We start from the raw sequence: 72,089 nt of genomic DNA, 5'->3' as shown, positions 1-72,089 counted from the left end.
ATCCTAGAACGAGTCGTCTACAATCGATGCCTAGAATTCCTTAACTCCCATTCTCTCCTAGACCCCCTCCAATCTGGCTTCCGTCCCCTCCACTCTACCGAGACTGCTCTCTCTAAGGTCACCCATGACCTCCTTCTTGCCAAATCCAATGGCTCCTACTCCATTCTGATCCTCCTTGACCTCTCTACTGCCTTTGACACTGTCGACCATCCCCTCCTCCTCCATACCTTATCTCACCTTGGCTTCACGGACTCTGTCCTCTCCCGGTTCTCCTCTTACCTCTCTGGCCGATCATTCTCGGTCTCCTACGCTGGAGCCTCCTCCCCCTCCCATCCTTTAACTGTTGGAGTTCCTCAAGGGTCAGTTCTTGGCCCTCTTCTGTTCTCCATTTACACTCACTCCCTCGGTGAACTCATCCGCTCTCACGGCTTTGACTACCATCTCTACGCAGATGACAGGCAGATCTACATCTCCGCCCCTGTCCTCTCCCCCTCCCTTCAGGCTCGCATCTCCTCCTGCCTCCGGGACGTCTCCACCTGGATGTCGGCCCGCCACCTAAAACTCAACATGAGCAAGACTGAGCTCCTCATCTTCCCTCCCAAACCCGGTCCTCTCCCAGACTTCTCTATCACCGTGGATGGCACGACCATCCTTCCCGTCCCGCAGGCCCGCAATCTCACCGTCATCCTTGACTCGTCCCTCTCGTTCACCCCACACATCCTATCCGTCACCAAGACCTGCCGGTTTCACCTCTACAATATCGCCAAGATCTGCCCTTTCCTCTCCACCCAAACGGCTACCTTACTATTACGGGCTCTCGTTATATCCCGGCTAGACTACTGTGTCAGCCTTCTCTCTGACCTCCCTTCCTCCTCTCTCGCCCCGCTCCGGTCTATTCTTCACTCCGCTGCCCGGCTCATCTTCCTGCAGAAACGATCTGGACATGTCACTCCCCTTCTTAAACAACTCCAGTGGTTGCCTATCGACCTCCGCTCCAAACAAAAACTCCTCACTCTAGGCTTCAAGGCTCTCCATCACCTTGCCCCTTCCTACCTCTCCTCCCTTCTCTCTTTCTACCGCCCACCCCGCACGCTCCACTCCTCTGCCGCCCACCTCCTCACCGTCCCTCGGTCTCGCCTATCCCGCCGTCGACCCCCGGGTCACGTCCTCCCGCGGTCCTGGAATGCCCTCCCTCCTCACCTCCGCCAAACTGATTCTCTTTCCCTCTTCAAAACCTTACTTAAAAATCACCTCCTCCAAGAGGCCTTCCCAGACTGAGCTTCTCTTCCCCCTCTACTCCCTCTGCCATCCCCCCTTTACCTCTCCGCAGCTAAAGCCTCATTTTCCCCTTTTCCCTCTGCTCCTCCACCTCTCCCTTCCCATCCCCACAGCACTGTACCCGTCCGCTCAACTGTATATATTTTCGTTACCCTATTTATTTTGTTAATGAATTGTACATCGCCTTGATTCTATTTAGTTGCCATTGTTTTTACGAGATGTTCTTCCCCTTGACGCTGTTTAGTGCCATTGTTCTTGTCTGTCCGTCTCCCCCGATTAGACTGTAAGCCCGTCAAATGGCAGGGACCGTCTCTATCTGTTGCCGACTTGTTCATCCCAAGCGCTTAGTACAGTGCTCTGCACATAGTAAGCGCTCAATAAATACTATTGAATGAATGAATACTGAGTTCTAGGGTGGATACAAGCTCTCTATTATGATTTGAAACTTTACCATGTCAGGAGAGTTTGTGTATGCTGATGAAGTTTAGAGCTATGCTATATAGAGCTATCCATCATAGAATGGTCTAAGCTAAAGGATCAAAGTCAATTCACCTATACTGGGCAGCAACGGCATGAGTAACAGTCAAAGGCTATGATCAAGTCATCAAAATGTTAATCAGAGACAACAGCAGCTTGGGCAAGTCACTTCCCTTCTGTGTGCCTCAGTTACCTCATCTGTAAAATGGGGATTAAGATTGCAAGCCCTATGTGGGACAAGGACTGTGTCCAACCCAATTTGCTTGTATCCACCCCAGAGCTTAGTACTGTGCCTAGCACATAGTAAGCGCTTACATTTATTATTATCATTATTATTACTATTATTATTTCTGCATGGAATAAGGCAATGGTAAATCACTTCCATATCTTCACCAAGAAAACTCTATGGATACACATACCAGAATGCCCTTATGATAGATGATGGGACCTTCTGAAGAGGGTAAGTCCGTGGTCACTATGGGTTGGAAACGACTCGACGGCATCTGAAGAAGATTCAGGCTAATCAGGTTGAACACAGTCCAGGACCCATATGGGACTCACAGTCTTAATCCCCGTTTTACAGATGAAGTAACTGAGGCACAGTGAAGTAAAGTGACTTGCACAGAGTCACATAGCAGACAAGTTGCAGAGTCAGGATTAGAAGCCAGGTCTTTCTGACTCTCAGGTTGTGCTCTATGATGATGATGGCATTTGTTAAGCACTTACTATGTGCCAAGCACTGTTCTAAGCACTGGAATAGATATAAGGTGATCAGATTGCCCCACGTGGGGGCTCACAGTCTTAATCCCCATTTTATAGATGAGGTAACTGAGGCACAGAGAAGTGAAGTGACTTGCCCAAACTCACACAGCTGACAAGTAGCCTAGCCAGGATTGGAACCCAGCTCTTTCTGACTCTCAAGCTGTGTTCTATCCACTGCACCACACTGCTTTTCAAACCCCTCCTAAAATTATACCCATCCATGACATGCTGAAAGTTGTTAAAGTATTTTCTGTTACTTGGTCATCTGTTTTTACTCCATTATTAAAATATTAAATGAAATAAATATCATTAAACTAATGTCTACTAGGCACCTACTGCAGAGCATTCTACTAAGTGGAAGGGAGACTACAACAAAAGTTGCAAACATGATTCCTGTCTTCTAGTAGCTCACAGTATAACAGACGAGACATGAACGCTTAGAACAATGCTTGACACATAGTAAGTGCTTAACAAATACCATCAGTATTATTATGCACAAAATAACAGCTAGGAAAAGAAATAGAGAAAGGAAAGATGGAGGAGCAGTGTGACCTAATGGACAAAGCACAGGCCTGGGCGTCAGAGGTCCTGGGTTTTATTCCCAGCTCTGCTTTATTCACAGTTTTATTCTGCTTTATCCAGTTTATTCACACCTTCTGTATGACCCTGGGCAAGTCACAACTTCTCTGGAACCTCAGTTCCCTCATCTACAAAATGGAGATTAAATACCTGTTCTCCCTCCTACGTGGACTGTGAGCCCCACGTGAGTCCTGATTATCTTGTATCTACCCCATTGCCTAATACCCAGGAAGTGCTTATCATATTTATATAATATTATGATTCTATATGCTTAGATAGAAAAGCACATAAATTGGCAGATATGAATGTAGGACTAGTGGTTAAGAGGGCATACAGGCTGAGACAGTACAATAATACTAAAGTGGGAATTGGGAGACTATAATCTGGAGAGAAGAAAGATAAAAAGCCTCCTATGGAGGAGGGAGCTGAAGGAAGGAGGTAAGGCATGAATAAAGGATTGCAGTTGGGAGATTCAGAATGAGGTTTAGTGAGAAAGTGATATTGGGAGGAATGAAGAGTACAAGCTGGGGTGTAGTGGGAGAAGAGAGTTGATAAGTAAGAGGAAAAGAGATGATGAGGGCCTTACAGTCAATGGTCAGGAGGTTCTGCTTGATGGGGATGCAAATGGGTAACCAACAAAGGGTTCTGAGAAATGGAGAGAAGTGTGTGAAATGACATACTACACAAAAGATCCAGGAAACAGAATAAAATATAGACTAGAGAGGGGAGAGTCTGGAGAGGATACCGGTAGGGAGGCTGACCCGATAATCTAGTCATGATATGATGAGCACCTGGACCAGGGTGGTGGATGTTTGGATAGGTAGAGGAGAGGGTTATACGGAGAATGCTGATGTCCTGGAAGCAAGAGAAACCTCAAGATGGGTTTTAAGCAGATTTTAAAAAGCTGTGCCATTTAAATAGTTAATAACAATATAAATAATATTGAAGCTACGCTTACAAGGTACCAAGAAATCTTCTTGAGCAGCCAGTCAAACGGTGGAGTCATTTTCCTAGCTGACACATCCTCAGGCACATGTTGACAACTAGATGATGTTGTGATTAATAATATTGATTAAACTAGTCTAAGTCAGTCTGGTCAGATCCAGACTTTGTGTCGGTTGCATGGTTCAGCTCCTATCTGCAACCAATGCCTGTCCTGACTTCTGGGAAAGCCTTCCTGCAAGGGGATGAGAGGAGGAGAACGGAAAGAATCGTAAGATTGGAAGAGGGAGTGAAGCGAAAGAAAAGATCAAGGTAAGAGGTAGAGATACGAATGACCTTCCAGACCCTCTGGCTTGGCCACTGGGTGGTTTTAGATTCTATCTCTGGTCTGAACAAGGCTCTAGTCGGTTTTCTCGTCCTGTAAAGTATCACCTACCACCCAGGCACTAAGACCCAATCTTGTTGCAAACGCTTTTAGGGAATTCCTCTACCTCAGTGCCACCCTTTGGGGAAATCATTTAGCATGAATAATGACAGTGAATCCCAAATCTATTTGCCTTCACCTGGAAAGTAGCGAAGGAAGAAGGTCATAAATCCGGCTTATTCAAATCAATACCCTTCAGGCAGAGTTAGACATATATCCCTCACAAACCAGTTTAGTGTCCGCTACCCCTTTGGCCTAGCTGTCTGTCACCCTGGATAGCTTTGGTTTACTAAGCAAAAAGCTAAATTTTGGGAAATCAGAAGCTAGGATATTCCACTGAATTTTGGTGCCCTGAAGACGACCACCTTTGATCTAAAAAGATTTAAACTGTAGAGGAGGGGCGGGGGGGCACTAATCCAGTTTCAAGCCTTTCCCAATAGCCTGGGAAAGTGAAAATTGCCTACCTCTCTAAGGAGATAACCCAAGCCTGATTTCCACTTCCATGCAATAAACTATCTATAGATTTAATGAGTAAAATCTGACTTGACCTTCACCATACTCCTATTCCATATCCACCTCACTGAGATTTGACTATAGGTCTGGTGAAATTATATGGAGGAGAGATGTAGCTAGTGTTTCTGTCATTTAGTAAAGATGTCACAGAAATGTTAAATAATAGCATTTAAGGGTCTCAAGCACCCTAAAATACTAAAGAAAAAATAGAATAAATATGTAATGAATATGTTGACCATCTTGAAAAATTATGTTTTATAGTAAATAGCTTTAGCAACATTCTTTGCAACTGCTAATGAAACTTTAGAATAGAGCTACGAAGCAGTGAACATTTTGGTAATGATTTTCTAAATCGCACTCAGGAGTAAAGAGCAATTAAGAAAATCAGTGATATGATTGATCCTTCCTTATCTGGACTTTTGCACACTAAATAAAATAAGTAATCGAGATTAACTCAACACATCTCACTACTTTTTTTTTCAAGCATGATATTTTTTCCCTAAATGGTCCTGATGATGTCTCAGTGATTAATTCAGAGGGGTGGAACAAAGCCAGAAGATTGAGTTTCTGCCCTTGGAAAGTCAATTTCCTGTCAAATCTATATTAGCAGATTGAACCAAGAGGTTGGAAACGACTCCACTGCAGCAAGGTTACATTACCTGCCTGGTTATGCAGCAGTTCTGGAAATTTCCTTGGGCCAGTGGCCCCAGTAATAGCTGACCAGAAGTAGAAACAGGCTAGTGGAAAAAAAATCCCCAACCAAGCATCACACATACAGCATCCGGGAGGTTTCCAATTCCTTTCCAATCATTTAGTTCAGTGACCAAAAGGAAAAAAAAAGAGCTTGAGTTTCTTCCACTGAAGAATTGCTATCCCACTAGCTCCCATTTGGGAACCCTAGCCAGTGGCCGTTCAGATAAATCACCTCAACAGAGAAGATCGTCAAATCACATCCACATCCACCCCAAATTTAAAAACCCAAGGCACCTGTTTTCTTCCCCTCCACAGAGGCTTCTGGGAGTTTCCAAAAGTTGGAGAGAAGTGAGTAGAGTGGTTTGGTAAAGGCGAAAGATGCACCTATTTCTGTCAGGGAATGGTTTCTCTCTCCTTTTCTTTTTATAGTGCAATACTCCAGACCAGGGGGATAGTTTTCTAGGTGATGAGCCCCATAAAAACCCAGATAGTAATGCTAAATAAGGAAACAAAGCCATAGCCGGGAGAATCCGGGCTTTACAACAGGTCCTGTGAGATGTGCTTTCACATGCCTAAATGAGGAAAAGAGAACAGACAGTTAGACAGGGATAGAATAAAGTTGAGCCTAGAAAATGAAGACGAGATGCTTGAATTTCAAGTAGACAGCAAGCAGGGACTAGCAACGTCTGTGCTTCAAGGGAGTGACAAGAAACCAAGAGTGAACCCATGGCTCTCAAATCACAAATGCAAGCAAAGCCTAGACAAGCTGGTTTTAGGGTCAAGGACGCCAAGGCTGTTTGAAGGAAATGGAAGGGAGCCAGCTGCCAACTGGAGATTGATAATGAGGGATGAGACAGGCTGGGAAACGGAGGGAGCAAAGAGGGGGATTTACAGGGACAGTAAGATCTGATTTAGAGTTACTATTTGTCTGAGGCACTCATTCCTTTCCTTCCCTGCTAAGTAGGTGGATCTAAACAGCCAGCAAGTCGCTGTAAAAGAAAATGTAGCTGCCACATCTACTAATTAAAAGCCCACAAAATTCCACTTGGATATAACAGGACTTCCCCCGAGATGATAGAAAAAAAATGTCCACATAAAGCCAAAGGAATACTTGGATTCTGGGATAAACTGGAACACCTAGATGTTCTTACAAGAGGCTTCATGTCATTTCGATAAGCTAACCAGGTAGAGAAGCTGAAATTAAAATCATTCCAGAGCCCTGACATTTGAGAAGATATTAAAACAACCCACAGGCAGGCTCAGGAATAACTGGAAACACACTGGAGAGAAACACATCTGCTCTGTGGATCTGATTAAAATCTGCAGCCACGAATTAAGGCTCAGCAGTTCTAGATAATGCCCTAAAATGTGAGATTAATTACTAGTATTTCTTCCACTCCTGAAGAGGCATCAAGGACTGAACACCTGGTTGCTCAAATAAATAAACTCCCTCGTGATTTCTTTTCTTAGCTTAAAGGGCGTGATACACGGTTTTAGTAGACAAAAGATCTTGCTGATTCAGCCTTTATTTGTCCAAGAAATCCTTCTCTCATGACGAGGTTGCTAAAACCTGCTACTTTAGCTTTGCATCGTAAGCATTGTTTTGCTGTTATGTTGTCATCAGTGGCTATGCGAAAGAAATCGACATTTTCCAGTATTTTTTTTTAACTTGCTTACCCGAGCCAAGCCGCTGTGGGGGTAAGTTACTGCGTAGTGTCAAGGCTGCAAAATAACGTCACCGTCTAGAAGCCCCAGCTCCAACACGGCAAGCAGGATGTTGGGAAAGTTGTGGCAGTTTGGAGAAAGTGTTGGGAGAGCAACCAACCCGATTAACATATCTACCCCAGCACTTAGAATAGTCAGTGACATACAGTAAGTACTTAACAAATACCATTTTTTAAAAAAGCAACAACTATTACCTCCAAGCAATAATAGAATGCTCTTTCCCTTGTTTTTATTGAATATTCCCCTTTATTACTGCTCTGTCATCCTCAGCGTGAGATTGTAAATAATGTCGTCCTCAGCGTGAGATTGTAAATTCCCTCTGGGTTAGGGATCCTATTTGAATCACTGTATTTGTCTGTCTCCTAACTTCAGTACAGTGCATATCTATCTATTCAGCCAGATATTTAATTTCCTATTTGATTTTATCATTTATATTCCTGCTCTTCAGAACACTCAATCAGCTCATAATAATGATGCTATTTGTTAAGCACCTACTATGTGCCAAGCACTGTTCTAAGCACAGAGGTAGATACAAGGTAATCAGGTTGTCCCACGTGTGGCTCACAGGCTGTGTCCCCATTTTACAGGTGAGGTAACTGAGGCACAGAGAAGTTAGGTGATTTGCCCAGAGTCACACAGCTGACAAGTGGCAGAGGTGGAATTAGAATCCACTACCTCTGACTCCCAAGCCCTTGCTCTTTCCACTAAGCCATGCTGCTCATCCCATCCAACTTCACACTGCTGATCTCCTACTACAGCCCAGATGGCACACTCCATTCCTCTAGCACCAGCTTACTCACTATGCCCTGATCTCATCTAGCTCACCAATGGACCCTTTCCCTTGTCTTCTATCTAGCTGGAACTTCATCCCCTTCTTGAAACATCAGACCACCTCCAAAGCATTATGAAGGTCATGTCTCCTCTAAGAGGTCTTCTCCTATTAAGCCCTCTTTTCTCCAGCTCGCACTCCCTTTTGCCTTTTCCCTCCTCGCTCCCCCTCTCACTTCCAGTCAACTCTAATCCTCCGCCGGAGACTTGATGAACGGAGATCTACAATACACTGGGGAGAAACTGGGAGAGGTGCTGATATACAGAGTCCTGAAACTAGTACAAATAGAGCACTTTCCTTATGAAGTAATCCCTTGCCTCTGAGCTTTCTCCCTCTTCTACAGATCAATAAGATGTAGCTTGGGGGAAAAGGTACACCATTCCTGAGAGTGGAAAATGCAAGGGAGATCTTCCCCAAGTAATATTCCTCTGAACTTTGAGAGAATAAAAGAGTCACTAAAATGTCAAAATATAAAATATATGCAAGATACACATTAATATGAGTGATTTTGTATTGCTGTCTGTTGCTTTGAGTGTTATGATAGGGTTTTGGTGCTATTGGTAGCTGACATTTTAAAGCTGTGAAATGAATTCCTTCAACACTCCATTAAAAGGGAGAAAAAAATCTGCATCTCATAAAGTCATCTTGATGAACCAGATGTTTGAATAACAATAGGCTCAGTTTGGAACTTGAGTTCTGTTCATTCGCCTTCACATGTTCAGCAACCAAGAAGTGAAAGAGCATATTTGGGGTACTTCAAAGCAGATGGACACTGGTTACTGAATCAGTAACACATGCGTTTGGATTGCTTTCTGGGCTTCTCTGAAACGAGTGTTATGAGATTCTGCTCCTTTTCCCAACTTTACTGATTCAGGTGAGTACTCCCCAAATGACAGCCAGGCTGCAGAATGGATATTACGTGTCTCCCCACATCGCACAGCTAGTGGGCAAATCCTGAGGTTGATGGCTTGCAGTTCTGTAAAATTTGGAGGAGGCAAAAACTGCTACAAAGGTTTAAAACCGGAGTGGGGGCCTGGGGGGTGGTGGATGGGACCTTTCTGCAGCTGCATTCCTGGCAATCTTGTATTAGTGCTCCTTTTCACTTTTAGGCACACAGCAATCTGCTTCTCATTTCCCCAGCCACACAGAATCCACATGATGTGTTTCACAGATGAGTGGCCTGAAGTATGTGCCATGGGCCACCTCCGGGGAATAAACATGCATGATTCAGCCAGTCGTCTGGTGAAATTGTTGTTCCATACAAGTGAGGCTAGAGCAGTCCTGCTTCCGCAGTGCCACACAGAAGGATGAGAGAAAGTCTAGAATAAAACTAGGTGAAGGCTGTCACACCAAAGCCTTCTTGTCCTAACTTCAGTTGGTATTTTCCTTTTGATTTTCAAGAAAGCTCCACATAGAGTCACTTGGAGTGACAAACCTTCCTCACTTAACCCTCTGACATATTCAATTGAGATTAGTTTACGGAGACCAAGGGAGAAGTGGTGAGGAAAAAAGAGAATTGGGAAAGTGGGCAAATAAAAGAAAGTTGGGTTGGAGGACAAAGGTGAGTAGAGAAGAAATATTATTGAGCAATAGGGAAGAAAAAAGAAGGGCAAAGTTAGGTGCTTAGAAGAGAGAAAAATAAATGAAGATGTATGGGTGGCTGTAGAAAGAGAAATAAAGGATCATAAGGGAAAACATGAAAAAACTTGAAGGAAAAAAGGAAAAGAATAGACAAGCCTGAATTTCTGGCTCAACGTGGCCTCAGTTGTGTCTATATAGGCTTCTAACCTGCCTCATTTCATTCTTCATGTTGATGTCATCCTAGATAGAAGATCCATGAAGACATTCAGTTTTTCTACTTTGCCCACTTCATATTCTTTGGCAATATAGCTTCCAGCCTATTGCCAAGGGGGTTGAAATCATACTTTAGTGAGAGCAAAGGCATTTTTTGAATAAAAAAAGATAAAGAAAGAGCTCTTGAGGCACAGGGATATAGGAAAAGGGAAATAAATTCAAGCCAAAAGAAGGCTGGAGGAACTGTTCTTTTAACAGATTGTTTTCTATTTCTTTGGCTGGCAAGGAGAAACTAAAAGAAGAATTTCATCTGAGATTTTTTGAAAATCCATTTCTATCCCATTAGACAAGACATTTATTTCGGTCCCATCTCAGGCCCTCATTGCATGCTTTCTCATCGTTTTAAAACTAGGTTTCTGTAAAATATTTCATAATCTAGATGGGTGTCTTTGGGGCCTGCATATGCCCCGTCGCTCCTTTCTTAACATTAATAGCTTAACCGTTAATGGGTTTTTCCAGAGTCTCTAAAGACTCACCTTGCACGGTATAACCTCTCACTTAGCCCCCTGGCTATATCTTGATTGCCCTTGTAAGACATCTTCAGGATATACTGCTTGAATTTAAAATTGTTCTCATAAGAAATATCTTTTCATTCTAGGCACAAAACCCACTCATGAATTGGCAGGATTTAAGAAAAGTGATTTAAGCTTTTATTAAATAATTTTGTGATACTTTTTTGATTTGAGAAAAGCCGAGACATCTAATGGATGGAATACTGAAACAGCTCCAGCATATTCAAATTCTGCCTCAGGCGGCACTCTGACCTGGGAAGCATTTTGTCGACCCCACTGAGGATGATCCACTGGGAATACATACCAGGCGAATCCTTAACCAGTTTCTTTTCTCGGGAAGGATAAAAGGACAAGATTCTAATTCCAAGCTGACCCACTAGATTCTCCTGCTGCAGAGAAGGGATATCCGTAGTTCAACATGAAGTTCACTCTTCCTTTCTACTCCAGACCTTGCTGACCCTTAAGGGAGACCTTAACTCCTATCTTATCCCTGTAACACTATTTTCCAACTACTACACGTCTTCCCTGTTAGGTGCTTGGAAAGAAGAAATGGAACGAGGAGAGGTGTTTTATGTGTGGTGTCTTACCACGCCACTGTGGGACCACAAGATAGGGCGTGTTGGCAGAGCCTGTTTTGGAAATATGCAGCCCAAGTTGGAGTCAGGGTACAAGGCCAGTGGACTGAAGAAGAAGTAAGAAAACATAATTTTTGCTACATGCAATGTCTGGGAACTCTGTGTCCCAGAGTCCAGGAGTTTAGATTTTCCAGAATCTTCTGGATTCTTTGGGTCTCTTCTCAGAAATTTCCCAAATCAGTAGGCAACAAAAACACATTTTCAGGACAGACTTTGGACTTGGGTCTCTTGTCTTGCTGCCAACAGAGCCATCTGTAGGTACACACTCTTAGGACTTCCTTTGTGGAAGTTTGTTTTCATTACTCTGTCTCTAGTCCCCTCTCTCTCTTTTTACTTTTAGATTGTGAGATCCCCTCAGGGAACAAGGATGTGTCTAATTCCTACCTCTGTATTTTTCCCCAGTGCTTAGAATGGTATTCTGCACACAGCAGGTGTTGAATAAATACTATTATTACTACTTTTTGAAACAAAACTTTGTTAGGAACGAGAGAGAAGAATGACGGAAAACCACAGAGAGTACTGCAAACATAAAGTGGGTCAACACAAGGGACGCAGTTTAGGTAGCACAATGTAAGTTCCCGATGTGTGGTTTTACACGCGCACACACACACAAATTTCACTTTGTTTTATTTTATTCTAATGTGAAGGAAAAATATGTAGGTATATTTCTATGTAAATATATTTTTCTATCTATATATTTTATATATTGACTTATATTGAGTGAACTGAAATTGATTATGAAAGCAGGAAGGGTGAAATAAGTATTTCTAAGACAACATGATCTACTGGGACTCAAACAGTACAATAGAGCAATGAATCGCTGGAACACATCAGTAGCAACCGATTAGTCCTGAAGAGGATATCAGTTAACAATAGGGCAGCTCTTCTTAAGGTCAGGCTTGTCACATCTTCAGCCCTGCAGTTCTCTAGGCTTCACCCTCAGTTCCAGCATCATCTGCCTCAAAGTCCAGCATTCTGTTGTATTTTACTCTCCCAAGCACTTAGTACAGCGTTCTGCAGATAACGTTCAGAAAACACCACTGATTGATCAGTTCTAATAATCCCCAGGAAGAATTTACTGGCCTAGACTCTCAGCTTCTGTACGTTCTAGCCACAGATCTGTCTTGGAGAGATTGAACTATAAAGTAAAAATTCTAAATCCACCCTGCAGGCTAAATTGTCTTTCAAATGCCTAACAGTTCAGCTATCATTCCTTCTACAGGAAAACCTAATGCTTCCTCTCATTACTGCCCAAAGACAGAATGGGGAGAAAAACTATCTTCTCAAGGTTAAGGCCTCATGTATAGCCAACAGGGGTTAAATAAATTAGACCAAAGGTTATCTGCTCCACTTGCAGAAATAGAAAATCATTTCTCACTGAACTATGTGTTGGCTGAATTTTACCCAGCCTGAACCTGCTACGGTAACAGTCCCTCACTGAAGTAATTTATAACTTTTACTTCACTAAAGCACTTGGTATTTTTCCCCTAATCTTTTTCCAGTTCTGTTGATTCCAAATAAAAAGTTAATGACTCAGACACACCATCTAATACTGGGACAAAGAGACAGAAACTCATCTTCCATGTTCTACTTTCATGTCCTCTCATATCTCCTCCAATTGCAATCAGGATACAAGCTCCAGGCAGGGATGTTTCTCCACACACCAGTGTAGAAAACAGGTCATTTTGTCTTCTCAAAAATCAGGGCCTCATGTGAATCTGGGGACTCAATGTTTGGCTAGGGATATGCCCAGACAACCAGGAGAGACCCTAAACTCTTAGACAGGTAGTGAATAAGCATGTCCTCCTCTAGACTGTAAGTTCTTTGAGTACTGTATCCAGAGTTGTACTGTACTCTCCCACACACTTAGTAAAGTGTTCTGCCACCAGTAAAAACTCAAAACTACCATTGATCGATTGAGGTACAAAACTCCTAGTTCCTCAGATCTGCATAACCTGAAGAAAATAATCATCTACCATAATTTTACCCAATTTTCTTCAGCATTACTCTTCTCATGATGTCACAGTGTTGATCTGCAAGGCTGCTGTCCAGGAATCCTATCCTGATTGCCCAAGGGGAAAGAGGCATGGAAAGAGAAGAGGGTCACACCACCCAGGCAGACATCCCCTATCTAGGGGCAAGGATCTCCACATAGGCAGCTCACTGGATTGTGGCACAGCAGACTCACATTGAGGTTGGTTTTGATCTCCATCAATCCACCAGGCTGGAAAACACTACATTTCAGTGGTTAGTTATTATGGGGAAAGCTTTTACTTTTTACTATTCCCAATGATGCAAAAAATCAAAAACAATTGGTGTGTCAGTATACAGTTGGGAGACAATAGGAGAGGGCAATGTGAGAAGCAGCATGGCCAAGCGGAAAAAGCATGGGCCTGAGTGTCAGAAGGACCTGGATTCTAATTCTGGCTCTGAAAACTGCTTGCTGTATGACCTTGGGCAAGTCACTTAACTTTTCATCCCTCAGTTTCCTCAACTTTAAAATGGGGGTGCCTGTTCTCCCTCCTCCTTAGACTGTGAGCCCCATGGAGGACAGGGACTATGTCTGACCTAATTAATTTGTACCTACCCTAGCAATTAGAACAGTGTTTGACCCATACTAAGCACTTCAACACTATTTTCTTTTTTTTAAAAAAATGCATGCAGCATCAGATAATGGGGCAGAGGAGCAGAGAAGGTCTGAGAAAGTCAGAGAGGGAGAAACAAAAAGAGTGTACTTTGGCTAGCAAGTTAACAGAGCAGCAATAAATCAGTCGTATTTACTGAGTGTTTACTTCAGTGATAGCACTGTACTAGACACTTGAGAGACCACACCAGCAGCAAATAATAATCTCTACATGGATATAATGTGGAAGGGATGTTTAGTCATTCATTGGCTTTAAAATCTTTACTACATACCCTGATGAAATTTTGCCATCCATAAATCAACTCGGGGAAAGAAAGGCAGCTGCACATACATATTTCCTGATGGAATTCAGCCCGAATCCTCTGGTGACCAGACTAATACATTGAGATTTTGTCCACTCCGAAAGACTCTTGGAGAAGATGTTTCTCAACCGCCCTTTATTTTAGTCCTAAATGTCTTTTAATCCTTCACAAATTAGTATTCTCTTCCTTTCCTTACACCTCCAGCCCTGCAATCTCATATTTCCTCCTGCCTTCAAGACATATCTACTCGGATGTCCCGCAGACATCTCAAATTAAACATGTCCAAAGCTGAACTCCTTATCGCCTCACCCAAACCCTGTCCACCCCGTCCTTCCCATCACTCTAGACAACAGCACTATCCTCTCTATCTCACAAGGCTGTAAATTTGGTGTTGTCCTCGACCCATCTCTGCCCCTCCACCCATATATTCAATCTGTCACCGAATTCTGCCGGTTCTACCGTCACATCATTGTTAAAATACACCCTCTCCTCTCCATCGTAACTGCTTCCATGTTGATCCAAGCAATTATCCTATCCCGCCACGACTACTGCATCTGCCTTTTTACTGGCCTCCTGTCTCTCCACACTCCAATCCATACTTTGCTGCATGGATCACTTATCAACAAAAATATTCAGTTCATGCGTCCCTCCTCAAGAACCTCCAATAACTACCCCTCCACCGCTGCATCAAACAGAAACTTCTTATCATTGGCTTTAAAGCAGATCAGCTTGCTCCACCCTACCTCTTCTCGCTAATCTCCTATTACAGTCCAGTGGGCACACACTGCTCCTCTAGTGCCAGCTTCCTCACTGTTCCCTGATCTCATCTATCTCACTTCTGACCCTTTTCTCACAACCTGCCCCTTGCCTGGAACTCCCTCCCCCTCCATATAACCAGATCACCTCTCTCTCCACCTTCAAAGCATTACTAAGGTCACATCTACTCCAAGAGGCCTTCCCTGCTAAAGCCCTCTTTTCTGCGACTCGCTCTCCCTTTCATGTTGTCTGTACACTTTGATCTGTGACCTTTGGTCATTTGATATTCTCCCCACCCCCTACCTCACAGCACTTATGTACAGATCTTTAAATGATATATTACAAATTAATTTATTCATATTAATGCCTGCCTCTCCCTCTAGACTGTAAGCTCATTAATAGCCGAGAATGTGTCTGTTGATTCTGTTACACTGCACTCTCCCTAACACCTAATACAGTGCTCTGCATATAGAAAGTGTTCAATCAATACAGTTGATTGACTGATTTCCTTATTGTAAATAATTCAACTCAAAATGTTGTTGGGTAGGGATTGTCTCTATCTTTTGCTGAACTGTACTCTCTAAGCACTTAGTACCGTGCTCTGCACATAATAAGTGGTCAATAAATATGATTGAATAAATGAAAAATGCAGAATCAAGCAATTGAGAGTCTATTTTAAAAAATCATGAACAGAAAGAAAATGAATCCTGTATAATATTAACCTCCCAACACTTTGGTTTCTGAATTTCATTTTTCTGGACTTTTGCTCTTTTAGATACCTGACCTATATACCTTAGATGTTGGGAAAGAGAAATGATGACCTAAAACAAATTAGAAACTATGACTATTAATGTAAAACAAATGTGGCAAATTTTAAGGAGGCCAAAGTTGTCAAACCATTAGCTGGACAGAGACCACAGTTCTTCAAATGGATCTGCAGAGCAGCCAATACAGCATCATGCACAGAACATCTAATATACTCTACTGGATTATGATGAAGCCATTCATTCATTCATTCAGTAGTGTTTTTTGAGCACTTACTATGGGCAGAGCACTGTACTGAGTGCTTGGAATGTACAAATGGGTAACAGAGACAGTCTCTGCCCTTTGATGGGCTTACAGTCTAATGGATGAGCTTACAGTCTAATCGGTCTTCTGGGACTCTAGAATCAGTGAGATTCTTCTGAACTATTAAATCAAAGTTAAAAAAAGAAAGCATTTTCAAGTTCAGTAAAGCTCAATTTAATCTCAGTAAAGCTAAATTTGATCATTTATATGGTGTTAAACTATAATGGCACAAAACATTTGAACTACTCCATGGAGGAACAGAATCTGTCCAAGTCCAAAGTTGACACTTTTTGAAGAGGAAAAAGTATCCGTGTCAAAAAAGATGATACCAGAATGAACTAATCCCATAAAACCACTGAGTGAATCCAGTGCACAGGGAAGTAGGCATCGAATCCCCTCGAAGGGATTCTCCCAAGGTGTAGCTATCAGCAGCTCCTTCCCATTTTGATGAACATCTCTGCTGTTCCCAACTACAGAGAAGCAGCGTGGCTCAGTGGAAAGAGCCCGGGCTTTGGAGTCAGAGGTCATGGGTTCGAATCCCAGCTCAGCCACTTGTCAGCTGTGTGACTTTGGGCAAAGTCACTTCACTTCTCGGTGCCTCAGTTACCTCATCTGTAAAATGGGGATTAAGGCTGGGAGCCCCACGTGGGACAACCTGATTCACCTGTGTCTACCCCAGCGCTTAGAACAGTGCTCGGCACATAGTAAGCGCTTAACAAATACCAACATTATTAACTACAGGCCAGAATTCTTCTGGGTTGCTGTTGGGACAGTTGGCTACCATCCTGCACTTGATATATAGCCAGAATGTGTAGTCCTCAAAAGACACGAGCTCCCGACAGGCTCAAAGGTTTGAGCTGCCAGGGGTCCAGAGGAACATCAGATGTCACACTGCCAGATCTCAACAAGACCTACTCAGGAGCCTTAGCAGGCCCACCTCAGGATCTGGATGTCATTTTCTCCCACTCAGGGGGAAGGGAATGGTAAGACCCTCCTTTGCTTCAGGTCATCTGGAAAGACAATCCTTGGAGTCTGAAACAAAGCCAGAGAGCCACCCCAGAACTCCTGCACCTTTTATTGAGCACTTACTGTATGCAGAGCACTGTTCTAAGCACTTGGACAGTACAATTCATCAATAAAGAGAGACAATCCCTGCCCACAATGGACTTACAGTCTAGAAGGGGGAGACAGACATCAAAACAAATAAACAGGCATCAATATAAATAAATAGAATTATAGATATATACATAAGCAAATCAAGGTGAGGCAGAAGGAAGGGGGAGCTGAGGAAAAGGGGGCTTCTTCTGGGAAGGCCTCCTGGAGGAGGTGCGCCTTCAGTAGGGCTTTGAAAGTAGGAAAAGTGATTGTTTGATGGATTTGAGGAGGGAGGGCTTTCCAGGCCAGAGGACGGATGTGGGCCAAGGGTCGGCAGCGAGTCAGATGAGATCGAGGCATAGTGAGAAGGTTGGCACCAGAATAGTGAAGTGAGCAGGCTGGGATGAAGGAGAGAAGGGAAGTGGGGTAAGTAGGGGCAAGGTGATGGAGAGCTTTGAAACCAACAGTGAGGAGGTTTTGTTTGATACGGAAGTTGATAGGCAACCACTAGAGACTTCTGAGGAGAGGGGTGACATGCCCAGAACATTTCTGTAGAAAGATAATCTGGGCAGTGGAGTGAAGTATGTGGGAAGAGTCTGGAAGCTGGAGGCCACATGTCTGCTGGGTGACCTTGGGTAAATCACTTTACTTCTCTGTGCCTGAGTTATCTCATCTATAAGACAGGGATGAAATCCTCGTCCCTCCAACTTAGACTGAGAGCCCCATTTGGGACAGGGACTGGACCCAGACCGATTAGCTTGTATCTACCCCAGCACTTAGTACAATGCTTGACACATAGTAAGGGGTTAACAATTGACCTGAGGTCAAGAATTGCACACACCCCACCACAGTGCAACCAACCTGCTCAAGTCACTTGTATTCGCTGCACCAGGAACACCAGGAACCGGATGCAGATACTGATTTGTGGCCTTGGGGTAGCAAGGTGATACAATTCTCAGGCATGCCACAGCTTCCCTGCCTTCTCTCTCCCATTCCCTAGATAGAACCATTCTCAGTAGCATGAAAATATACGTTCTGTCCACCACGTAATCATATCTGTTTCTGTTGGGACTGGAAGGAGGATGTTCAATGGCCCAGAGACCAGAAAATGCATCTTATCCACCCTTGGTCATTCGCCTCGAAATAGCTCAACTCGGACAGGTTGCAAGTGTCAGTCTTTCCAGCTATTGGAACAAACTTAGTAAATGACCCATTTCTTTGGGTCAAGAAACATTCTTTAGAAGGAGATACACCCATTCACACATTTTCAACTTTGGGTTCTGGTGGGTATCTTAAATCTGATTTTAAAAGAGAGGAGCAAGTTTTGAGGGGTCTGTTTCTATAAAGCAAAAATTAGATATCTTTTGTGGTGCAGATATGGAAACGATGGCCAGAGTGAGGTGAAAATTAGATTTTCTGTTATTTATTTCTGAGACATCCAATTTACCTTCTTTCCATTATGATTAACACTAAAAAGCTAAACTGGATGTCTCAGAGAGGAATAAATTTCATCATCCTCACCTCCAACACTATTGATCAAATGCTTCATATCCAAAACACATTTCCAGGGGTTGAGTAACATACCAAAGTCAAAGACAGGAACATTGTCCTTGAGGAATTTTCAGTCTAATGGGTAAGATAAGCAAACAGAAATTGATTAACGGCCAGTAGTTAAAATACCATGAAAGTAGAGATGGGTAACATATATAGTTGTCCCCTTTCATAGGTGATGCTACTAATGGTGAGATTTATCAAGGTGTATGCTTGTGGTTGATACCCCATTCCTCCTCAAAGGTGAATAAAGATTGTCCTTGGCTCAACTGTTATCCACAGAGCCAAGTACTGTTTCTGTTTCTTCCTCTTGGTGTCACTATCTCCCCAGAGCCATTGTTTTGAAATAATTATCCCTTTTCTAATTGTGGCATATCAGGCTAAACTATCGTTGTCGCGCTCTCCCAGTTGTCCTTAACTATGCCATATCATTTGAGGTTTAGAGGAACTCTTGAAAGCATTTCTGCCATACACTTTTTAGAATTAGTAGTTCAGAGGCCTTGGGAAGATTGCAACGCCATCTGGAAAAAAAATGAGAAAACACCACGCCAGGAAGTAAATGAAACAGAGCAACAGAGGGGAATATTTTCATGTGTGTGGTGCCTAAGACACTCCCATAATTCATCAGTCAACACTTGGGTAACAAGACCGGAAAGCTGGATCGCAGATCTACTCTTGTCTTTTGGGAATTCCAAATCCAGGGCACATGATCGTGGCAGTACACTCCCGCAGCAACCTCGCAGTGCACCCACATGGACTCCCATGATGGGCAAACTTTTCCCACCTGTGGTCACAAGGACCCTGGGGAGACAGAGGGGTACCTTATTCAACACAAGTGCCTACAAACATCACCAGTAATGGCACCTGTAACCTATAAAATGATATAATGGCTACTCTAATGTAAAGTACATTAATGCTCTCCCAAAGATTAAAAAATGAAATAATATGACAACATTAAATAAGTGAGGAAATTCACAATATAGTTATATGATCAGTTGGTGTTACAAATACGTACCCAGAAATATACAGAGCTAGGTGTCCATAATATATTAATGTCGATGCTATTGATACAGTTGATATATTGGACTTATGGCACACTGCTTCCTGAAAAATGTCAGACCTAGTTTCCTACAGAAACCTTACAAATACAGATGAGTTTTCCTAAACAAGGTTATATTTTTTTTTACCAAAATTAACCAATTGTATATTTAATCACTGTAGGTGAGCAATATGGCTACATTAATGCATTTATACTGAGTCAGAGAGGATCTACTATACAGTAACCAACTTTTACTGATAACTTTCACCCAGTTATCCTTCCTCTTCCCAGCTCTTAGCTTTTCGTAATAATAATTAAAATAATAATAATAACAATAATTATGATATTTGTTAAGCACTTACTATGTAGGGTACATACAATATAATCAGGTCATACCTGGCACTCACGTTACAAGTAAGAGGGAGAACGAGTACTGTATCTCCATTTTGCCGATGAGGGAACTGAAGCACAGAGATTTTAAATGATTTGCCCAAGGTCACACAGCAAGTAAGTGGTGGATCTGTGATTAGAACCCAGGACCTGTTCTCTTTCCACTAGGCCATGCTGCTTTCCCTAACTGTCCCCAGCCATCTTTACATTTCCTTCTGTTAGCTTTCCATAGAAACTTTTATAAAGGTTTCCCCATTTTCCCACAATTCTACTGTTCTCCCACCCCATTAACCCCACTGTCCATTCCCGGAGCTGGTGCCATAAGTCAAGTTAAAGTCAAACCTGAAGAGGATGGTGTTAATTTCCATAGAGCTTTTGTGCCATTCTTCCTAACTTGAAGTATACTAAGTTGAGGTCTTCCTGTAATCGATATTTGTATTTCAGGTTTCAAATATAATACTGTTGACAAAGATTTTTTACTGGTGCATGTGAATGTGTCTGTCTAGTTTGATGAATCGATGCCCAAATGGCAATCCCTTTTATGATGTGTGTATGAAATTAGACTGTAAGCCCGTCAAAAGGCAGGGACTGTCTCTATCTGTTGCCGACCTGTTCATCCCAAGCGCTTAGTACAGTACTCTGCACATAGTAAGCGCTCAATAAATACTATTGAATGAATGAATGAATATGAAAATGATTGACTTAATGCAGCAGTATCAGAATTGCTGCATAGGTTAAACAGAGTGATCTAGGAGTCAGAGGACCTGGGTTCTAATCCTGGCTCCACCACTTGTCTATTGTGTGACCTTGGGTGAGTCATTTAACTTCTCCGTCCCTCAGTTCCTTCATCTGTAAAATGGGGATTAAGACTGTGAGTCCCATGTAGGACACGGACTGTGTCCGACCTGATAGCTTATATCTACCTCAGTGCTTAGAGTAGTGCCTAGCACATAGTAAGTGCTTAAATACCTTTAAAAAAGATTGCCTCTTACAGGGCTTGACCCTATTTTGGGGGTAGCATTTGACGTTGCAATTTCCCAAGGCTTTGCTCTAATAGACTCTCTATACTAATTGGAACTGCCTTCTGCTATCAGGATAGATAGGCACACACAAACCATCCTTTACTGATAATAAGATCCCTATGAGGAACAGGTAACTTGGAAATGTGGAAAGATGAGCCCTTTAGTCCACCATTGAATTGTTACCACTGTTACAGTCATGAATTCCTGGATTGAACAGTCTGCTAGCTGAGATCTTCAAGAGGATAAGGAAGAACTGCTTAGTCATTTTCTTAAAACTCCTCTTGAGCACATGGGTCAGTGAAGAAAGGCCCCAGGACTAAAAAGACGCCACAATTATTACCATCTTTAATACAAGTGAGAAAACTGACTTGGGAAATTATCCTTGGATTGCCCTGCTCCTTATTGCCACCAGAATCCCAGCCTTAATTCTATCTTTCCAGAAATTGAATATTGACACAGATTGCCAAGGCTACACAGCTGATCTTTTCTGCATAGCAGATACTAGATAAATTCAGGGAACAATATCAGGACTTATAAGCTGTATTGGGAGAACCTACTACAGCACTGGAGACCATAAGCAGACGTGGACTCTGGCAACAAAAGAAAAAATTGTCTGTCCTGAGAATTGTGTCAAGATCCCAAATATCACTCCACTATGGCATGGCCGCATCAGATTTAGAGAGGCTTTGGTCTGATGCTTTGCCCATTACCAAGAGAGTAAAATGAAACTGTGCACTAGGTCTAGTCTTATTTCAACCTATTTTATATAATCGCATTCAAACTCATCACAGGAATCCGAATGCTAATAATAATAATAATGTTCGTATTTGTTAAGCACTTACTCTGTGCAGAGCACTGTTCTAAATGCTGGGGCAGATACAGGGTAATCAGGTTGTCTTATATGAGGCTCACAGTCTTCATCCCCATTTTACAGATGAGGTAACTGAGGCACAGAGAAGTAAAGTGACTTGCCCACAGTCACACAGCTGATAAGTGTCAGAGCGGGAATTTGAACCAATGACCTCTGACTCCCAAGCCTGGGCTCTTTCTCCTGAGCCACGCTGCTTCTCTAATGTCAGAATACAGTTCAGATCCAGCAGCAGAATGGCCTAGTAGAAAGAGCACAGGCCTGGAAGTCAGAGAACAAGGGTGAGAATCCCAGCTCTGTCACTTACCTGCTGTGTGACCTTGGACAACTCACTTAACTTCTATGTGCCTCAGTTCCCTCATCTGCACAATGGGGATTAAATCCTACTTCCTCCTACCTAGACTGCCCACGCACTTTGCTTCTCTAATGCCAACCTTTTCACTGTACCTTGAACTCTTCTATCTCTCACCGACCTGTCACCCACATCCTGCCTTTGGCCTTGAATATCCTCCCTCTTCATAGCTGACAGATGATTACTCTTACCCTCTTCAAAGCCTTACTGAAAGCACATCTCCTTCAAGATGCCTTCCCCGATTAAGTCCTCTTTTCCTTATCTTCTACTCCCATCTCTGTCACCCTGACGTGTTCCCTTTATTCATCCCCTCTCCCAGGCCCACAGCACTTATGTACATATCTATAATTTTATGTATTTATATTGATTTATATTATTTATATTGATGTCTGTTTCCCCCCTACACTACAAGTTCACTGTGGGCAGGGAATGTGTCTGTTATATTGTACTCTCCCAAAGACTTAGCACAGTGCTCTGCCTGCAGTAAGTGCTCAATAAATATAATTGACTGACTGAGACCCCCATATGGAACCGGGTCTGTTTCCAACCTGAAAACCTTGTATCTATCCCTGGTCTTAGAACAGTGCTTGACACACAGTATTTTTTAAAAAATCATAAAAGATTTTTTAAAAACCTAGAAGAGCAACCAAATTGCTTGTTTCACTCATTAAGGAGAAAACTCTGCTCTGGAAGAGCACATCCCTGGAGAGATACAGTTGATTTATGGAAAGACACTCAAATATTGAAATCTGAAATACTAGCCCATTTAGCACTGGGCAAATCGAAGTACAACCAAGCACCTTCATCCTTGATGTAAAGTCGAACTCTGTCATTAAATTTTGCTACCTACATACCCCATGGCCTAGTGATGAGAAAAGAGATAAAAATATAGGAAACAATCAGAAACTTCACTGTTTCCTTTGGGAAGTTGAGTATGTTATCTGTACGATATGAAGATTCAAAACCAAACTAAAAATACTTGAGGTTACTTCAGGATCCAATCTTACATTTGGCTGTGACACCTAGAACTAACATAGGCTTCAGTGGTGGCATCTAGGGTGGTTCCATCAAAACCACCTACACACTACACATAACAGCAAATCCAAGCATTTATGCACATTTCCATAATTTATATCTACATCTGTATTCCCTTCTAGACTGTAAGCTCACTGTGGACAGGGAATGTATGTGTCTACCAACTCTGCGCTATACTATACTTTTCTACACGCTTAGTACAATGGTCTGGACCTGGAAAGTGCTCCATAAATATGACTGATTGAATGGAAAGATGTAATCACAAACAATGAGATCCTCAAAATTATTCAGCACACCAGCAAAGCAATGCTCATTTTATCACACCTTCTCTGGGAGGGACATGTGAAGAAGTGACAACAGGTGGTCTACTGTAAGCTGATATGGGATAACCTAATGTCACAGTGATATAAACCACCAGATGACGTGATAGAGCAGTTGGCAACTCTGAGACAGCAGGACTGGCCAGAGCAGCCCGGCATGCAGCCATTAGAAGTGGGGTGACTATCTTAGAGCAGAGGCTGTAAGAAGACTGTCACACAGAACCAGAGAAGTGAAAGCACAGGGCAGCCAAATCTGTCACTCAGCAAGGTGGCAGGCTTTTCATGTAATATAAAATCTGCCAAGTCATTTTCAGATTCCAAAGGACACAAAATCAGAATACACACAAAGGATAAATTAAAGAATTTTCATATGTATAGCTACTTTTATTGAAGCTGAATTTGGCTTGCCTACCATACACTCGCTTTAAGGTCTTTGGCTCTACTTGAAGCAAGTTTGGTGATTTCTTCTTTTGATTTTTGTACTCACTAATGTCTTCAATTATCTACAAGAAAAGAATCTATAAAGGGAAAGTGCACCTGCTTAATCTGTAAGCTCTTTGTGAGCAGGGAATATGTTTAGCAACTCTGTTATATCATACTTTCCTAAGTACAGAGTACAATGCTCTGCACACAGTAAGAAGTCAATAAATATGATTGATTGAAGAAAGTGGACTGTTTAATTATCTTAGATGTGTGTATTTAAACATCTCATCCCAGCCAAGCCTTATTTTTGGCGTACCCATAGCAAAAGAGACTGTCAGGCACGCATCAAACTTCAGTCAGCATCCATTCATAATCAGTATCAATTCATAAACATTAACAGTCGGTGTGTGTCATTTTCCAAAGCAGAATCCTAGCAGCATAATCTCCACAGAGAGAGTGATCCCCTAGAGCAGCCAAACAGCATGAACAAACCGGGGTTAGACCCCGAATAAAGTTTATTAACACAGTGTGATCTTGGAAGGTCCTCAGAGTTCATTCTGAAGCCTTGGTTTTGCAACAGACTCTAAGTGAGCCCCATGCCAGAATCCCCAGGAATCATTTTTCTTAAAAAAGAAAATAAACCCACTAAGCACGTGTCCCCATTTTCAAGAACCTTCAGTGGCTACCCAGCCACCTTCCAACAAACTCCTTACCATTGGCTTTAAATGGTAGAGTGCTCTGCACACAGTAAGGACTTGATAAATACCATTGATTAATTGCATTTACTACCCCCAAACACCTAACAGCTCCTACAAGGATACTGTGTGGATTCTTCCAGCCTCCCCAGAGCAATTCCTTCTCTCTGCTGAACCAATCACCTCCTAGCTGCCACATACATTTTCATGGCTCATCATTTTGCTTCTCCAAATTCATTATTCTGATATCTCTGTGATCATCACTTTGAGCTGGCTGGGACGTTAGCTTTGACTCCAAAATGAAGAATGCATTCATTCATTCTTCTCCTTCCTTTCTCAACTCTCCTCCCATTATGTTTTCCCTGTGATTCTCTGCAGCAAATTGGCCCAAATTACCTCTCAAAGATTTGATTGCCCTCTGCTGTCCCCGTACTTGGTTACCATGGTGATATATACATTAATTACATGTCAGGGTAGTTCAGGTGGAGCCAAGTATCTGACCTCATTAGCACCTGGGCAGCAGATGACTCTCCCTTTTTGGGGGTCATTCCTGTTACATTCCTCAGTCTTTGACGAAAGAAATCAAGAAGATTCCAGCCCTTGAATTTACATTATAAAAACTGGTAATTCAGGCTGTAGGAACAATAAAGATATTTGTATTAGCTTGACTGTTAAGTTCTCAGCCTAGACGGAAAGCATCCAGCAAGCCTCCTGACATTAAACATTAACACAGTTTTTTTTAAGTGACCCAGTTCATTTTCATGCCCATAAATGATTAATTAAAATTCCCTTTCAGAACCAATGATATTGCTGGAAGTTTATGACTTAGAATTTGAGCTGTCTTGTAATAAGTTACTCCTAAGCTGGTGAATGGTAAATCCAGGTATTTATTGTTCTTTATGGCCTCTCAGGGAGTTTTAAAGACTTCCCAAGTGACACATGTGTGCTAAGGTCTAACCTCAACGGGAATACAACAAGTATTGCTTGATTTGGTGTATGTCGGCATCAGGCCTTAGCCAACATTATTTTTATGATTTTGGCAGCAAATCCAGCAATGAATTTTTCAACCTGCTTTGAAAATGCCACCATTTGCCAGGGTAACTCATGCCTGGTACCTGAGAACAATTTCAACAAAATTTTGAATATAGTCTTAAGTACAGTTTTGACCGTCATGCTGGCCATGGTGATGTTTTCAATGGGCTGCAATGTGGAAGTAAAGAAATTCCTGGGACATTTAAGAAGACCATGGGGCATAATAGTGGGCTTCCTCTGCCAGTTTGGAATTATGCCCCTCACAGGTTTCATCCTGTCGCTTGCCTTCAACGTCCTGCCTGTGCAGGCAGTGGTGATTATAATCATGGGATGCTGTCCAGGTGGAACAGCTTCTAATATCTTGGCTTACTGGGCAGACGGAGACATGGACTTGAGGTAAGGAAATCAGCTTGGGAATTTGGAAGTCACTCTCTGAATCAATAGGCCCTTGGGTCCGTGAACGTCTAAATACTCTGTATTAATAATCGGCTTTAACTCTGCTTAAGGAAGTAGATTGGGTGGGGTAAATGGATCCCTTAGCAGAAGGGCAGAGCCTCCTCCCGTGGCAAAATATTGCATTTGAATTAGTCTGTGGAGAGACAGTTAATTGCTCTTAATCTCTGGGAGTCAGAGTTTTCAAAAAGAAGTCCTCTTTGGAGACCAAGACGGCAGTTGAGGGAGATTTTATCCTCCGATGAAATCCTCCTCGGCAAGAGTAGGCCTTCAGTCATACTTGTCTGAATCGACCTGGAATCAGAAATGAGGATGGGACTCCAGTGGGTAAGCTAGCAAACATCAAACTCTCACACTGCTTTCTGGGACAATGCCAGTATGTGTAAAATCCCAGGCAAGAATTTGCATGTAATCAGATTTTTAAAATCAAGTTACAGGAGCTTATTTTTTATGATGATTACTACATTCTAAAATAAATAGAAATAGTTTCTTTTTTTCCCACAGAATAGCATAAATTGTAATATTTGTCCAATTCATCATATGCCAGTCAAAACTAGCACTGGGAAAATTAATAGAAATGAGAGGTGGCATTAGAGTGAATAGATGAACAATTACAATGTTGACAGCTTTGAGAAGATGTGACTTCCCCCTCCCGTGCACCAAACTACAGAGCACTGTGGAACACAGAAAAGGAAAGCATTTCTGCCCAGCTGCAGGTGTTAAAGTACAGGAATGTATGCCTCTTCAACTGATAATCCAAACTCTGTATATCATCGGTTACTGTATTCCAAAGAGAGCATTTCACATAGTAGGAATTAGATAGAAAAATGCTTCAGCAGCAACATATAGAACGTTTTATAGAAACTTGCAAAATGCTTATGGGAAAGCAGGGAGTCAGTTACCCTTGACCTCCAATCTCAGATCTGTTACTTTTCCTGAATTCTTGGGCAAAGTATAACATTCATTTTTTCAGTGTCATATTTCTGATGGAACACTACTATCTGGTGTTCTGAGACTTTCTTTGGTGAGGTGCAAAGATTTAAGATGAGAAATTTGGATTTTACTCATCAATTCTCAAAAATCCAGTTATTTCTCTGTGACCTCCCGGGATCTTCAGATTGGAAAAGATCTAGGATATGAATGGTTTAAGGTGTAAATATGTTTGCAAAATAATGCTGGTACTGTTGTCGAAGAAAGATCGCCTAATGGATCCAAGACTCGATTATAATTTCCCAAGAAAAATACCTTGGTTTTGGAAACTACATTTAAATAATACAGCCTGGCAACAGTAAGAAACTAAACATGGAAAGAAATATGTTTAGAAAAAAATAGAGTACACACGGGAGTTCAAAAATGGGGTGATCCTGAACATGTATTCAGATGAGACAGTGACGTACTCAAGTCCACCTAGCCAAAGTTGATGATGGCATCTAAGTGTTTATAACATACCAAGCACTGTACTAAGCACTGGGATACAAGTTAATACAAGCCCTTGATGGAGCCTAAAACCCTCCTATCCTTCCCCAACCCAAGCTTGTCTCTCAGCCACCTCTCCTCTCCACTTTGTTGATCTGAGTGTTTTTTCCCCTAACATTCATTCATTCAATCTTATTATTTGAGCCCTTACTGGGTGCAGAGCACTGTACTAAGCACTTGGGAAAGTACAACACAACAATAAACAGTGACAATCCCTGCCCACAGTGAGCTCCCAGTCAGAGGGGAGGGAAGGGGGAGAGACATCAATACAAATAAAGACATCAATACAAATAAATAAAATTACTGATATATGCATAAGTGCTGTTGATCTGGGAGTGGCGGGAAGAGCAAAGAGAGCAAGTCAGGGCAATGAAGAAAGGAGTGGGAGATGAGGAAGGGTTGGGCTTCATCTGAGATGGCCTCTTGGAGTAGACATGCCTTCAGGAAGGCTTTGAAGCAGGGGAGAGTAATTGCCTGGTGGATTTGAAGAGGGAGGGTGTTCCAGGCCAGAGGCAGGATGTGGTCAGAGGTCGGTGGCAAGATAGGTGAGACTGAGGCACAATGAGGTTAGTACCAGAGAAGTGGAGTATGCAGCCTGGCTGGTAGAAGGAGAGAAGCTACGTGAGGTAGGAGGAGGCAAAGTGATGGAGTGTTTTAAAGCCAATGCTGAGGAGTTATTGCTTGATACGGAGGTGGATAGGCAAGTACTGGAGATTTTTGAGAAGCACGGGTGACATGTCCCAAACATTTCTGTAGAAAGATGATCTGGTCAGCGGAGTGAAGTATGGACTGAAGAGGGGAGAGGCAGGAGATTTGGGGGGAAGGGGAGAGGTGGGAGGGGAGGTCAGTAAGGAGGTGGATGCAGTAATCTAGACGGGATAGGAAGAGTGATTGTATTAATGTGGTAGCGGTTTGGATGGAGAGGAAATGGTGGATTTTATCAATGTTGTGAAGGTGGGATTGAGGATTTAGTGACGGATTGAATATGCGGGTTGAATGAGAGAGAGGAGTCAAGAATAATGACAAAATTGCAGTGTTGTGAGATGGGAAGGATGGTGGTGTCATCTACAGTGACAGAAAAGTTCAGGAAAGGAAAGGGTTTGGGTGGGAAGATAAGGAGCTCTGTTTTGGACATGTTAAATTTGAGATGATGGGAGGACATCCATGAAGAAATGTCTTGAAGGCAGGAGGAGATGTGAGCCTGGAGAGAGAGAGAGAGAGAGATCAGAGAGGAGATGTAGATTTGGGTATCATCTGCATAGAGATGGTAATTGAAGCCAGGGGGAGCGAATGAGTTCCCCAAGGGAATGAGTGTAGAAAGATAAAAGAAGGGGACCAAGAACTGGACCTTGAGGGGGTGAGAGGCAGAGAAGGAGCCCACAAAGGAGACTGAGAATGAATGGCCAGAGAGAAGAGAAGAATGAGGAGAGGACAGAGTCAGTGAAGCCAACACTGTATAACATTTCCAGGAGAAGGGGGTGGTCCACAGTGTCAAAGGCAGATGAGAGGTCGAGGAGGGTAAGGATAATAATATTGGTATTTGTTAAGCGCTTACTATGTGCAGAGCACTGTTCTAAGCGCTGGGGTAGATACAGGGTAATCAGCTTGTTCCACGTGAGGCTCACAGTCTTCATCCCCATTTTACGAGGTCACTGAGGCCCAGAGAAGTGAAGTGACTTGCCCACAGTCCCACAGCTGACAAGTGGCAGAGCTGGGATTCCAACCCATGACCTCTGACTCCCAAGCCCGGGCTCTTTCCATTGAGCCACGCTGCAGAAGCTGTTGGATTTGGCAAGAAGAAGATCATCCATGATCTTTCAGAGGTAGTTTCAGAGGAGTGAAGGGGATGGAAGCCAGATTGGAGGGTGTCCAGGAGAAAATTGGAGGAGAGGAATTTGAGACAGCGGGTGGGAGACAACCAGCTCAAGGAGTTTGGAAAGGAATGGTAGGCGGGAGATAGAGCGATTACTGGAGAGAGCTGTGGGATGAAGGGGGGGTGCTTTTTAGGATGGGGGAGACATAAGGATGTTTGAAGGCAGTGGGGAAGAAGACACTGGGGAGTGGTGAACGGTTGAAGATGTCTGTTAGGGGGGAAAGAAGGAGGGGACGAGAGTTTTTATTAGGTGCAAAAGAATGGGGTCTGATGCACATTTGGGTCAGATGGCATTTGAGAGGAGGCAGGAGATCTCCCCTGGAGATACAGCTGGGAAGGATGGAAAGTTGAAGATGGGGCCGGGAAGAGGAGGTACTGGATAGAGGGAGGGTCGATTTTAGGGAACTCACACCTGATAGTGTTAATTTCCTTAATAAAGTAGATGGTCACGTCACTGGGGACAAAGGGTGGGGGAGGTAGGGGGGACAGAGGGCCTGAGGAAGGAGTTAAATGTCTGGAATGACTGCAGAGGGCAAAAGGGATGGTCATCATTAAGGGAAGAGAAATAGTCTTGCGGGGCAGAGGAGAGGTCAGAGTTAAAGTAAGCAAGGATAAACTTGAAGTGGACAAAGTCACCCTGACATATTGAGATTTCCACCAGCAGCGTTCTGCAGCTCTAGGACAAGAGCGAAGGAGGAGGACTGTACAAGTGAGCCAGGGCAGTGGGTTAGTGGTATGAGAGTGAAATAGGGATGGAGGAGCGAATGAGTTGAGTTCAGTAGAGAGGGTGGTGTTGAAAAGTCTATCTGGTCATCAAGAGTGGGTACATTGAGTATGGAGGCTAAGTGGGGCGTGATGAGTTAAGAATTGGACTACTAGGCACCCCTGCTTACTAGACACCCCCGCTCTAAGGCCTGATTTATATTATAATAATAGTATTTGTTAAGCACTTACTATGTGCCAGGGACTGTACTAAGCACTGGGGAGTTGGACACAGTCCCTGTTCCATGTGGGGCTCACAGTCTCAATCCCCATTTTACAGATAAGGGAAGTGAGGCCCAGAGAAGTGGACTTGACTAAGGTCACAGAGCAGACAATGGTGGATGAGGAATTAGAACCCAAGGCCTTCTGTCTCCCAAGCCCATGGCTCTATCTACTATGCCATGCTGCTTCTCTATTCACCTTGGTGGCCTGGGTCCCAGAATGGGTTGCTCTGGGGAGTCCAAGCTGTATTTAAATAGGTGTCCCAGGTCAGGGATGGAGAGCAAAATGGGCTGGGCCCTAGCTAAGGTTGGGGGAGCAGGGGGATTTTTTTTCTCCCCCAAAAAGAGAGGCCAAACTCTCCAGACTTGTTCTGGAACAGCTCCGGGTTCTCAGTGAGCTTTTCAGCCAACTCAGCTCATAGAGGCTGCCTCAGCTCCCATTGGTTCAACAGTGTGATCCGCTCCTCCAGAACCTGGCTGGTCTTAGTAGATGGTTTCCCATTCTCGTTACTGCTGAAGGAGTAGACCATTCTCAGCCACAGTGGAGTGATATATGTTGACCAGGAAGGCTACCTTCCAACGTTGGTAGGGATACTTGGGGGAAATTTGTCTGGGAGAAGGCAACATCACTGAGAAAGTCTCACAGGTAGTCAGGTGGGGCTTTTGGCAGATCCAGCAACTTTGCAATCAACCTGCTTGCCATCCATTTCAGGGGATTCACTGGGCTCTGGGCGTTTGCAAACCAGTGGCTGCTTTCAAAACTACTTCTTGTATTTCCCATCTTCCCAAAGCCTTTTCTAAAAGAAGAGCGAACCCTCTCCGGATTAACAAATTTTAGGCTGGGATGTCTGCTGCTTTTGTCCTGCAATAGTCCATTGATATATTGTCCTATTTGGAACTGAGCTTCACTGGATTTTTATGCTATTCTTCCCTCCCTCCCCTTTCTATTTATTGCACAGCATAGGATTGGTTATCCTATCGTCTATGCCATTCACAACACAGCAGGCCTGATCTTTGCAATCTGACAAATACAGGAGAAGAACATGGAGCAATATCATATTAAAATTGGGGGAGAGTGAGATTGAATTCTTTAGTAACCCGTTTAGAACATTCAGACTAGAATCTTGCTGGCACTGGAGAGTGTTGGAATACCTTGGGAATTTCTACAGTCCATTTTCTCCCCTTTGTTCTTGAGCTCAATGTCATATTTGAAATAATGTGGCATTTCTTGTAGATGCCTAAGCATTACGTTCCCTTCTTGCCTGCAAGATTTCAGTTTGAAATGTCATTAGAGGCCAGGTGCTTTATCAAGTTTTATGACATTGTGGACATTACTTCCTTAAAAGTTGAAGCTACGGTCACAGCTTCCCATCTTGGCCAGTTTCCTAACTTCAGAAAGCCTCCTTCGAAGATGAAAGATACTTTCAGATAGTGATAATGTTCTTGCCATCGTTTAGGATTCCCTCTCTGAGTTTCTGTACTCTTCAGTAGACCAACAGTTGTGTGAATGGACCATAAACCCTCTTTCATAAAAAGATGACAGAAGACAGGGAACATGTCTACCCACTTGGTTCTACTGTACTCTCCCAAATGCTTAGTACAGTGCTCTTCACACAGTAAGTGCTCAGTAAATACAATTATCTTCAGACTTAGCATCCCACTACTTTGGCATATTTTAGGTGGACCTACAATTCCTGACACAGGCATTTGAAGACTTCCTCCTTCTTACCATTAGGAGAAGCTACAAAAGCTTGACGACGACTTTCTTTCTTTCTTTGTTGTCCATAGTTAGTCCATCTCTAGTAATTTTCATCCAACCTTGTTGGTATCTCTTGCCCGCACCCACGGTCTAATTGGTTGCCAGTTGTGGATCTAAGAAAATACCCACTTGCACTTAATAAAGTTGTATTAAGCGATCACTACTTGTCGAGCACCGGGGTGGATAGAACATAATCAGATCAAACACGGTCCTTCTCTACACAGGGATCACAGTCTAAGAGGGAGCTATAATAAATATCCAATCGCCATTTTATAGATGAGGACACTGAGGCACAGAGAAGAAAAGTGACTTGTCCCAGGTCACCCAGCAGGCAAATGACTGACGCAGCATTAGAATTCGGCCTCAACTCCAATCCTGTACTCTTTATAACTAGCTGGTGCCCCTTGCTCTAACAGCATCTATGATATTGTCACTGCATCTTGCTGTATCTTCATTCTCTAGAAAGTTTGTCAGTCCAGCAATATTGCATCAGGCAATCAGAAGGTCCTAATAACATCCCTGGCAATATTAGGTAGAGGCAGGGGATCGCAGAGACTGGAAACCTTTTTTAGAAATGATTTTATACTACTCCATCGAGTTTTAGCAACCCACTGTGGGTTAACAGCTCTGCTACATTATAGTCTCTAGAAGGTTAATAATAAATTATGGTATTTGTTAAGCGCTTACTATGTGCCAAGCACTGTTTTAAGCACTGGGATAGATACAGAGTAATCAGGTTGTCCCAAGAGGGGCTCACACTTTTAATCCCCATTTTACAGATGAGGTAATTGAGGAACAGGGAAGTTAAGTGACTTGCCCAAGGTCACGCAGCAGACAAGTTGTGGAGGCGGGATTAGAACACAGATCCTCTGGCTCCCAAGCCTGTGCTCCTTCCACAAAACCACGCTGCTTCTCCAAGATAAAGATTAATCGCAAGATTCAACTATATCACTTTTCATGTATCATTTGGCTTTACAGCAGGTAACATCAATTCATGATTACCAACACTACTTTTCACTCCTCAAATAAGATTTTGAAAAATCAGGAGATTTCCATTTCTGAGTGACACCCCCTCTAGACTGTGAGCTCCTTATGGGCAGGGCACGTGTCTACCAATTCTATTGTATTTCACTCTCCCAGTTGCTTAATACAGAGCCCTGCACACAGTAAGCACTCAATAAATAGCATTAATTGATTTTACCATTACCCAGTAGCAGGATTGAAAGAAGAATGGTTAACAGCAGGCATGAAAAACACTTAATGGGTGCCTCTTGTTGAACTGAAATAGAGTTGGCATTTCAAGTGCCCAGCATTTGTTAGAGAGCTGTCCTGTTCAACACAAACGTACTTGCTAATAATTCAAATGCAGTATTTGCTCACTAGCATTTTCTCTATTTCTTAACATTCCACTGGCCACCACATTTCTGGATTCGAGGAGAGAAGGGAAGACATAAAATTAATGCTTGTTACATCTGCCTCTTCCTAACTAGCTGAGAGTCAGGAAAATAAGAAATCGATCAATTGTATTTATTGAGCACTTGCTTTGAGCAGACCACTGTACTGAATGCTTAAGAGAATACAATAAAATAGGGTTGGCAAACCTAATCCCTGACCTCAAGGAGTTTACAGTCTGGTGGATTACTCGCCTCCAAACAGACTCTCAGAACCCAGTCATTCTTCCCTAAGTCAGGCAGTCATTTAATTGTATTTATTGAGTTCTTACTGTGTTCAGAACACTGTACTAAGTGCTTGGGAGAGTGCATTATAACAGACACATTCCCTGCCCTCCATGAGTTTACAGTCAAGAGTGGGAGACAGACATTAATATAAATGAATAAATTACAGATATGTACATAAAAGTGTTTTGGGGCAGGGAGGGGGGATGAATAAAGGAAGCAAGTCAGGGTCAGCAGAAGGAAGCTGAAGAAAAGGAAAGTACTGCCTGGAAAAGCTTAAATGCTTCAGCTTTCTGTGACTTCTCACTCCACCCACAGCAGGAAAGTACTTTTCTTTCTTGCTCATTCTTGTTTTCACTTTCCTTTTGCTCAAACCCAATTGACAACAATTCTCTGGCAACACTTTCCACTTTAGATTTCTTTCTACTTTTCTTTCCAACAATCTTTACTATCCATAATTTCCCTTCCTTTTTTTTTCTTGCCAAAGTTCTGGATTATCTTCCCTATTTCTTTGGGCACCCACAATCTCTCCCACCTTGCCCTCCCATTCTTGACAGCTTCCTCTGTTAGCCACATCCCTCATCTTTCCAGTTCTACCACTTTCTTTCATCTGAACTTCAGGTCCACAGTCAACTCCAAGCTCATAAATGCCTACTTCTCCTTATGTTTCACTTTATACCTTAATCCTCAATCCTACCCTCACCTTGTTCTCTTTCCCGCTCACTTATTTCAGCCTTCACAAGATCCCATCTCCATTCCTGTCTTCCTTCATGCCCCCGCCCCCTTATCCTTTCCCAATACAATTTCACAATCTCACCATCTTCATTCCTTTCTCTTTCACACTCACTGAACTGGACTATATGGAAGTTGAAAAGATAAAAGTTATCAGATTTCACATGTTTCTTAAAGGCATAAATGTTAGCGGCCATGACTTCAAGCTAGAAAAATTGAGCTTGGTAGCTAGAATTTTTATGCCAACTGATTTTTGTAATAGTAGAAAACAGCTTGAACTCATGGAGACAGGACATATTTGCCATTATAGATTGTAATCTCCTTGAGAGCAGGGATCCTGCCTACTACTGGAAAATTATCCCAAGCCCTCTGCAGAGATTAAGAGCTCAAGAAATATTGCTGACTGATTACTAGGAAAACAGCATGGTCTAGTGGAAAGAGCACAGGCCTGGGAGTCAGAGGACATGGGTTCTAATCCTGACTCCACCCCTTGTCCACAGTGTGACCTTAGGCAAATCACTTCACTTCTCTTGGCCTCAGTTACCTCATCTGTCAAATGGGGATTAAGACTGTGAGCCCAATGTGGGACAGAGACTGTGTCTAACCTGATCACCTTGTATCTACCCCAGCGTTTAGAACACTGCTTGGCCCATAGTAAGTGCTTAAATACCAAAATTATTATTATTATTACTGATCCCTCATTTGTTCCTCTTGTCTTGCCCAATAGTCCATGTGATTGATGGCTTTTGTCCAGAAGAGCTTCTAGCCCAATTAGCCATTCCTCCACCAACAACCTGTTTAGACTGTAGGAACCTCAAGGTTGGCAACGAGATAAGAGGTCCGGAGTGACGGAAAAGCATGAATGCACTTATAGATCCTCGAGTTTCGAGGGCCACATTCCTCCATAATGCTTTTCTCCACTTTTCCCTAATTCTGAAACTCTCTCCAGTAGTCATGAGGTAAGCACTTTGATATTTCTAAAGGAACACTTTCTCCCCAACACACAAGAGGCTCATTTGAACGTGACCCTTCAATTGTGCTTCTCTCTCCAAGGAATATTCACTCTTTCCAGAATGTTTATTATTGTCAGATAAAACCAAAGAATAAATTTAAACACTCTCTCTTTCATGGCTCCGTTCTAGAGAGTATTCCCCCCCACCCTCAACCCCACAGCTCCATTTTAGAGAGTATTCACCCTACCCTCAACCCCACAGCAGTTATGTACATATCGGCAATGAATTTTAATGTCTGTCTTTACTCTAGACTGTAAGCCTCTTGTGGAAAAGGACCATGTCTAGCACTTCTGTTGTACTCTCCCAGACATTTAGTACAGTGCTCTGCATACAATAAAACCTCAAAAAGTATCACTGATTGATTGATTTCTCCCATATCTTATTCTAATGCTCTTTTCTGAAGCTCAAACCATCATGACAATCAAGGTGCCTTCACTTATCATTCAAGTCTCCTAAGTCAATTTCTACCCAGAATCTTCCAGGTTCAAGGCACCATATAAGTGTTTTCTGATTCTTTTCCTTTTTTGCCTGCAATTAGTCCCAGGTACTTTTTAAAATATCAGTCCCTAGCTTCCAACCTTCTATAATATAACCGTGAAGGGAAGGCAAGTGTAGCTGCTGACACTGGGCATATGTGGGGGTATCTCACTCCCAAGGGAGCAGTAAAGATGCTCTCCCCCACGGTTCCCTCAACCACGGTCCCCATCTTGTCAGTATGGGGAAGGAGAAGATCCACCATGTTGATTCCATCTCCAGCCCCTCTTCGACTCCAATGGGTGGGACAAGCTAGCCCAAAAAGCTATGAAGGCAAACTTAGGTGTCTCTCTCCCTCAGTGCTACATTGGAATAGGACAGTGGCCCCTATTCCATCCCCCTGCCCCAAACCCCTAACCCCAGAGTGGGTGCTTGTGCCTCTCTAATATTTCAAAGAGACAAAGGTGAGAATAATTTGTAATCCAATTATCTTGAAATAAAAATCTAAAGGCATAATTGAGGTTTGGATTCCCCCAAAGAGAGTGAGGAGGCCAAGGAGCATCAACTCATCTACTTGTTGTGCTCTCTCCCAACTAGAGAGAACCTGAGCCGTGAACAGTGAGAAAAATAGATCCCTTTAGGGATTGCAGAAGAGAGGAGATTGGGATTACCTTGGTCCCACTTGGGCTTCAGAAGGAGCTGCGGGCACACTCCTGGAGAGGTTCACCTCCATTTCTGGGCTATACCAGGGGGCGCAAGGACAACGTGGGACTACTGTCATAGAAGCCCATTGGTATTTCTTTCCTTATATGTGAAGAGGGAGCTGCTAATGCATTTCGGGCTCAATCCAATCTTCTACTTTAATTTCAAGGAGAAACATGAAGGAATTCTCAATAGAAGGGAGTGGCTGAACTGTGAATTTGTCAATTTCCTTGCAGCATCAGTATGACAACATGTTCAACTCTGTTGGCCATGGGAATGATGCCTCTTTGTCTCTTTGTTTATACCAAAATGTGGACAGTTGGCGGCTCAATCATCATCCCTTACTCCAGTATAGGTGAGTGACTTTCGCCTGCCACCCTAGTGTTTTCTTTTTCCTTTTTCAGCTTTCCCTTCTACCTTTTCCCTAGTGCTCAGGTTGGCACAGATGCTAACTCTTAGTGGCTCTACTGTAATCGGATTCAAAGGAACACAACAGGATTTGGTCACTAAAATTTAGCATTCCAGTAGAGCCCAGCTCATTAGGAAAGTACCAGGTGACTCAGAGACAAATGATCACTTCCTTTTGGACGTCTCCTGGTTGGCTGGTGGTTAGACTAGATTGAGAGGTTAGACTAGATTGAGAGTCGATGGTCAGGATTATGGACATCCCGGCCCTCGATAACTCTATCCAGCTAAAATCCTTCCGGCTTCCCGGAGGCCAGTCGAGAAAAGATGTAAGTGTAGCTTGGTCCAAGGTGCCATGCTTACTGTCATTAATGTCAGTTCTGCAAACTCGTCTTCACCACAACTAAGACTCAGCAACTTCCATGACTCCAGGAAGGCGAGCTATACAGTACATTGCAAACTACATGGCAGTAATAATATTATTAATTAATCCACTTTTCCCACCTATTCTGCTTCAAGGTCATTTATTTGGATTAATTTGATTTGATAGTGACTAGAAATCATTAGCACATGAAGATCAGATTCCTCCAGTACATGTAAATACTCATCCTAATCTGAGTTCATTCCCCAGTAAGTTATTAGCATTTACTAAATTAGTAAAATTCATTAATATGTATTTCATTCATTTATTCAATAGTATTTATTGAGCACTTACTATGTGCAGAGCACTGAACTGAGTTCTTGGAATGTACAGTTCAGCAACCGATAGAGACAATCCCTGCCCAGTAACGGACATTTGGCAAATAAAATAATAATTAATAATTATGGTGCTTGTTAAGCACTTACTGTGTGCCAAGCTCTGTTCTATGTGCCGAGTTAGATACAAGTTAATGGGGTCTGACAGTCCCTGTCCCACATAGAGCTCAGGCTCTTAATCCCCATTTTACAGATGGGGGAACTGAGACTCAGAGAAGTGAAATGACTTGCTCAAGGTCACATAGCAGACATGTGGCAGAGTGGGACTAGAACTCAGGTCCATTTGACTCCTGGGCTCATGCCCTATCTGCTAAGGCACACTGCTTTTCAAAAGGCTCAAACACTGGGGGCTAAGGACAGATAGTTTTATTAACTTTGAGATAAAGCTGCACTCCCATGGCTTGCTGCATAGACTTGGGAAGAGAACTCTACTTAAACTTGATGTCTGGAAAAAAATGACTTTTTATGGTATTTAAGCATTTATTACGTGCACTGTACTAAGCACTGGGGTAGAAACAAGCTAATCAGCTTGGACACAGTCCAAGTCCATATAGAGAAGCAGCGTGGCTTAGTGGAAAGAGCCCGGATGTGGGAGTCAGAGGTTGTGGGTTCTATTCCTGACTCCCCCACTTGTCAGTCGTGTGACTTTGGGCAAGTCACTTAACTTCTCTGTGCCTCAGTTCCCTTCATCTGTAAAATGGGGATCAAGACTGTGAGCCCCAAGTGGGACAACCTGATAACCTTGTATCTATCCCATCTCTTAGAACAGTAATTGGCACATATTAAGTGCTTAACAAATGTCATCATTATTATTATTATTACTATATGGGACTCACAGCCATAAACCCCAGTTTACAGATAGGCACAGAGAAGGTAAGTGACTTACCCAACGTTACACACCAGACAAATGATGGAGCCGAGATTAGAACCCAGATCCTTCTGGCTACCAGATTCATGCTTGATCCACTAGACTACACTCCTTCTCAACAGCTGCTATTATAAACTCATCACACATGTCAAGAAGCACAGTTGGGTTTTGATAATCCCTCTTGAAAGGATTTGGAAGACCACAAAGCAAGAAGCCTTTCTATGCCTCTGACCAAATATATTATCTAATGATAATTATGGTATTTTTTAAAGTGCTTACTATGTACCAAGCGCTGTGCTGAATACTGGGGTACATACAATATAACCAGTTCCCACATGGGACTCACAGTTTAAGTAGGAGGGAAAAAAGTTACTCCAGTTTTACTATTTTTAATGTCCATTATTTTAAAACTTTTGAACAAAGAAGTCTTTAAATAAAATGCAAAAACATGCCCCTTTCACCAAAGCAGTAAATGAAATATGGAAAAATCAATTTTTTATTTTGCATGCCCAGTTGAGTGCCCTATCTTCAAAGAATGTCACTATATGAGAAATAATACCTTTTGAACATAGAACACACACCCGATCCATTTTTCCTACCTATTCTGTTTCAAGGTCAAATTATTTGAATTAATCTGATCTGAGAGTGACTAGAAATCATTGGCACATGAAGATCAGATATCTCCAGTATGTGTAAATAATCATTGCAATCTCAGTTCATTCATTTTCCCCACCAGTAAGTTATTAGCATTGACTAAATTAGTAAAATTCATTGACAGATATGTATTTGGCAAATAATATTTGTCTCAGAAAACAGTACTGCCTTTTGGAAAGAGCACACACCCAGGAGTAAAAAGACCTGGGTTCTAATTCTTGCTCCCGCCACTTTATTGGGGATGACCTTGGGCAAGTTCACTTACCTTCTCTGTGCTTGTGTCCTCTGCAGTAAAATGAGGATTCAATATCTGTTCTACCTCCTACTTAGACTGTGATTCTGGTACTAGTATCCAACCTATCTTTTATATATCCAAAAGCTTAGTTCAGTTCTTAGCTCCAAGCAAGTGTTAAAAAAAATCACAATTATTATCAAAACAAAGGGAAAAGAGGATGAGGTGAGAACTTATCTTCTCTTAAACCTACGAATAATTGCTGAAAGTCGGAGCTGTGACACAAGGGACAATGTAGAAGCAACTGACAATATACTTTGCTTCCAGACTGATAGAGGATTGAATCATCATCAAAGACCACTCAGTACCTTTAATCAGGGTGGCACTTTATCACTTATTCCTAGAGACAGGGGAATGAATCCTTACAATTTTAATGTTTTGCATTTCCATAAATAATCAGTTAAGCCTTAGTAACAAATAGTTTATTTAGGAGGATTATATACAGTCAATTCTTTTGCAAACCCTCAGACCGTTTACTCAAAAGTCAGACCTTTGTTACAAGGTTTTAACATATTTCATTTATTATGTTGACTAGTTTTTATTAATTTGCACTTGGATCCATACCCTTTAGACATTTTATCTGCATCCCACCTTGGCCCCAAAGCACTTATGTACCATCCCCATCGGCATCATCAATGATATTTTTGCACTTACTAAGAGCAGAGCTCTGTACTAAGTTCATGGGAGAGTAGAGTACAGACTTGATAGACATGTTGCCTGTCCACAGTGAGTTTTCAGTCTAGAGGGAGAGACAGACATTAATATGAATGTATTATAAATTATATATTTATAAGTTGAAAGTTTATTTCTGATTTTCTCCCAAAGAGCATTTCCAGTGATGACCATCTCATTGCCATGACCTGGAAAAAAAATAGCCATCCCATAAAGGAGATATCTATAATATTTTGCTTCTCTAAGAACTCTAATTATTTTTACCCCATTTTCTGATAACCCATTTGCAAGAATATGCAAGATGATGCATAGACAGAAACTCATATCTAGGCAAATGTTTCAAACCGAGTAGGCTAAATTGTGTCCAATAATTTGTCAAACATTAGAGAATGTATTTTGTCTGCAAAAATAGACAAATTGTTAGATTTTGTTAAAAGGTACTCGGTAATTCAAGTTCTGGAAAGTTTGTATAGAGATGAATAACAAATGTAGATTTTTACCTTAGACAAATAAATCAATATATATTTTTTACCAATAACTCAATTTTTCCTGATCTACAGTCACTGGCTATTAAACATTTAGTAAAACACATCAAAATGTCAATAGATTTTGATGCATTTTCTATCTCATTCTGAATTACATACAATCATGCAGGCTTTTCTTTAATCTCTCCCCATCCAAGTGGCTCTCTTGTATACATACAAACTGTCCAATCTTAGGGGAGTTAGGGGTCTTCTAGTCAGGTACCTAAGAATATGGCCCCATCAATTAGACTTAAATAGTGACTAAATACCTGAAAAAGTAATGGAAATTGATTTTATGAGGTACTCTAAATTAGTTTAAATTCACCTTTTTTCAGTGAGTTGTTTTGATTTGCAGGCTCTGCCAAAATAATCCACAATTTACTGCCATTTTTAAAAATACATTTGTATGTATGATCTCCAATTCTAAGATTCTGTCTTTTTCAAATGCTCCGGAGTCCAATGCCCCTGAAGCATTACACAACTTCAATCATATAACTGAAGCCCATTAAAAAAAAAAAAAAATAGGGGAGATGACAAGATCTTTTAATAGCTGGCATAGCTTATGGTCAGTTTCTGGGATAAACTTCCATTTTTTTCTGTTTCACACACTTTAATCCATTCCTGTTCAAATCTACCAGTGTATTCCTCGAGGGATACACACCCAAATCCGTCACCCTGTGCTTCTGAACTTCCTGCAGCTCCTCTAGATGTGAGGTCATTGTGGGCAGGGAACATGTCTACCAACTTGGATATAGTATACTCTACCAAGTGCTTAGTAAAGTGCACCGCACACAATAAGTGCTCAGTAAGTTACTGACATAGTATTTATTGACCCTTTTGATGGAAAACTTCAGGAACAGATCATGTCTCTAGGCACACAACCACTTACTAGATGTTTCCAGTGATATCTGCAGGAATCATGATGCTGAATCTAAAAAAGCAGCACATTCTGGCCTTTGTCATTTGATTTTTAAAAATAGCATATTCTAGGAATATGAAAGATTATTCAGCACTTTGTATGAAAACTATTTTTTGAATCCCCAAAACACCCTTTTCTATATCTGTTCTATATGTGTACCTACTTTAGCTACCATTTCTGCTTTACTAATGTATTAAAGATTTTTTTTTTAACTTTCCCTCAAATCTCAATTATACATTCTTTTGAGCATGCATTACAGGAATTCAATTTCTTAATCTGTTTTATAACTCATGTAAAACTTTCCTGTGCCCTTCAAATCTCTCTCTATCTTCAAAATCTCCACTAACTTCCTGTAAAATTCTGTCCTTTCTATTTCTCTTGGCTGCAATCTCGAAAGAATCACTATCTTCTTCCAAATTAACAACAAAATATTGTACAATTCCTTTATCTCGTTCTGTTACAAGATTCCATAGTTTGAAAATAGTTACCGGTAAGTGACCTAAGTATTTCCCTCCAAAAATTTCTAGAATTCAGGTTCAATTTTTAAATGTATTGTAAATATGTGATAATAAAATAGACTTCAAGCAAACCCTCCACTTTAGATTCACTATCAACTTTTAATTCCAATCTGTACTATTTCCTTTTTTTCTTATCAACTATTGGCATCTTTTCTAGTATAGATTTCCTAAATTTATCTTAAATTGATTATATATGCTGTTACTTTTGGATTCCTGTATTACTTTTTCTATTACAAAAATAAATAAAAATCAAGATTTTGTTGAAGTGATTTTTTTCCCCCCAAATATGAACCCTCTTTATAAAGAGCAATTCTTACTGCGTGTTTGACGTTTCATTTTGTTACACACTAGATTGACAAGTTTGCTTATTCTCTGTACTACAGATGGGGCTTTTACAAAGGGCTTTGTTTTATTTTATTTTATTTTAATTGATTTCTTCAATTGAAAGGTTACCACAGAGTTGGAAATGATATTTTACAAACACTATTCTCCTTAGTAAATTAAAAAAAAATCAACCTTGTAATTTCTAGTTTATCAGGTTAGGGTTATTCATTGCAGGATTTGTTAAAACTCCTAAGTAATAACTGTGGTATTTGTTAAGTACTTACTATGTGCCAGGGACTGTACTAAGCACTGGGGTAGACACGAGGTAATCGAGTTGGACCCTAAAATATGAGCTGCTTTCCTTGCTATAGTTGATGTCACCCAGAATTCTCTTTTCCCCTTCTCCCACTTAAAAATAAATCAAACTCTTGTTAAGAACATTCCAGCCATAAGTAGCATTTTCAGCCCATTTCAAAGTCTGAGCTGCATCTTTTTTTTAACTGAACTGTATTTTTTTTCCCCCAATTACTAGTGGGGTCTTTGTTAGCATCACAATTAAGCCTTGACTAATCCATTTAATAGTTCATTCATATGGTTAACCGAAATACAAGTTATCACCTCACTTGATCAGCTCTTCTGCTGGCCCTCACTGCACTTCCAGACTCTGAAATGTTCCTCAAGGTTTATAACCCTAACGCTCAACATTGTAGGATTCCCAACTCACTTGTAGTATTTTCTGTCCTTGAATGCCCTTCCTCTTCATATCTGACAATTACTCTCCCCACCTTCAAAGACTTATTGAAGACACACCTCCTCCAAGAGGCCTTGCCTGACAAAACCCTCGACTTCCTCTTCTCCCACACCCTGCTACATCACCCTAATTTGCTCCCTTTATTCACCCCTCCCTCAATCCCAGAGCACATATGTAAATATCTGTAATTTATTTATATTGTCTGTCTCCCCTTCTAGACTGTGAGATCACTGTGGGTAGGGAATGTGTCTACCAACTTTGTTATATCATGCTCTCCCTAGTGCTCAGTATAGTGCTCTGCACAAAGCACTCAATAAATACTATTAATTTTTTACTCAATTGGCTCTAATTCAAGTAAATGCTCTGTTCCTTTCAGGTATTTCCTTGGTAGCCCTAATCGTCCCTGTTTCTTTGGGAATCTATGTCAACAGCAAATGGCCTGAGAAAGCCAAGATCATACTTAAGGTAAGACTCCACTGCTATCTCAAGTAGCAACAGTGAAAAGTGCCATTATCCCCACTACAGTCTCTGTACAGTAAATTTCCTGTGGACAGGGAACCTCTTTACCAGCTCTATTGTATTGCACTCTCCCAAGCGCTTAGTACAGTGCTGTGCACATAGTAAATGCTCTAAATGTACCACTGATTGAATTTCATTCCGTGAGGGCCCTAGAAGTCCTGAGAGTACATCCCATCCTTCACCATCTATACCATTTCACCCATGTCTTTATTTTTCCCTAGGCTTCCCTAAATTACCAACTATTATTAACTAAAGCAGAGTCTGAAACCTAAGGAAGCAGCATGGTGTAGTGGATAGAGCACAGGCCTGGGAGTCAGAAGGACATGGGTTCTAATCCCGGCTCTGCCACGTCTGCTGTGTGACCTTGGGCAAGTAACTTCACTTCCCTGGGCCTCAGTTCCCTTATCTATAATGGGGATTGAGACTGTGAGTCCTACATAGAACAGGGACTGTGTCCAACTCAATTTGTTTGGATCCACCCCAGACCTTAGTAGAATGGTGACACATAGTAAGCGCTTGAATACCACAATATTACTATTATTATTACTTCCCTTATCAACTAATATGCCTTTTATAGATGGAGGACAGACCAACTGTAGAGGGATCAGATGAGTCTACCTCATTTGGTTAGAATGGAGGACAAATAATTGTAGTATTTGTTGAGTACTTACTATGTGCCAGGGGCTGTACCAAGCACTGGGATAGATACAAGGAAATTGAGTTGGACCCTAAATTTTGCGCATCTTTCCTTGCTCTATTTAGATGTCACCCAGAATTCTCTCTTACTGCTTCTCACTTTTAAGAATAAATCAAACTACTGTTAAAAACAATAGGAATGCAGGAGAGAAGAACAAAGGTGGGGAAGAGAGAAATAGTATCTGTTCTGATGCCAAAACTTTTATCAGATCAGCTAATTGGGAATAAAGTGAGCCTTTAGCTTTTCCCAGCCCCTGCAAGGTTATCGTCATTGGCTCAAGTGCTAATTAGATGTGCCAATGACCAAAATTCCAGGAAAGAGGAAGAGGAACATGGAGAATTGAAAAGTGAAGTCTAAATAACTTGGCCCTGATTCCCATCCTCTTTCTTAAAAATGAATGTCAGCTTTAGCTTCCAAATCTTCAGTAAAATGCTGAATTCACTCTATCTCAGGTAAGGCAGCCCAGTCCCACTCTTAGCACCTAGAGTTTACTTCTGTGCATCCTCTAGGTTAAGTGCAGAACAAATAGAACTAACCCATTGAACTTTCATGATCTTCAGCTGGCCCTTCCTGTGAAATGATATTTAAAATGGACTGGGTTAAGGATTAAAGATTTGTATTTTTTTATCTGTATTTGAAGATAAACCATCCAGCTACCTTGCTAAACCAATTTAAAAATGCAATACAAACCACTCCACTACCTAGTTTTCCAACTGGAATGACACACAAAGATTCCCTCTTTTTTATTTTTACTGCATGCCTCTTGGGTGCTTGCCTCTTAAGGAGGAAGGGTGCAGGCTGTTCTTCTGTCAGCCACATTGCATGAGGTGGCGAAATGAGAGGTTCTCACCTGCAGAGCCCAGTCACCACGAATGGTAGAAAGATCCTAAATTTTAGAGTTTTCCAGGAAATATTTGGGACCAAAATGAGATGCAACATTCTCCTCAATAATAATAATGGTATATAAGAGCTTATAATGTGCCAGGCACTGTACTAAGCACTGGGCAGGATACAAGAAAATCAGGTTGGACAACAGTCCTCGTCCTGCATACGGCTCACGGTCTTTGATCCCCATTTTACAGATAAGGTAACTGAGGCACAGAAAAGTGAATTGCCCAAGGTCAAACAGCAGACAAGTGGTGGAACTGGGATCAGAACCCATGACTTTCTGACTCCCAGGCCTGTGTTCTATCCACTACCCCACTTGAATACACTTACTCTTCTCATTCATTCAGCTTTCTCTTTTCAGAGGGCCATGATCTGTACTGATCTGTTGCCAAATTGTACTGTCCAAGTGCTTAGTACAGTGCTCTGCATAAACTAAGCACTCAGTAAATACGTTTTATTGAGTGAATAAGTATATGTACTGGGCCCAGCTCCTATTTCTATCAGTATTACTCATGATAATTGGTCTCCATGAAGCACTTCTATAAACAGAGAGTACTACTGATCCTGTCCTAAGAGGAAACTGAGTCTTAAGAAGAGGTCACAAAAGAGAGAGTATAATAGTACTTGAGTTAGGACAGCTAATCCCAGACCAACGTGAGAGCAAAAACAACCCACTACTTTATCTTGTTGCACTGCTTTGCATGAATATCCCTTAACAAACTGTGCAACTGTATAACATGTCCATTCAAACGATACTAAGGAATCTGAAAAGAAAAAACAAATCACTCCGTGGCCAAAAGAGAATGCTAGTAACAGTTAAAAATAGGGTCAATATAATAATAATGATGATGGCATTTAAGCGCTTACTATGTGTCAAGCGCTGTTCTAAGCACTGGGGTAGATACAAGGTAATCAGGTTGTCCAACATGGGGCTCACCATCTTCATCCCCATTTCACAGATGAGGGAACTGAGGCCCAGAGAAGTTAAGTGACTTGCCCAAAGTCACATTGACAAGTGGCATATTCTGGACTTGAGGAAGTTGTCAGAGCTCCTTGCAATTGGATCCAGCAACAGTGTATCCCTGATAATATGTGATTGACAAAAAAAAACAACATTAGCTACAAGCCTGAATTTTTTTGAAAAAATCTATGGTTATGCAATATATATATAAAATTTTAAAGCACTCAGTCCAGTCTAAAACTATAAAAATGTTTTGCAGAGTAAACAGACTTTTTGAGAAGTACTGAGTCAAGACCCATTCACTAATCCTAAAATGCAAACAATACTTAAAACTAAACACACTGTTTATTGACTAAAGGATCGACACATCAAGCCCAGGTTAATGAATTTGCTTGGGGTCTGTTCTGCGTATACTGAACATTGCACACCCAACCCACCCCTCTTTCTTTCAGATTGGTTCCATTGTGGGTGCAGTCCTCATTGTGCTCATAGCTGTGGTCGGAGGAATATTATACAAGGGTTCCTGGACGATTGCTCCCAATCTGTGGATCATAGGAACGATATTCCCAGCTGCCGGCTACACTCTGGGTTTTCTTCTGGCTCGGATAGCTGGTCAGCCTTGGTACAGGTACAAGTTCCTTGGTGACTTAGAACACACAGATGTCTTTGAATTACCTTCTATAGTTTGTCTGCAGGATAAAATGATGGTTCCTTAGAACAAGTCACTGAGTTCTCCCACCCAGGTCAAGAAGCCCTGACTTTGGGAGGACTGGCATATCATTTCCCCTCCTATTATATCACCACTTTATTTTTCATGCAATCTAACTTTTCCAAAGGGTCTTCCTGAAAAAATAGTTCAATTTAAGGATTTTCTCTTGCCAAGAGTAGATGGGACCTCGATGATGGAGGAATTGGATAGGTGATGAGTTGCGGTATTTATGAAACTTGGCACACAAAGGGAGGAAAACATTCCTCCAGTCCACTCTCACCGGGGTAGAAATGGGTGGGGGTGGAGGGGAGAGAGCAGGGCCATCCCTAGGATAGGGTCAGTTTGGGGATTGCCTGGGCCCTGCCCCAGTGGGGTCACACCCCAGGGAACTGTCACTGCTGCGGAAGAATGTGGCAGTTGGAATGGGGTATAAAGGAGTAAGACCAGCTCTTCAGGAACAACCCCATCTGTTCTCAACCTGCTAACTCACATGATGGCAGCTCTCCAGAGTCCCACACACTGGGGTGGTAGATCCCGACCTAGGACAGAGGCCCTTGGACTGTCTAGAGTCTGTGAGAGGGAGTTAGAATCCCTCCCCTGAGGGAGGCTACCACTCGGCAAGATGTCCTGGAACTTGCACTCTAACGCCCTCCCATCATTAGGTGCATTCCTAAGAAGAAAGCAGGAATAATAATAATAATGATGGTATTTAAGTGCTTACTATGTGCCAAGCACTGTTCTAAGCACTGGGGTAGATAGAAGGTAATCAGATTGTCCCAAGTGAGGCTCATAGTCTTAATCCCGGCTCTGACACTTGTCAGCTGTGTGACTGTGGGCAAGTCACTTAACTTCTCTGTGCCTCAGTTACCTCATCTGTAAAATGGGGATTCATTTTACATTCATTCATTCAATAGTATTTATTGAGCGCTTACTGTGTGCAGAGTACTGTACTAAGCGTTTGGAATGAACAAGTCGGCAACAGATAGAGACAGTCCCTGCCGTTTGACGGGCTTACAGTCTAATCGGGGGAGACAGACATACAAGAACAATGGCAATAAATAGAGTCAAGGGGAAGAACATCTCGTAATGAGCCTCACGTGGGATAACCTGATTACCCTGTATCTCCCCCAGCACTCAGAACAGTGCTCTGCCCATAGTAAGAGTTTAAATACCAACATCATTATTATTATTATTAATCTCCATTTTCCAGATGAGGTAACTGAGACACAGAGAAGTCAAGTGACTTGTCCAAGGTCACACAGCAGACAAGTGGCGGAGTTAGGATTAGAACCCACGTCCTCTGACTCCCAAGCCTGCGCTCTTGCCACTAAGCCATGCTGCTTCTCTAAGCAGGGTTCAGGTACAGTGGGGTTTTGAGGAATGGAGGAGATAGACCAAGAGGCCAGACTACACCCTCAGAAGAGTTCAGAAGAGAAGAACCAATTGAAGGAGGGAGTTGCCTCTCATGTGTTGCCACTCATTATTGCCAGACATGTTGCCCTTCCTGGTAGTGCTCATTCCTTGGAAAGTGAACTCCATCTTAGTTAAAGAGGGGACAAGAATTCAGTGCTAGCTTTTCAAGTAGAAAAGATCAACTGGTTAACTGGGTAAAGAAGACGTTCAAGTACTTAGGACAGGACAGTGATCCTCAGGAAGTAAACGCTCAAACATCAATTATTGATTGATTGAAGGAGTTGGATCAATTCAGTGCTAGACCGCTCTGTTCCTTACTAACTGTAATTCCTTCAGAATACTGAGACCCTGATATGTTAACATTTTAAAATTACTTTCAGATGCCGTACTGTGGCTTTTGAAACGGGATTGCAGAATGCTCAGCTGTGTTCAACAATAGTTCAACTCTCCTTCACCCCTGAACAGCTTAATCAGATGTTTACCTTTCCACTCATCTACAGCATTTTCCAGATAATCTTTCCAGCAATATTCTTAGGATGTAAGTTATACTGTAATCGTTTTCAATTACTGTAGTCTTCTGTCAGAAACTGGGAGTTGTTACTCCATTTGTAGCTTTTAGAAGTGCTTGCCTAAAGTTTGGGAAGTTGACCAAAAAAAAAAAATCACGGTCACAAAGGATGTGGGCAGGGCAAACATGGGATTGCTTTTCTCTGAAACATCTGTCACCTGCTGAAAGCATTCACTGTAGGTGGAATGTGGAGAGTCCAAAGCAAACAAAACAGCATTGCCTACCAGTGGACAGTAAGCATTTGGAATGCTTTCCCACAGGAAGTTTTTCCAAGTAGAAAGTATGAACGAGTTAACCGATTCAAGAATATGTTCAAGTGCTTTGAACAGTGCTCCACAGACAGTAAATGCTCATATACCATTTATTGATTGATTGAAGGAGTTGGCTAAATTCAAGAAGGAGACGACCATAATAGGTTGGAAGCATAATAGGGCAAAGAACAAAGCCCTGGGAGTTGGAGGACTTGGGTTCTATTCCCCGCTCTTCCAAATGCCCGCTGTGTGACCTTGGGCAACTGACAACTTCTCTGTGCCTCCATTCCCTTATCTGCAAAATGACGATTCAAGACCTGTTCTCCCTCCTAGTTGGGCTGTGAGCCCTATGTGGGACCTGAAGCCCTTGTCTCTAACGCAGCATCTAGTATAGTGCTTGCCACATTGTAAGTGCTTAAGAAATATCACAGTTATTGTTAGAAGGAGAACAGGTAGAGATATTAAAGGAAAGGTTAGGTTGAAGAGGCCCAAGAAGAGTCACATGATATATATAATGATGCTCAGTCTATTGTGGAACAGTTATAGGGAAAGCCATCCTTAACCTTGATGATGGGAATCCTTAAATGACTCTTTAAGAGAAACAGCGTGGCTCAGTGGAAAGAGCATGGGCTTGGGACTCAGAGGGCTTGAGTTCTAATCCCAGTTCCACCACTTGTCAGCTGTGTGACCTTGGTCAGGTCACTTAACTTCTCTGTGCCTCAGTTACCTCATTTGTAAAATGGGTATTCAGACTGTGAGCACCCCGTGGATTGCCTTGTATCTCCCAGTGCTTAGAATAGTGCTTGACACATAATAAGTGCTTAACAAATACCATTATTATTATTATTATTTAGGGGGAAAATACTGGAAATAAAGAATGGGCCATTGTTTCAAACCCAGTGTGGTATTTCTTATGTTCTCATACTGGGACTAGGTGAATAAAGGAACACCTGGAATCAGAGCACCTGGATTCTGGGTTCCAATACTGACTCTGCCACTTGCCTTAGGCAAGTCACCTAACTTCTCTGGCATCAGTTTCCTCAACTGTAAAATGGGGATTCAATATCTGTTCCTCTTCCTGTTTAGGCTGAGCCTCATGTGGGTCAGGGATTGTGTCTACCCTAATTAATCTGCCCTAATTAACTTAGACTAGTCCTTGACACATAGTAAGCACTTAAATACCATAGTAATTGTTTCTCCTGATCATGGGAAAATGAAAAGAGGTAACATTTTTCACAACATCCTTTCTGTTTCTGTGAAAAGACTCCTTTTTTCTCAGTAAGCTCAATTGAGACTCTTAAGCAAAATGTGAATGATTTTTCAAGCACATCCACTCTCTGAGGTCCCTAGAGTTTCTGAAAGCTGGAAGCAGGCTAGTGCTTAAGCCACAGAGGACTATCTGGCTTTTACTTCATCAATACCATAGAAGTGTTATGTTGACAGCTTTATATGCATCATCTACATTTATAATATATTAAGGGTATTTTTTAAATCAGTATTTTAATAGGAAGGGTAATAGAAAGAAGAAAGTGTTGAACTATGGAGTATGTTTATTAAAATGCCCAAAAGAACAGCTTCTTCATATTTGAATCCAGTATATGTTCCAATAGTCCATAATCAAACTAGGTGAAAGAATGTGCCAACCAACAGAGGCCCTGAGGACAATGAAAAACATGATGAAAGTTAGCCAGTTATTGCTCAAAATCTAAAATGAAGAGGAAAATGGAGAGTGGAATTTACTGAGAACTGTGTATTGACTACAAAGTGCTTGGGAGAGTACTGTGAAAAAGAGTTGATATAGATGTTCCCTTAGAGAGGGAGAAAAAAAAAAGATTCTCATAGAAAAGAATCCAATAATCCAACAAGATTTATAGAGTCAAAGTAAAAAAACTTTCACATGCTTAACTTCCAGGGCAAACTATCTGCCAAAGGTGCCCAAATTTCCCCAGTGCTCAAAAATTAAATACCTTGCTTTCTTTGGAGAAAAGAGCACCATATGCCTTGAACTTTGGCAAATGTTATTTACTTTTATGTGCATTTATCTTAATAGCTGGAAGTGCTTATATCTTGATCTGGTAAGAAAATTGGTACAAGATGGACAAGATGGATACGTGGGAGGGCCACAAATCGTAGTCTATCCTGAGCCCCGCTGAAGCTTGACTTTATCATTTTAAATTACTGAACGATAGTCACCGCTTCTGAGGGTTTTACCCCTAAGGTAACAGTCGAAGGTGGTGAAAATAGAAAGATAAGGCTCATGATATGTATTTGTACAGTTGCAGCTACATATATTTGTAAGCAAGCACACACATACACACCCACTCCCCCATCAGGTAACCTTTTAAGGGGTTCTGAGATCTAACATAAGCCCTTTATTTTAAATGTCTGCACCTCCACCCCCCGGACTCTAAGCTCCTTGTAGGCAGAGAAGATGTTTATTAACTTAATTCCTCCGTACATTAAGTGCTCTGGATGCATTAGGCAACCAATAAATATTGATTGATTGCCTGGGAAGATGGTTGGAGGGAAAGAATTTGTCCTTTTATAAAAACTCAGCCATATGCTAACTTGTTTCTTGTCTTTTATAGTCTATCAGGTGCACAAGAAATTCAAAAAAAGCAATCCCAAATTGCAGGAAGACCAGGGCAATGAAACCACACCAAAATCATTACCCTCGAATGTGAACAGCGCCTTCCAACAAGATGAAAATTAGATTTCATGTGCACACAGCAGGTCATATCTGAGGATTTCTCTTCATCTTTAGTTTCTTGGTAAAAGACTGATTTTGGTGAAATATTAGACCAGAAAAAATTTCAATTTAAATCGAATCTGCACTCTACTCGTTACAAGCCTTCACCAAAGCAAAGAAGGTTGTCATCTTAAAAGGGCAATGCTCATTTAATCAAATAATTAACACCTTCCCAGTCTAGCATGACAAACAACTTCATTCCACCAATTCTGAAATTTGGATCACCCAACTATTTGGAAGAGCAAAATATGAATGAAGAGATGTGACGCCAAGATGGATATTCAGGTGACCTGAAAGTTACTGTGCGGAATTCTCCTCCAGTGAAGCTCTCTGGGTTCCTCAGCTCCCGGGATGACATATGTTTGTATCTGAAGAGTTGTGCAATATATCATTATTTTTGGAAAGTTACTAAGCTTTGCTCTAGTGTACTAATCATGATATTTGTTAAGCGCTTACAATGTGCCAAACACTGCACTAAGCACTGGGGCAAATACAAGATAATCAAATTAGACAGTCCCTGCCCCACACAGAGCTGACAGTTTAAGTAAGAGGAAGAACATATTGAATTCCCATTTTCCAGGTGAGGAAACTGAGGCACAGAGAAATTAAGTGACTTGCCTGACATCATACACTAAGCAAGTGGCAGAGTTGGGACTAGAACCCAGGTCCTTTGACTCCCAGGCCCCTGTTCTTTCCACTAGGCCATGGTGTTAGTATTTACCTCTCTAGCCATAAAACCATAGCAGAATTCCAGCATCTCATGGTGCCATGCTGGGGGCAATTCAGTGTTATTTAACAGAAGTAATGCCATAGGAAAGGAGCAGGACTGTAATGGATTGTGGTGTAACAGCAAGAGGAAGAAGAATGGCTTGTAAATTACGGACAAGAGAAGCTTGTCTGCCATTATTTTATTGGACAACCAGCAGCTAGTACGAAGAATTGAAACACTAGTACCAAAGACTGGGGGACGTACAGAGAAGGGGAAGGCATAGATGTTCATAGAGCCTGGAATTATTTTTAGGAATTTATTTTATCTTAAATCTTAGCCAGGTTACTGGAGATAAATGTCTTTTAAGTAATAACCAACTTTACTGTTTGGGGAGCAAAGAGGAAGAAAATTGGGATAGGAAAGAGAAAAAGAGGTTGTGAGATCATGGGAAAAAAGGAAAGGAGGAGAGAGAGGAGTGAAGAAAGAGGGGAGGACAAACCGGGAGAAAACCAGCAAGCAGGAGAGCCACCGACTAGGAGAGACAGATTGCAAGACAGTGAAAAGATCCAAATTTGAGACAGAGAGAGAAGGAAAACAAAAGGAGTTTCCAGAAGTGGGCAAGATGGGCAGAGGAAATGAAGTAGAAGCACCAACACAGAACAGAAGAGATAGGGGACAATATGTGGGGTGGTTGGTAAAGAAAGGCCAACAGGGAAGATTAGGTAAGGAGAGAGAAGAGGCAGAACGAGGATGCCAAGGAAGAGCATAAGTGAATAGCTTAAATAAGCTCCTCACTCTGAACAACAAAAATACCAAATGGAGTCTGTTTACTTGAAAAAAAAATTCCTATCAAGGAAATCTGAAAGAATTCCCCATTAGGGAGATTATAGCAAAGGAAGACTTCCACACTCCGATTCCCATAGAATACTGCATTCTTTTCTCAGCAAAACAGAAAATAGGCATTTTCCTCTGAGACAGTTCAAAAAACAGAGAAAGTCGAAGAACCCTATCCTAACAAGTGCAGTACTAGATGTTATTTCTTTCTGTTCATTGTATGAGAGAGAAATTGGACGAGTGAGAGTGTGCATTTTTATGTTCTATTTTTCTCATTTGTAAGAAGGAGGGGAAAAAGCCAAGTTCTGGAAAGGGTCTCTATATGTAAGAGTTTGGAGGACTAAATAGTGTGTAGGTTGTGTTGTCTCATTAAAGAATAACATTATTTAAAATACACTGACATTGTTTATATTCTCTTGAATTAATAAAAGTGAGGAGTTTAGGGTCCATGTGTCCTTTTGCTGGTGCTGTCATTATTCCTTGCTATTGATTCCTACTTTACATAAATTAGAGGATCTTAGTGATGCAGTCATATTATTCTCTGAAACATTTGAACTAATTTATAAATTATTGGTCAGGTAAGAGGACTGAGTTGACAATGTGATTTTTCAGAAGAAAAGCATGACGATGCATTGATAGTCTTCAATTTGATTTCATCTTAGCTTATTTTTAAACACCAGGCATTTATTAAAAAATAAATAAATAAAAAGCTTTCCATGCAAAAATCCAATTTGCAGACACACATTCAACAAGTTTCCTAGCAACGAAGCTGAGTAAAAATTAGTCCCATTTTACAGCTGAAGTAACTGAGGCATGGAAAGGTTGTAGGTCAAGTCCATTCGCTAGAAACACAGTCTCGCTGCTAAAAGCCAAGAGGTGTACTCCGTCACCTCTGACCTCAGCTTGTACATCAGGGAAGTTGGGCTGACTTCAGACTTGACTGCACATAAAATCCTCTACGATTCCCAGTTCACTGAAAGTGAAATTGGGGCTGCTCTAATGGCTTTTGTCAGCTGAATCACTATTGTAAGTGCCATTCAATTAGGTTGTAACTTTATATTTGCTTTCCTGGGACAGCCTCAGACAAAAGAAGGACTCCAATACAAAGAAAATGGGATGGCGGGGTCATAGAGGTTATTGCCAGTGAGTTGGGACCAACGTTCCACATTGTCAGATGGTCATTTTTTACTAAGTTCCACCTATGTTTTTAAAAAATTTATTTGCCAATAATGGAAGCTGAGACCTTTAAGACAGTAGCTATGTGGATGTTGAAGAGCAAAGCGCAAAAATTCAAATGACGATATTGTTCTTCAGAAGTTTCCTTAAAAGCTTCACATATTCACAGAGTGTTAACTGCATGTTCACTCATTTCACTCAGTCTCTTGTGTAGTCTCTTCCATTAGGCGTTAAAGCCCTCATTAACAACTCCGGTGAGAACTCAACTTGAAATAGAAAGCCGAGTTGATTTTGTCAATACGGATTTCATTTATTCAAAAGGCCGTAGTGACATTTGGGCAGTTTTATCCCATTTTAAAATATATTTAAAAACCTTAGTTGATTTCAGAGTATTTATATTTCCTTGCAATCCCTTTTTTGAATCGTATCTTGTGCACAGTCTCACAGTCTTAGTGGTATAGATGTCTCCTCCCTATTCCCCAAAGAACATACTCACCCACTCACCCCATTGCTGCTTCAGAGCTTTCTGTTGTATCTCTGTTTTGGAATTCAGTTATTTCTGAGTCCCAGACATTCTCCCTTTCAACCCTCAAACAGCTCCCCAAGCCCTTCTCCTCTATAATCCTTTACTCATCCCAAAGGAATTGAGCAGTCTTCCAAATCAGTTTGGATACAATACTCCAACTCAAGCTTTTCTCTCCAAAAAGGAAAATAAAAGTATTTTCCCCATTAGTTGAATGTATTCTGAGCAGTTCACTGAAATATCCACTTATTCAATTTATTAAGAGCTTGGAGGACATTTTATATGCAAGAGAAGCACTGAGACCTAATGGAAAGAGCACAGGCCTGGGAGTCAGAAGACCTGAGTTCTAATCCTGACTCTACCACTTACCTACTCTGTGACCTTGGGTGAGTCACTTAACTTCTCTGTGCCTCAGTTACCTCATCTGTAAAATGGGGATGAAGACTGTGAGCCCTATGTGGGACAACCTGATTACTTTGTATCTACCTCAGCACTTAGAACAGTGCTTGGCACATAGTAAGCGCTTAACAAATACCAACATTATTATTATGTGTTTTCAATAAGGTTTTGATCATTGGGAGAGTAATAGTCTGTCTCATACAAAGAGGGAGAACATTCTGGGTCAGAGGCAGGATGTGGGTGAGAGGTCGGTGGCAAGATAGGTGAGATAGGGATAGATAGTTTTGGGGGTTTTTTTATGGTATTTGTTAAGTGCTTACTCTGTGCCAGGTACTGTACTAAGCACTGAGGTGGATACAAGCAAATTGGTTTGGACACAGTCCCTGTCCCGCATAGGACTCACAGTCTTATTCCCCATTTTACAGACGAGATAACAGGCATAGAGAAATGAAGTGACTTGCCTAAGATCACACAGCAGACAAGTAGCAGAGCCAGGATTAGAACCTCTGATCTTCTGATTCTCAGGCCCGTGCTCTATCCACTACACCATGCTGCTTCTCTAGTGGCATTAGAGGAGCGAAGTGTGTGGGCTGGGTTATAGTAGGAGAGCCACAAGGTAAGGTAGGAACGGAGAGAAGGGATGGAGACAGACACATCAGGTGTAATGAAACATTAAAAACACAACACAAACCAATAGACAAAATGGGCCCCTCATCTCACTAGAGATGGAGGAGTCCAAGAGCAAGCCAGGAGCAGGATTTTAACAGAGGCAGGAGGGGAGGGCAGCAGTTACCATTCTCAGCCGTGATGGAACAGCCAGAGTGTGCAGGAACACCTTCTATCCCCAGCCCAGAATTCACAGAAAATGTCAGGAATGCAGACCCTTAGTGGTGGGAAGAAAGGCAGCAGTTATGTGGTAGATTTTTGTTTGTTTTAAAATGGTACTTGTTAAATGCTTACTTAATTAGGTCAGACACTGTTCCTGCCCCACATGGATCTCGCACTCTAAGTGTTGTCTCAGCAGTGATGGAAGACTCCTACTATGATCAATAATAATAATAATAAAGTTGGTATTTGTTAAGCATTTACTATTGCCACGCACTGTTCTAAGCGCTGGGGTAGATACAGGGTAATCAGGTTGTCCCACGTGAGGCTCATAGTCTTAATCCCCATTTTACAGATGAGGGAACTGAGGCACAGAGAAGTGAAGTGACTTGCCCACAGTCACACAGCTGACAGTGGCAGAGCCAGGATTACTACTACACAGGGGTTAAACACCCATTATGACAAAGAAGGCTCGCAAGAGGAAAGGAAGTTTCCATCAAGTAGTAGCTCAGTTAGGACAAGGATAAACTCTACCAAGGATCACGTTTGTGTTCTAACCTTAAAAATTGAGCCAAAGTCCAGGGGATTGACTCAGCAATCTACCACCTGCTAGAAACACTGCTGCCAACACAGAGCCCCAGAAATTTTAATGAAAGGACCAACTTCCCCTCATGGAGCTGCAGTTTGGAGGAACTATTTGACTAGAATCCCTCACCATTATCCCATATTTGCTTTGTATATGAAAAATGTGTGTGGGGTTGGGGGCGGGGGGAAGAGAGGGAGAGATACTCTTATGGAAACCAATAGAATTTTTCTGCTGCATACATTCCTAAAAAATAAATCCCATAACAATATCTGGTTAGGTCAGTTAGTCACCACACACTTGCGTATGTGTTATGAATGTATTTATAAGTTTACACACTTAGACAACACACACTTAAATACTCCATTCATTTTCCCCACACCCTTTATACTAACACCACTATCACTTGTATCCTCCTTCCACACACAGAAAACTTAGATCTCTGTTCTACCCCCATTCAATTGTATGAATTGAACATTTTGCACACCTAAGCGAAATATTTACAGACTCAAAATATGTCTTTTGGGACTCAATCAACTTGAATAGGACTTTCCCTTTTTTATTGCACACTGAACTTTTAACAGTACAGATACAAAGACTGTTTCTAGTAAAATAAATCTTCTGAGGGCCTTGATTTCTCAAGACAATATTCCTTAAGTGTGTGTTTCCTCAGTCCTGCAAGGACTCAGTCTCTTTTATAGACTTACAGTGAACTAATTTCTTGTGAAAAGGTGCATCTCCTATATACCTAGAGTTAGGTCCATCCCACACAAACCTCCTGTTATCACCTTTTTATTATTGTAATTTATTGGTTTCAGGATTCCTATGTTGTAAAGCCAAGTTCATTTAAAAATAAATCTCTGCTCCAGGGAAAAACAGACCTCATGTCATTTCAGGATTTCATTTCCTTCACCTTGGTTTAAATCTCATTTACATATTTGGGAGGCCAGGGATTGAAGGTTGAGTGTTGAACACATTTGATTCATAAAGCCTAGTTCAGTAAGCTAGCCAAGCCCCAAATCTCCCTTCCTCTCTCCCTTGTCTTCCGATCATTCTCCGAATTAGGGCAGGGGATTCTTAGATTGGATTTATTCAAACTGACTCGTTTTTTCCTGTGTAGATGTAGCCAGGTTTCTTTGCTAAAAAGCAGAATGTGGAAAGAGTACTTCCTAGTCAAATACAAGCCACACCATTTTACGAACTCAAAAGTATTTAACTCAGAGAATCTTAGGCCAACATTTCTCTTAAAAACCATTAACTAGGATATGAAGCCAGGAGTCAGACCTAAAAATATGACATTTTGATTTATTATTTCCTTTAAGAACCAAGACTATCCTACTTTGCCTATTAGCAGCCAATTAAGATCAGAAGCCTCTATAAATGTATTCCATTCAGAGTCTATATTTTCTGGGAACACTATTTCTTTTGAATGCTTCCTATGAGCTTGGAAAAACAACTGGATTGCAAAAGGGTACAGTAATACCCATGTCAAATGCAAGACAATAAATCCTGATGGAAATCAGATCTTGAAGAAAGTACCATATAATTTTATTAAAGACTCTCATTCCTGCATCTCAAAAGTTGAAAAGTATTTTTATCAGATATATTTCAAAGATAAGAAGAATGCCCGGAGATAAAAGATTATGTTGACATTTAAAAGGATGAGAGGTATTTAGTATATTATTTAAAAAAACAGGAAATAACTCATTTTCCCCTCAGACTTGAACATTATTGTCCAGTCTTTATTCCAGGGCATGCCAACTCACTTTTCTCACATTGCTTTTTCTAGTGAAAAAAGACCAGTGTAATCACTATGTAGTAAGATCTCAAATAGAAACATCAGCACTTTAGCAAGGGGTGCTCTTAAAAAAAATAATACTAATCAGAGAAGTTTATTCATTCAATTGTATTTACTGAGGATTTGCTATGTGCCGAGCACTGTTCTAAGCACCTGGGAGAGTATAAAACAACAATAGACACATTCCCTGTCCATAATGAGCTTACAGTCTAGATGGCAGGAGACAGACATTAATACAAATTAATTACAGATATGTGCATTAAGTGCTGACCCCTCTCAGGATCGCACCTGGAGAGTTTCCAGTACTCTACCAGTCTTGGCTATGGAAGAGAGAGTCAAGCAGAGGCCTATCCATTCTATTCCTCACTTGGGCAGTGGTCAGTGAAAGGAAGGCAATCTGCTAGAAGTCAAAACTCACCTGTGCTGGGCAGCTGAGGCATGGGAGAGAATTGAGGCAGAGATTCAAGTTTGCTGCCAGATATGAAGCAATTCTTCTTGCAAATTTTTACCAAGAAAACTCTATGGATATACTACCAAAATGATTGCAGATGGAGGTGGGGCATTTGGGGCAAGATGTGTCCATGGAGTCTCTATGGGTCAGAAATGACTCGACAGCATAAAACAAGACATAAGTGCTGTGGGGTGCAGGGGAGAACAAATGGAGCAAGTCTGGGTGACACAGAAGGGAGTGGGAGGAGAGAAAGAGGGGGCTTAGTCAGGGAAGGGCTCTTGGAGGTAATATGCCTTCAAAAAGGCCTTAAAGGAGGGTGAGTGATTATCTGTCGGATTTGAGGAGGAAGGGTGTTCCCAACCAAAGGCAGGATGTGGGTGAGGGGTCAGTGGTAAGATTTATGAACTGAAGTTTAAGTTTCCTCATACTCTAAGACTGTATACTCACTGTGGGCAGGGAAAATGTCTACCAGTTCTGTTATGTAGTACTCTAAGCCTTTAGTACAGTGCATTGCACACATTAAGTGCTCAACAAACATAACTGATTGATCATACACTCCTAAAATACAGCATATCTAACAGTAAATAAGCCACACTGGTAGCTTGATCGAAGGAGGAGGTTGTTCGGATATAACTTTTACTTAAGCACAAATATACTGATCGACATACACACACACACCCCACAGGTGCTGTTTCTTTTTGGAGTCTTCCCACCTTGCTCCTTTAGAGAGCTATATCATTTACTCAAAGTCTTGGGAACCTGGAACCAGGTCAGCAATGGTCATAGCCAGAGAAGCAGGAGTCCCTTGGATTGAGGTCTCTCTTTTCCTCATGAGAGCCCTCAGTACCCTAGTGAACTGTCACCCAAGTTCCAATGATACAGAAGAATTGCTTACCTCAGGCTCCTGATAAGAAGCAAGGAAGTCTCCCTCCATGTATTCTTTCCTCTCTTTAAATCAGAGAGGCATTGTGTCTGCTACGGAGATAGTAGGAAGATGAGAGGACCTTAGAAAATTCTTCAAAATGGCAGGGACCATTGTTCCCACACTCAAGTCTTTAAGAATAATATGACTGCAGGCATTAAAACTAAGAAATAAGATGTTCACATCCCACACACCAGAAGGCAAGAGAGTGGAACCTCAAAAGAAAAAAAAAATAATAAAACACCATAGAATGAGTTTCCCACACTAAAACCTATGCCCTTTAATAACAAGACTGAAAGGGGTTGGAAGAGAGTCTCAATTTCCTCACCCAACCCTTCACCATGCCCAACACTTAATTCCTCAGTTTTGCTTTTTACCTCTGATTTTAAACCCAGTAAATTGAGCCATCCACAATCATCACATTCAAGAGACAAGAAACACCTGATCCCTTCCCAAAGTAAATAGGAGAGATAATTGATTACTTTTGTTCAGGTGACTGCCATGCTTTTAAATGTGGAAACCCATTAACCACCACTAAACTGTCTGGTCCTTGAAGGCAGGGATCACCTCTAGACTACAGTGTATTGTATTCTCTCAAGTACTTAGTACAGTTCTCTGCACAGAGTAAGTTGTCAATAAACACCACTAATTGATCACCAAAATAAAGACAATGATGTCATGTAAATTGTTACAAACCAGGAATTCAACAAGTGGGCACTGATTAATTAGACTGAATAAAGAAAACTTGCCAAAAGAAATGGGGTCACAGATACTTATCACAAAAATAACATCTTCCTCAAGATGAAAAATAATGCTAAGTTCATGGAGGGTATTTAAGCAATAACTTGATTAATGTAGATAGAAAACTGGATCCACAGAATCATACAGTAGGAGCTCATCTGGGCCAACTCCTGTTGTGTTTTGTTGTCTGTCTCCCTCTTCTAGACTGCGAGCCCATTGTTGGATAGGGTTTGTCTCTGTCTGTTGCTGAATTGTATTCCCAAGCACTTAGTACAGTGCTCTGCACACAGTAATTGCTCAATAAATACAATTGAATGAATGAATGCCTCCAAGTGATGCATACTTGAACCAACCAGTACAGATGGCTATGAAGTTTGTTTTTCAATCAGTCCATCAGTGGTATTTGAGAATTTACAACATGCAGATTACTGAACTAAGATTTTAGGACCATACAATACATAAGGGTTGGTAAACATGATCCCTGACCTCAAGCAATTTACAAACTAGATCTCCCCTGTTATCCTGCACAAGAGAATAACCTTTGCATCATTCATTCAATCGTATTTATTGAGCACTTATTGTGTGCAGAGCACTGTACTGAGCACATCAAAGCAGTTCATTGCTCTCTTCTCTTTTTCCATCTTCTTTCCTTCCTCCTCTCTTGGAGTCCTTCTGCAACATTATTACCTTTATCAGAATTGAGTTTATAGTGTACAGGTGTGTGCCAACTCCTTGGGAGCATAGAATAAAAGTAGGAGAAGCAGTCCATGTCCTTGAGCACTTTATAATCTAGTGGAGTGAAAGATTTTGCCTGAATTATCTGGGAGATGGCCTCAACCGACCTTTTCAATTTACCTATCTAGGGGTCTTTAGAGTTTGAGTAAAGCAATCAAACTTACTCCAGCATTTACAAATCTCTGATTTCTTCCCAATAAAATTCATTAAATCCATATCCAGGCATATTCCTGGTGCTAACCCAAATTTAGCAAAATAAGCGGTCTTCTCATGGGTGTCAAAATCTGAATTTTAATGATTCAGATTACACAAGAAGAAATAGAATTCTCGGGATCTAATGGAAGATTCAGGAAAAAGGATTCCAGTGCTTAAGTATGCAATTTTCAGAAGCTGGGCATAGCCTGGATATCCTTACAACAGGGACTGATGTCAGGATGGTCTTTGGACAGATGGTAAAGCCAAACCTTCTATATATTGGGCTAGGGATTGAGATGGAGACTCTGAGATAGGGCAGCACAGGGAAGTTAAGTGATTTGCCCAAGGTCACACAGGAGACAAGTGAAAGAGCGGGGATTAGAACCCAGGTCCTCCTGACTCTCTGTGCTCTAACCATTAGGTAATGCTGCTTTTCACTTATCTGCTGTGTGAACTTGAGCAAGACACTTAACTTTTCTGTGTCTCAGTTCCCTCATTGGCAAAGTGAGGATTCTTCCTCCCATTTAGACAGTAGTCCCAGGAGGGACTTGATTATCTTGTATCTACTCCGGCACTTAGCTCAGTGCTTGGCACATAGTAAATGCTTTAAAAATACCATTATTATTATTAGTCTTCATATACTGGAGGAACCTTCTGAGTCATTTTTAAAATATAAATTGTTTATTTGTATTAATGTCTGTCTCCCCCTCCAGAGTGTAAACTTGTGGTAGGTAGGAAACATACCTACTAACTCTGTGGTATTGTACTTTCCCAAATACTTAGTACAGTGCTCAGTATATAGTAACTGCCCAATAAATACCACTGATGGATTGAGTGATCTATTGCCTGTGTTAAATAATCTCTCACTGCATCACCCTTCCTGTCCAGAGTCTATTTTCCACTCTGTCAATCATTTTTCCCTTTTTGCCTTTCAGCAGGTATAACTGAGGGTCAATCTCACCTTGGCCAGAAACACCTAGAGGCCACCAATGTCTAAAATGAGACCGTATGTCAGAGCAGAGGCTAGGCTGAGGAAAAAATTACTTTAAACTTGGATTTTCACTAGAATTTGCACTTGCACTTATTCAGACCCACAGACCTTATGTACATATCCATAATTATTTATTTATATTAATGTCTGTCTCCCTCTTTAGACAGTAAGCTCATTGTAGGCAAGATTCATTTCTATCAACTCTGTTACACTGTACTGTCCCAAGTGCTTAGGACAGTACTCTGCACACAGTAAGCACTCAATAAATATGATTCAAACCCAAGTCCCTTCTGGGACCTAAGAAAGATGTTGAGGGAAAAGGGAAGGCAGACTGCATAAAGTTGACCACAAAACCAGTTTACTGTCTAGACAGAGAGACAGACATTAATATAAATAAATAGATTACAGATATGTTCATAAGAGCTGAGGGACTGGGATGGGAGATGAATAAAGGAGAAAGTCAAAGAGAGGCAGAAGAGAGTGGGAGAAGAGGAAAGGAGAGCTTAGTCAAGGAAGGCTGCTTGGAGGAGATGTGCCTTCAATAAGGCTTTGAAGTGGGGGAGAGTACACTGAACAGTGACCCTATAATGCATTTTAACTGTGTCATTAGACTTAGTTGTGCCAAGTCTAACGACTCAACATAATCTATGCTGTTTTTCTGTAGTTGTGCTTCCAAAAAAAAAAATTTTTTATGAAATCCATAAAAACAAAGAAAGCATGTACGATATAATGCTTGGTCTTAGTAACCAAAACAAATGACACCACAAAATCTTTAACTGTCAAATGTCAGTTGGTAGGGTCTCAGGGGTATCTGGCCTGACTTGTGAAAGAAACGGGTAGTTCTGCAGACGTTTATATCATTCACCGCAATCTTGGTAGAAGTCGTTAACCTTGTGACACAATCCAATGAAAAAGCTCAAGAACACCTTCAGTTATTTCAAGTATAAAGGCAGACACTTGCTGTTTCTATTTTGAGTCTTACCCCGCAATATGTGGATTCTGCAAAATCATTCCAGCAGCCAAGTAGCAGTCTTCTGGCATGCTTAAATCTGCAGGCCTGAGAGATTGCTATTTGATCCCTTCATGCCAAAACAATTAAAGGAGCAGAAGTTGGTTTTCCATCCTCAAATTTTCTCCCTTCTTTTTCATCATTTCACACAGCCTCCACATTTCTTGCTCTAGTTCACAGTATTTGGTATTTCATTTATCACTGTTAAAGGGGAAAAAATATGTCTAGTCTGGATTTCCACGAATGAGGGAAGTGTGAGGAAATCTTACACCAAAGGGAAAAAGAGTCTGATAATATGAGATGATGTATGGAAAATAAGCCATCTCTTTGAAGTGAATTAACTCTTCCTGGAATTCCAAATGTCTCTTGGTCTAATCTCTCAGCTCCCCACCCTATTTCCCCCTGTAATGACACTTCAGCACTCCTGCCTCTACTAAACACTAGATATTCACTTCCCCACCTCACTGCCCAGGAACACTTAATGTTCATATCAACAAAGCAACATAGTTTACTTCTCTCTCCTTGCAACTTATTTTAGAGACCATCTTCCTGGCTAAATTATAAGCTTTCTGAGGGCAGGGATCATGTCTACCAACTCTATTGTATTCTTCCAAGAGCTTAGGACGGTGTTGTGAATAGCGTAAACACTCAGTAATTATGATTGATTTGAATGATGATAGATTTTTGATAAATTACATCCTTTGTCTTTCTTCTGCTTTTCCAGGTTAAGCTTTCTAAGAGAAGTAGGAAATACGAAAAGAGAACATTTTCCACTCCATAAGAAGTGGAAAAGAAAAACAGAAAACAGAAATATCTATACTTGCATTTGTTCTATCTAAACATCCTGCAGCATAACGTCCCACTTTAACAATGATACGTCAAAAGTTGGTGCTCAATAAACACTGTTGAATGACTGAAGATAGATGAAATGATGAACACTCTATTGTTTTGTATTCTCCCAAGCAATTAGTACAGTATGTGCTCAATAAATATTATTGATTCATTGATTGAACTGAATGAACCAGTGGCCACCCACAGTGAGAAACACACTGACAGCCTAAAAATATACCCCAAGCTATATGATTTATAGAGTATCCCTACAAACACATATCACATTTCCAATAAGGTATTTAGGTTTTTAAAAAACCCTTATTTTTATTATTTATCCTATTCACTAATATACGCACTGGGGAAATATGAGGAAAAGGAAAGGAATTTTTGGGTGGGTGAGAGGGAATATTTAATTAAAAGTGGCTACACAAAAACTGGATTCATAAAATTTAATTTTTAATTATTTTGTTTCAACTGAATATCCTCAGAACTTGACATCTTCCATAATAATGTCAATGATGGATGAGGAAGAAGAGGATATGACTCTAGAGAAGAACTCTAATTGGATGCTTGATCTTAGTCTTTCCTTTAAATGAATATATCAATAAGTAACAAAGAAATAGCAAATTTTTCTTCAAAGGAAGCAAGCTTTGGGTCAAAATACTTGACCTCTGGCAAATCGTTCAAGCATCTGGTATCTCCATTTTCCCTTAATAGTATAACCCTAATGATTGTTACCCTGAGGAGAGGATTGAGGAGAATTATCTTAACGGGGCCACTGTTTGCTGTCAGACATCTTTGCACCTCATTTCAGGAAGTATCCTTGAATAAAATGTCTCTCTTCCTTTCCTCAGAACCCTCTGGGCAGTAACATTAATGCTTCTCCAGGTGCGGAGAAAGCATCTATCCACAGTGTAGTGTGCTTGGGAATGAGACGTGCATAAATGCATGCATGCTTAATTTCTACACACATCATGCTTAATCTCTGCATTTGCCTATGCATATGTCAATTCACACCTGCTCAGGTGTGTATGAATAGGCATGCCTTTTGGGGGGAATTAATGTGTATGCTGGTGTGCCTCAGCATTAAGTGACAAATAGTCACACAGACAAATTTTAGTATAAACCATTGTACAATGGCTTAGTTACTGGACCAAATTTAAAATAAAGTCAATTTTGCCCCTGAATGATGATCAGAAAAAACGTGATATGAGCTTGTCAATGAAATTCATTTTTGTCGGCAAATTCTGTCATGTTTTTTGTTTTATTATTTGTCTTTCATATTAATTGGGCCTAATAACATATGCTTTGCATTATTAGTATGGAACTGATCAAAACCATTCTGTATATACCAAGAGAGGAAAGTCGAGGCAGCATGTCGACTGTTTAAAGGTGTAATATCTGCAACGGGAGCCAAGCTGCTATAAGGTTCGCCCTTGTAGAGGGCCAAGTTAAATAAGACCCAATTGGAACTAACTTAACTTTCAAGGCTTCTCAAGTGTGGGTTTATGAGCACCCATAGAGGTAGGTTAGGCTGAGTTCTGTCTTGTTTAATTTGGCCATTTCAATGGCTGACGCTTTTCTAACTTGGCTCTAGTTTTAGATATCACACCTCTAGATGCCTTAATTTTACTTCTAACTTGGCTTTTTGGTGTGCATGTTAAATGTTTTTGATTATGTATCACCCTAAAGAATTTGGAAGTCATTTTTTGCTCAGCTCTCTGGTCTGATCAAGTTCAGGTGTGTTATGAGGGTTTCCACTATTAAATACCTTAACCCCTCTTCCCTTTCCCCACCTTTCTTCCCCTGCCCTGCTAGGAGGCCTCATTTCATATCTCATCCTCTGATAGACAGGGCCAATTGCTCTGCAATTAGCCAGTACAAGAAGCTCAACTAACTGACATAATTAGAATAAAACTACAAGACCCACAAGGAGTTTACAGTCTATGGAGGGAGACAGACCTTAAAATAGATGAGGGATAGGGGGAAATGGTAGTGAATAACATTGGTGTGAGTATCAAAGTGCTTAAGGGGTAGAATGTGTCCTGAGAAGTGTATGTATGTTTGCACGTATATATTATGCACCGTGTATATCACTGACTTCTGTGCGATCTCAAGGATGACTTGTCAGGAAGATTAAGAATTGATTCATGTAACAATCTAGGAAAAAAATTTCTGCATTTTGAAATCAATAACAGTATTTCATTGATTAATACTTCTGGGTCTAATGCCAAGGATAGGGAAATTCCATTCCTTGAGAGAGAAACTGAGTCCAAATTCAGAGTCAGATCCAAGTGTCATTTCTGAGCATGACAAGAGAACTTGTAAAAGTTTCAAATCAAACACTAAACTCAGTTACTGGATCTTTCCCTTTCCTGAAGTTGAGCTGAAATCTTGAGGCCAATCCTTCACCTTTCCTCCATGCTCATTAGCATCCAAGTTTCAAACTACATCTTCCCACCCATGCTGTGTACTTAGAAAGAAAAGCAAATTGTAAATTCAGCAGCTTGTTACAGGCTCTTCCTGTCAACAATTATATCTGGTTATTCTCATTCTTATGACTAGACCTAGTAGCCATATCACAGCCAAAAATAATTTTCCCACATTTTTCAAAATATATTAAATCATTATAGGCGCTCCATTGCTTCTCTTTCTTCCCCTCGGGAATGTTGTTACAAGAGTCAGTGCTCAGGAGCTGAATGATCAGCTTTAGTCAGGGCTGCAATATTATGTTGAAGGTATGAATACAGGACAGAAGGTGTGATGATCTTTTTTTCCTTCTTGGAAAGCTTTCATCCAAAGATTTCAAAGCTCTTTAACTGAGGGTTTTTACTGTTCTCCACAATTTTCTGAAGCAGCACAATACCCTCTCCCCCACCATTTATAAATTCAGAAACTGAGATTTTGAGAAATTTCACATGCAGTGTCTGCATGAAGAATGGTTTGCCATTTTTATCATTTTGTCTCAGAAGGCTTTGGGTTATTTGCTGGCCTTCATCTGCTATTTATCAGACTTAGTAAGTGTTTACTATGAGTTCAAAGAGAAATCAAAAGTGTGTCAAACCTTGATGTGCTATTTGTAAGCTCTCAGAGAGCAAGAATTGTTTCCACTTCTTACCCTATTGTACTCTCCCCGATATAGTGCTTTGCACAGAGTTAGTGTTTAGTGAATTCCACTGATGGGTAGATTGGGAGGTAGCAGGAAAAGCATTTAGCCCAAAAAGTGGATATGTTGGGTGGGTTTGCCAAGGGAGGAAGGTTCTGTCTATGTCTAGGACTTTGATCTGACTGTTTCGCCTGCACGTAGAGAGAAGAGAAATGAGGCACAAATTTGAGCAAGGTGCTAAAATGTCATTATACTGAATCATTCAATCATAAATAGTACTTAGTGCAGAGCACCGCTCTAAGTACCTAGGAGAATTTAAATGAGCAAGAGACCCAGTCCTTTTCCTCAAGCAGCGTATAACCCGACACTCTGAACTTGTGACACTTCCATAAAAGAAAGTGGAGAAAGCTGAGCGGTTGGATCGGAAGCTAAATGCGAGAGAAGTTCCAATGAACTGGGGAAACAAGCTAATCGACTGGATGATCACTTAAAACCAGATTTTCAGCCTCAAACAAATGTTAACTGAGGCTTGTCTTTAACAGCGGTAATCTCTTTCTTCCCAGAAAGACTGTAGTACGATTCCCACTTGCTGGTTCCATTGTTTTTTGGGAGAATGACCTATCCCTGAAAGGCCTGAGCAGCATGAATGGACTTTATTTATGGCATTTATTGAGTTTTTACTCTATGCAGAACACTGGACTAAGCACTTGGGAATATACACGATCCACGCCCACAAGGTTGGTCTTCAGGGGGCAGACAAGCATTAAACTTTAATTGTCATCATCATTATGGTATTTTTTAAGTGTATCCCATGTGCCTAAGCACTGGGATAGTTGCAAGACAGGAGAGTAGACACCTCATCCACATTTTACAGACAAGGAAACTGAGGAATAGAGGATAAGGGACTTGCCCAAAGTCACAAAAGCAGGCCATTGGAACTGTTGGCAATAGTTGTAGTAATTGTAGCTGTGAGCCCGTTTTGGGGAGGGTTGTCTCTCTTCATTTTATTTTTTTTAATTTTTTTTTATTGCCTCACTGTACTTTCCAAATGCTTAGTGCGGTGCTCGGCAAGTGTAAGCCCTCAATAGGTAAGATTGAATGAATAATAATAACTTTTTTGTAAAGTGCTTTTATTATAGAGAAGTAGCGTGGGCTAGTGGATAGATCACAGGACTAAGAGTCAGAAGGACCTGAGTTCTAATCTCAACTCCGGCACTTGTCTGCTGTTACCTAGGGCAAATCACTTGACTTCTCTGTGCCTTGGTTACATCATTTTTAAAATGGGGGTTAAGACTGTGAGCTCCATGTGGGACAGAGACTGTGTTCGACCTGATTAGCTTGCATCTACCCCAGCTCTTAGTGCGGTACCTGTTATACAGTAAGCGCTTAACAAATACTAGAGAAAAAATTCCGATAGCTCAAAAATCTACAGAAGGAGCAGCAAAAAGATAAGCAGCGTGGCTTAGTGAAAAGAACATGGTCTTGTAAGTCAGAAATCATGGGTTCTAATCCCAGCTCTGCCACTTGTCAGCTGTGTGTCTTTGGGCAAGTTGCTTCACTTCTCTGTGCCTCAGTTACCTCTCTGTAAAATGGGAATTACGACTTTTAGCCCCACAGGGGACAACCTGATTACCTATATCTACCCCAGCGCTTAGAACAGTGATTGGCTCATAGTAAGCACTTAACAAATGCTATTATTATTAAAAGAAAGAGGAGAAGTGGGGGCTAGGAGGAGGAAGAACCTCAGTACTGCATTTATTGAACACCCACTAGGAGACTGTGATTGTACTATAAACTTGGGATGGGCCGAATAGTGAAGTGATGCATTCCCTACCTACATGGATCTTACACTCTAAATGATTAGAATCTGAGAACTGTGGTTCCCTGACTTCTACTTTTCCACTCCGCCATACCACCTTAACCCATGATGCATTTTTAATCACACAGAATCGTTTGTTGAGAACTCAATAAGTGTTGCACGTGGACTGCATTTTGAAAACATGATAACTCTCATGGTAGTTCAGTTTTGGGCCCTCTTCTGTTCTCCATTTACACTCACTCCCTTGGTGAACTCATTCGCTCTCACGTTTTTGACTACCATCTCTATGCAGATGATACACAGATCTACATCTCTGCCCCTGTACTCTCCCCCTCCCTTCAGGCTCGTATCTCCTCCTGCCTCCAGGACGTCTCCACCTGGATGTCTGCCCGCCACCTAAAACTCAACATGACCCAAACTGGGCTACTTTTCTTCCCTCCCAAGCCCTGTCATCCCCAGACTTCCCTATCACCGTGGATGGCACGGCCATCCTTCCCGTCTCTGAAGCCCGCAATCTCGGTGTCAACTTTGACTCGTCTCTCTCGTTCTCCCCACACATCCAATCTGTTACCAAAACTAGCCGGTCTCACCTTTATAACATCGCCAAGATCCGCCCTTTCCTCTCCACCCAAATGGCTACCTTACTGCTACAGGCTCTTGTTATATCCCGGCTAGACTACTGTGTCAGCCTTCTCTCTGATTTCCCTTCCTCCTCTCTCTCCCCGCTCCAGTCTATTCTTCACTCCTCTGTCCAGCTCATCTTCCTGCAGAAACGATCTGGGCATGTCAGTCCCCTTCTTAAAAACCTCCAGTGGTTGCCTAACAACCTCCACTCCAAACAAAAACTCCTCACTCTAGGCTTCAAGGCTCTCCATCACCATGACCCTTCCTACCTCTCCTCCCTTCTCTCTTTCTACTGCCCACCCCGCACGCTCCATTCCTCTGCCACCTCCTCACCTCCCTCCTCACCGTCCCTCGGTCTCACCTATCCCGCCGTCGACCCCTGGGCCACGTCCTCCCGTGGTCCTGGAATGCCCTCCCTCCTCACCTCCGCCAAACTAATTCTCTTCCCCTCTTCAAATCCCTACTTAAAGCTCACCTCCTCTTAGAGGCCTTCCCAGACTGAGCTCCCCCCTTTTCCCTCTGCTCCCTCTACCTCCCCTTCACCTCTCCGCAGCTAAACCCTCTTCTCCCCCCTCTCCCTCTGCTCCTCCCCCTCTCCCATCCCATCCCCTCAGCACTGTACTCGTCCGCTCAACCGTATATATCTTCATCACCCTATTTATTTTGTTTAATGAAATGTATATCACCCTGATTCTATTTATTTGTTATTGTTTTAATGAGATGTTCTTCCCCTTGACTCTATTTATTACCATTGTTCTTGTCCGTCTGTTTCCCCCGATTAGACCGTAAGCCCGTCAAAGGGCAGGGACTGTCTCTATCTGTTGCCGATTTGTACATTCCAAGCACTTAGTACAGTGCTCTGCACATAGTAAGCGCTTAATAAATACTATTGAATGAATGAATGAATGAATGAATGAATATCCTTGTGTGTTTGTCAGTCAGTCACTCATATGTATTGAGAGCTTAGTGTGTGCACAGCACTGTGCTAAACACTTGGAAGACTACAATATAACAATATAACAGATACATTCCCTGTCCACAGTGAGCTTACAGTCAAGAGGGCAAGGTAGACATTAATGAAATCTTATTTAGTGAGCACTTACTGAGCACTTTACTAAGCACTTAGCACATTAATACAAACAAATAAATTAGAGATATGTACGGAAATGGCAGTGGGGCTCGGACGGAGGATGAATAATTAGTCATGGAAGGCAGCTTGGAGGATAGGTGGCTTCAATAAGGCTTTGAGGCAGGGAGATTAATTGTCTGTGGGATTTGAAGAGGGAAGGGCATTCCAGGCCAGAGGCAGGATGTGGGCGAGAGGTTGACGGCGAGATAGACGAGATCAAAGTACAGTGAGAAGGTCAGCGATTGAGAAGTGAAGTGTGCAGGCTGGGTTGCAACAGGAGAGTAGGTAGAATGAG

The 72,089-nt window shown here is 41.6% G+C and overlaps 1 protein-coding gene and 1 long non-coding RNA gene across 2 annotated transcripts; one reads left to right on the top strand and one right to left on the bottom strand.

The window, feature by feature from the left end:
* Positions 1 to 25,654: 25,654 nt before the first annotated feature.
* On the bottom strand, positions 25,655 to 60,960 carry LOC114814544. Its single transcript, XR_005660499.1, has 2 exons — positions 60,588 to 60,960; positions 25,655 to 26,562 (listed from the first exon to the last, which is right to left on the bottom strand). It is a non-coding gene; the product is annotated as an uncharacterized LOC114814544 (long non-coding RNA).
* Positions 25,798 to 52,900, top strand: SLC10A2 (solute carrier family 10 member 2). Its single transcript, XM_001513315.4, has 6 exons — positions 25,798 to 26,211; positions 37,193 to 37,311; positions 44,016 to 44,104; positions 47,157 to 47,332; positions 49,207 to 49,364; positions 52,234 to 52,900. Exons 1-6 carry the CDS (start codon positions 25,814 to 25,816, stop codon positions 52,356 to 52,358), a joined length of 1,065 nt encoding a protein of 354 aa, XP_001513365.2. The 5' UTR covers positions 25,798 to 25,813; the 3' UTR covers positions 52,359 to 52,900.
* Positions 60,961 to 72,089: the final 11,129 nt, after the last annotated feature.

The sequence above is a fragment of the Ornithorhynchus anatinus genome, chromosome 10 (assembly GCF_004115215.2).
Source record: "Ornithorhynchus anatinus isolate Pmale09 chromosome 10, mOrnAna1.pri.v4, whole genome shotgun sequence".
In the NCBI taxonomy this organism is placed as follows: domain Eukaryota; kingdom Metazoa; phylum Chordata; class Mammalia; order Monotremata; family Ornithorhynchidae; genus Ornithorhynchus; species Ornithorhynchus anatinus.
The sequence above is the reverse complement of the archived record's forward strand: the minus strand, read 5'-3'. Positions and strand labels throughout refer to the sequence as shown.

Coding starts and splice junctions, on each gene's coding strand:
- SLC10A2 (XM_001513315.4), top strand. CDS start 25,814: ATGATTTTGGCAGCAAATCCAGCAATGAATTTTTCAACCTGCTTTGAA. Junction 26,212..37,192: donor GACGGAGACATGGACTTGAG/GTAAGGAAATCA, acceptor ATTTCCTTGCAG/CATCAGTATGACAACATGTT. Junction 47,333..49,206: donor GCTGGTCAGCCTTGGTACAG/GTACAAGTTCCT, acceptor AATTACTTTCAG/ATGCCGTACTGTGGCTTTTG.